Source organism: Miscanthus floridulus, chromosome 11, assembly GCF_019320115.1.
Source record: "Miscanthus floridulus cultivar M001 chromosome 11, ASM1932011v1, whole genome shotgun sequence".
Classification (NCBI taxonomy): domain Eukaryota; kingdom Viridiplantae; phylum Streptophyta; class Magnoliopsida; order Poales; family Poaceae; genus Miscanthus; species Miscanthus floridulus.
Genome location: NC_089590.1, coordinates 92,395,776 through 92,467,864, shown reverse-complemented (window position 1 = coordinate 92,467,864; position 72,089 = coordinate 92,395,776). Strand labels below are relative to the sequence as shown.

The 72,089-nt window shown below is 50.3% G+C and overlaps 2 protein-coding genes across 2 annotated transcripts; one reads left to right on the top strand and one right to left on the bottom strand.

Moving 5' to 3' along the window:
* Nucleotides 1-29,535: 29,535 nt before the first annotated feature.
* LOC136492625 (ethylene-responsive transcription factor ERF003-like) lies at nt 29,536-31,796 on the top strand. The gene is made up of 2 exons (XM_066488610.1): nt 29,536-30,363; nt 30,607-31,796. Exons 1-2 carry the CDS (start codon nt 30,284-30,286, stop codon nt 31,043-31,045), a joined length of 519 nt encoding a protein of 172 aa, XP_066344707.1. The 5' UTR covers nt 29,536-30,283; the 3' UTR covers nt 31,046-31,796.
* A 153-nt stretch (nt 31,797-31,949) lies between these two features.
* LOC136492624 (protein KAKU4-like) lies at nt 31,950-45,144 on the bottom strand. The gene is made up of 11 exons (XM_066488609.1): nt 44,812-45,144; nt 43,759-43,858; nt 42,906-43,269; nt 42,642-42,779; nt 41,629-41,830; nt 41,397-41,473; nt 40,860-40,941; nt 40,683-40,719; nt 40,097-40,188; nt 32,752-32,827; nt 31,950-32,659 (listed from the first exon to the last, which is right to left on the bottom strand). The coding sequence occupies exons 1-11, from the start codon at nt 45,071-45,073 to the stop codon at nt 32,398-32,400; spliced, it is 1,692 nt and encodes a 563-aa protein (XP_066344706.1). The 5' UTR covers nt 45,074-45,144; the 3' UTR covers nt 31,950-32,397.
* Nucleotides 45,145-72,089: the final 26,945 nt, after the last annotated feature.

Below are 72,089 nucleotides of genomic sequence, written 5' to 3'. Positions count from 1 at the left end.
AACTTGTAATAAGTGGACAAGCTCTTAAATTTTGTTATGTCCAAACAGATTTTTAGCTCTTCTCCCCTTTTTGTATAAAAAGGTTAATGTGTTCCGACCCTTTCCGTCGTTAAGGCTGTAAAGCTCGAGGTGTGGGTGAAAAAACTATGACCATGCTGGTGAGCAAAAACGTCGTAGCCGCTGGGGCATAGGTTTCTTGCGGTCCGACCAGTTTTACTCAGCGATTGTTTCCGCAGCCCTTGCTTCTGGATCTTAACGTGAGAAAGGGTCAGGCATAAAGAATGTTTGCCAGGTAGATATACTCTTTAATGCATTCTTACTCTTTCCGTAGTTAAGGCTAAAAAGCTCAGGGTGCGGGCAAAAAACTCTAATCATGCTAGTGAGCAAAAACACCATAGCCGCTAGGGCGTAGGTTTCTTGCGGTCCGACTAGTTTTACTCAACATTTGTTTCCGCAACCCTTGCTTCTAGATCTTAACGTGAGAAAGGGTCAGGCATAGAGAATGTCTATTGGATAGATATGCACTTATCAGCTCCCGAGTGAGGCTAGACCCCTTGCCGTTGCTGGGGTCGGGTGTCACTAGGGATCGAGGAGTCGATAGCAAAACCGATAAAAGAAAGCGTGCGTAAATTAAGGGTAAAAGCGATGTAGCTATTCGATGTTCCAGGCCTTGATGAAGACTTCACCGTCAATGGTCCTAGGCGCCTTGCCATTGCTGGGGTCGAGTGTCACTAAAGATCAAGGAGTCGATAGCGAAACCGATAAGAGAAAGCGTGCGTAGATTTAAGGGTAAAAGCGATGTAGCTGTTCGATGTTCCAGGCGTTGACGAAGACTTCGCCGTCGATGGTCTTGAGCCTATAGGTGCCTAGTCAGAGCACCTCCATGACGACATACAGTCCCTCCCACGATGGAGAGAGGTTGTGGTGGTTCTTATTGCTCTGGACGAGGTGGAGCACCAGGTCCCCGACGTTGAAGGCCTGACCCCGTACTCGATGGCTGTGGTACCGGTGCAATGCTTGCTAGTACTTGGCCGAGCAGACGAGGGCAATGTCGCGTGCTTCATCTCGCTGGTCCATGGCATCCTCAAGGGACGCCTTGGCTCCCTGTTCGTTATATGCCCTGACCCTCGGCTCTCCATAATCGAGATCGGTCGGGAGGATAGCCTCGAAACCGTAGACCATAAAGAATGGTGTGTAGCCGGTGGCCTAGCTGGGGGTCATCCTCAGGCTCCAAAGTACCGTGGGAAGCTCTGCGACCCATCATCCACCAAACTTGTTCAACCGGTTGAAGATTCTAGGCTTGAGGCCTTGTAGGACCATGCCATTCGAGTGTTCGACCTACCCATTCGTGTAGGGGTGCGCCACGGCAGCCTAATCGACATGGATATGGTATTCATCGTAGAATTGGAGGAACTTTATCCTGGTGAACTGTGTGTCGTTGTTCATGATAATAGAGTTCGGGACTCCAAAGCGGTAGTGATGTTCTGGCTTGCTCGGCTGAAGTGTGGGAAGGCTTTGTCATCCTCGATGATCCTCCAGTTCACGTCGCGGGACGTGGCATGCGCACGCCCACTATCTCCATGGCGCTCGATCTCTTGCTCATGCTCCATGTGTTCCTGCTCGAGCTGGAGTCGTGCTTCTTCGAGCTCTTGGTGACGCGCCCTTAGCTGCTCTACCCACAAGCAAGGTGGGGCCCCTACATCCCCTCAACCTCATTGTTGAGGTTGTCTATTGGGGTGGCCCCTCCCTTATGGATGCTTTCGTTGTATCCCTCGGTGGTACCTACCATAAAACATTCTTGCGAGGGGTGATGGCTCCCCCTGCTGGAGTCAGAGTCGGAGGGTGACTCCGATTCTCCTACGAGAAGGTCGTGGAAAGATTCCGCAATGTATCCGGTTATCCCCATGAACTCATCGTTCATAGGGTTTGGGGGCGTGCGCTGCGCCACAAGGTGGCCAATGGTCTCTGCGACGTGGTGCAGACCGAATGGGAGCGCTGTCGGGGCGCTCCGGATGAGGTATTTCGAGAAGAGTGGTTCTCCTCTGGTAAGCTACGTCATGACGTTGGCGAACAAGAAGGTGAGGCGATGTAGGTCATCTCGGGACGGTCGGGGTCCTAGAAAGGCACCAAGCTGGCGCTCTAGCCTCCCGTAACAAAGCGGAGGAGCTAGTCGCTCCCAGGGGCGCGGGCCTCCGGTACGTGCAACTGTAGCTCCTCAAGCACCTTGGCGATCGTGTCGAGGCTGGCGGAGTGGAGAGGCTGGACAGTGGCGGGTACCTACGCCAACTCTCCCTCCGTCGTAATGATGAAGTCCAGGTTCTCGAAGTGCACGTGCGTGCCTAGGACCCAGCTGACGCCGTGACAAGCCATCCGAGGCCTGATGTGGACATCGAGACGCGCAAAAAGCCCCTACCTGGCGCGCCAACTGTCGGTGTTTTCGGACCACCGACGAGTGAATTTGTATTTGCGCGTCTGGCTCAGATGGTGTGCTCGAAGAACACAAGTGTTTATACTGGTTCGGGTGGAACGTCCCTATGTCCAGTTCGCTGTTGCTCGTGTTACCGGCACTTGGTTTACTATAGGGGTTACAAACAGGCGAGAGAGGGAAATGATCCCAAGTCTCTGGTGGGAGGAGTGAACGGGTGCTGAGAGCTTGATTGCCGCTCAGCCGCGTGCTTGTGTCGTGGTCTTGTGTTCTGATCTCGTGTCTTTTCGCCCCACCTCCAGGTAGGGGCGCCCTGCTTCCCCTTTTATAGGCAAAGGGAAAGCACGGGTTACAAAGGAGAAAAATGAGAAGAACGAGAGGGAGAGAAGAAGGCTTCTAGGGTTGTCGGGTCCTTCTTCTCTGTCATGCGGGTCCCACTGATCCTGTGGATGTCAACAGGGATGGCTCCATGTCGTGGCCCTGTTCGTCGCATGCGCCATGCATGGCGTCATCTACCGGTCATGGCGTTCCACTCTGTCCTGGCGGACGTCGTGGTGAACTGACGCGCCTGTCAGCGTCCGCACGAGGATTAAGCAAAACAACACCGGCACGTCTAGCACTGTTCTTGATGTGAATCCCCTGGTATGGCCCGTCACGGCCACAGGTTACATCGAGACGTGCCAGCCTCTTCTCTAGCGTCAGAGTTTTGACCCAGCCCCATACGCTTAGACCTAGAGTGGTTGGCGGCGGTATGGGTCCCCGTCGAATGAGACGAAACCCGCGTCCTCGAGGTCGGGCGAGACGGAGCGCGCGCCCCTGGGGTCGGGTGAGACGGAGCCCGAGCTCGGGCAAGACGGAGACCGCGTCCTTGGGGTCGGGCAAGATGGAGCCCACGGCCTCGAGGTCGGGTGAGACGAAGCCCGCGGCCTCGAGGTCAGACGAGACGGAGCCAGTGGCTTTGAGTTCGGGCGAGACGGAGCCCGCGGCCTTAGGGTCGGGCGAGACCTTTTAATACGTCTCGAGCCATCCGGGAAAGTCCGCGTGAGCGCTAACTTTCTTGCTTTGGGTATCCCTACTATCGATACCCGACACCCATTATGGAAGGGGAGGCAGGGGAGGCCCGCGCCTGCGCCTGTGCCCCCATCCACCTCGCGTCATCAACAGGAAGGGGAGGCATGCGCCACGTAGTTCCCCACCAGGTAGGCCGTGGCCGCCGACATTGTTGTAATTATATGTTAAGTGTTTCGGTTGTTTTAGATTTATGTTTCAAGTGTTTCATACGGATGTTGCAAAAGTAGCTAGATCGGGATGTTGCACATGTTGTAATGGATATACACATATGTTTTAAGTGTATTTTTTAAATGTTTTATCTGTTCCAGACGAATATTGCAAGTGTTTTATCTGGATATTGCAAAAATACATTTGGATTGCAAGCATATGTTTCAAGTGTTTTTAGGTGTTTCATACATATGTTTACAAGTGCTTCATCTGGATGTTGCATATATTTGCAATGGTTTTCAAATATTTTTTAAAGTGCTTTCGCAGGTGTTTTAGACGCTTGTTTTAAGTATTTTATTTATCCTCTTTTGTATGTTGTAAATGTTGTATTTAGATGATTCAAAAGTAGATGGGGGGTTGCACATGAGATGTGCGTGGGAAGCGACCGTCAGCGTGGGCGACGTCCAGGGCGACATCCAGGGTGGCACCGGCCCACTGCTGGTGCGCTCGTTCACGAGCCCGACACGCTAGGCGCTCGCTCACTCCTTTTATGGGCAGCATCCGGACACTAGCGCAGGATCGGACGTCCGACGGCAGGTCTCAGCCGCAGGCACAGCACTTCAAGCTGAAAACGCCCCCACGGTGATGGACTACAGAAAGAAAAGACATGTGACGCCTGCTACACTGAACAAGAAAAGGGAAACAATGATTAGGCTCTGCTCTTTCGAATGATCTTGCTTATCTCTTCTCGTAACCTCGTACTACCCGAGTGCTTACCTCGGCTACGTATGCTTGATTAGTAATCTCGATCACTGAAAAGGTAATTAGTTTAAGGAACCACACCATCCTATAGATGTGATGACGCATCATATGAGTCTATAATAACTCAATCGGTGAAATGGACTCATTTCTAATTATCAGTTTGTAGAAAATGAGGTGACAATGGATTAACTCATTCTGTTCTGCGAATCAAATTAAAAAAATAAAGTGAGAAGATGATAAACTACTGTATTTGTCAAAGTATAAATCTGCGAATCAAATTAAAAAAAATAAAGTGAGAAGATGATAAACTACTGTATTTGTCAAAGTATAAATATCCCCAACCGCCTCATATTCCTAGTTAAAACTTAAAAGACACGCCAGGCAAAGGCCGGCAGATTAGTCACACATGTAGGAGTACATCGTCGGGCAAGCGACCTTTGAAAGATCTGGACATGGTACATGGATGAGAAATGAAATGACAGCACCGGCAGGCAGTCTCACGTTCAGTCCATCAGATCAGGTGGCCGGCGAGGGAACAGTTCCAATCACGCCCAGCAATTAGAGCGCGTGCATCGTCATCCGATCCTGCGATTTGGTGGTCTACATGAATGATGGATGCCTGGCCTGCCGCGGATAAGGAGGTGGATGTTGACGAGTGCATGCATATGTCCGTCTGCCCGCGGAAGGTGAAGATCGATCTCACATGGCCGAGCAAGCGATGCTTGCGATCGATCGAAATGCAGGCCAAGCGGAATGAATGCGCCCGGCCGCCACTTGCATTTAATCGATCCCCACCATATGCATGTCGATCCTGAGCGTGTGTGTGCAGCAGAGATAATTGTACGCTGTTGGACAGGTGATCGACACGAGAACGAACGAAATGAGAGGCACGGGCATCAGCTAGCCGGATGCATGACTGCCTCTGTGCCTCAAGTCCGCAAAAAAAACGTGGACAAATGTACCGCTCGCAAATGGGTGCGTCTGACCGTGCCTGCTAGCTAGCACGAGCTCACGAGGGTCCATCGATCTCCCATGTGTGCATCCTGTGTACGCTTTGCTCGCCAGAGCGTACGACCGGCTAGCTCTCAGCTACGTCATACGTCCATGCACACATTGATCGAACATGTCCGGCCGGGCGGACGGACGGACGGCGAGCCGGCCGATTGATCGAGCTTTTGTCCGCGACCGCGCGGGGGCCGCGCGCGGCGTTTCTGCTGTGCGAACAAAATCCACGGCCGGGGTTCGTTCACTGCACTTGCGGCGTTCCGCGACGATGGCGCCGTGGTGGTGGGTGGCGACTGGCGAGAGCGGCCCCGCCGCGTTTTCCCCCCGCGGCCCCGACACCCCATGGAGACCGCGGTGTGGCCCGTGGCCCCGGTTGCCAACACGTTCCCCTGCCGTGCGTTGTTGCCGGTCTACTCCAGCGGCCGGGCCGACCCACACGTCACACACGGTCCACACACCACTCGCCAACTCGGCATGCAACGCGCCCAGGCGGCTTTTCACCTGGGGGAGATGGGAGCGGACGCAAGGACGGCTGCGCCCCACGGCGCCCGGAGCCGGGTTCGTTGCCCCAGCGACGCCGACGCGTCCCGTGCGGACACGCGTGGCCGATGGCGACCGTCCGATCGCAGGCCGGACAGCCGGACAGGCGCAGATCGTGGCACGACATCGGTGGTGACGTGCATGCTGCTTATCGTCACGAGTCGGATTTTGTGTTGAATTGCTCGGTGAGTGGGTTGTTCAGAATCAGAACTAGGAAGACCTAGTTGCACGTAACGGTCTCCGTGCGTGTAACCATATACCATGGTTCATTAAGGGCAGTCTCAACACGGTGAGTCATCGCGTAGCCTTGGCTTGCCATAGGTTCGGATGTCATGGTACGCTAAAACAAAGCCCAGCGTCCGGACGTTCGGGCATAGCTTCGACACCTACGCCGCTTCCACGTTCATATCCCGTCCCATGCCCCACGTCTCACCCTAACATCCGCGCCCGCATCCGTCCTAGGGACCCGCTCTCCTGCGCTCACCGCGTGCCCCGCACAGGGAAACCCACATGGGTTGACCCACGGCTGCGCCCCAGCAGCAGCAGCCACCAGCTACGCCGTGCAATACGACGAAACCTCTACAACATACTACCTCTGTCCGTGAAAGGAAGCAACTACGGTATGCGTGCCAGTTAAAGTGCTTCACGCTTGACCATGTTTCTAGTAAATAGTATTCACATTTATAACTCCAAATTAATTTATTATAAAAATATATTTCGTAATTAATCTAATGATGTTTATTTGATATTATAAATATTTATATTTTTTAACTATAATTGGTCAAATTTGAAGTACTAAACCATGACACTGTTCCAGAATTGCATTCTTTTGCGGACGGAGGGAGTACATCTAAAAGTGATGAAACATTTGAAACATACATTTGAAAAGTTATTGCAATATGTACAACATCCCGATCTACTTTGGAAACATCCAGATAACACTTTCAATATACAAAAGAAGACATATGAAACACTTGAGATATGCGTCTGAAACACTTGTAACATACATGTACAACCATTACAACATATGCAACATCCCGATCTACTTTTGCAACATCCGCATAAAACAATTGAAACATACATCTGAAATAACTGAAACACTTGAAACATGGGCTTGCAACATGTCTAAAAAGCGTCAAGAAATACTTGAAACACAGCATCGCCGCGCGGCCACGACCTACCTAGTGGGCAACTGCGGTGGCACAGGCCCGCTGGATGGTGCGCTGCCGGATCTGGGGAGGGCGCCGCCAGCCGGGGTAGGGGAGGGTCAGCGGCTTGCTTGAGCCGCCGGTCGCGCACCAACGACTTGCTTGAGCCCGTCGGCCACGCGCCAACGGCTTGCTTGAGCCCGCTGACCAGATCCGGTGGGACGCGGGAAGGTGTGGGGGTATAACCCCTCATACCCACAGGGCTACACATGGGACGAGCCGCTAGGGGAGGCCCAGCCCACAAGACCACACAGGGGCCTAGCGTGCAAGACGACACCGCGTGAAATACGGCGAAAGTCAGTGTGCCTCGCAAGAGTCCGTGATGATCCTCGGCGATCTACAAAATATGCTTGGATATGCTAGATTACCGTGATATCTGTAACTTCCTATCTTGTAAACCGATTAGGATAGAAACAACCGATTTGTAACCCTATCCCCCAGGCTACATAAGGTGGATAGGGACCTCCCTTGTTTTCATCTGAACACACGCAATCCAATCCACAAAGACAAAGAACGTAGGGTATTACGTCAAGCCATGACCCGAACCTGTGTAATCGCTGTCTGTTGCGTTATGTGTCACCATCTAGTTTTCTCACGCGCACCTCCATCGATTCGTCTACTACCGTGGGCATATCCCTCGGAAGACTGCCAACCAGATTTCGTCGACAGTGGCACGCTAGGTAGGGGTGTGCGTGCTAAATTCATGGACAACCAGATGGTTATGTTTCTAGAGTCCATGGCCCTTCCCGAGCCGAGCCAGATCTTCACGATCGGATCCATGACTTGGGTCATCAGCCCTGACGACAACGGGAGGATCATGGAGGTGGTGCAGGATCACCCTGCACTGACGGCGCTGACACGTGCAACGACATCTTTGATCCCGGTGCCCCACCGCTGGGTTAGGAGATCTATCAGCAGTGACGATCTGATCTCATCCATCGATCGGGTCACTGATCGCCTAGCGAAATGTCAGCTTCTCGTGAATTCGGTCCTAGACCGATCTAGAGCGGGTGATGATTTTCCTGCACTCCAAGATCACCAAGCCGCTGCGACCAAGGCCCTATCCTTTTGGGCTAGAGGGTGCGGGATCTGCATACCAGAACACCGTCCACCAAATCTTCGTCGACCACATTGAGCGCGACCACACCGCCGATCTCTACATGATCGACCCAACTGACTTTGGTCAGCCTACACCTGTGGTCAACATGGTGGCTATTCGCCAGCTTTCGAATGATTCCGATCTTCCGACTGACTCTCTCCACAACATTCTGGATGAGACCCTAGATGATTATTCTGAGGGCTCAACCTAGACTGTGCCGAGCTGCCCTACTTTCCCTCTAGGGTTCGGGGACATGATTTTCCATGTCAGCCATGATAGCGTCACCAAAGATAGCAAAACCGCTGAAGAGCGCGAAGCTCGTCTGGCGAAGAACGCCGATCGCCAACGTCGCCGAGATGCAGAAGTAGCCCAAGCGGCCGACGAGGATGGTCGCGGCCCGCCCCGCCATCAACATAATCTAGAAGAAGCGTTGGACATGGTGGGCGACCAGCCAGTCTACCAGACCTCGAGCGCCAATCTAGCCGTCGCTTTCAACGAGCTTGACAAACTCCCTCATATTCCAGAAGTCGAGAAGGTCCGAGCACATATCATAGCTACGCAAGTCCAAGTCAACGAGTTCTAAGACGATGCCCCATCTTACTCCACCACGCCAGCTCGTAGCCGCCGCTCTCGCCATGACGGAGGAGGCCAGCAACATGGTGCCGATGGCCCCCAACCTATGGTCGGAGGTCCCTACCTCTATAGGGGATCCAAAAGCAACTACGAAGCTCGTTCATGCCACGACACCCGCCCGCCATGCCACCAGGGAGCTCGGGGTGGCAACCGTAATCAGGAGGTCAATCAACCCCTCTCTAGTGACTTTCGCTACCACATCAATGCCGACGTAGATGCCCACACGCTATGAAGCAGAGATGGAGCGGCGTCGGCAATTCAACACCGAACATGAGGGATTTGCTGCCCATCAATTACCACCTCCTGCTTGCGCATCAGGACTTCGTCCCTTCACCAAAAGGCTCCGAGCCGTCCGGTGGCCCGTTGGTTTCAAGGTCATTGGTGTTAACACCTATGACGGAAAGGCCAACCCCACTCAATGGCTAACTCTCTACGAGATTGCTATGAAAGCTGCGGGCGAAGACGAAGACATCATGGTGAACTATCTTCTCATCATGCTTAACCAGTCTACAAACAACTAGCTTCTCAGCCTGTGGGAGAACTCCATCCGATCTTGGGATGACCTCAAGAAAGTCTTCATCGACAATTACATGGCCATGTGCGAGCAGCCTAACACTAAGTACAACCTGGAGAAGCTTCATCAGTCCTCCAAGGAGTCCCTATGTGACTTTATGAGGTGCTTCTCAGAGACAAGAAACTCTGTTCCCAACATCACCGATGCCGAGGCCATCGCCGCCTTCACCAAAGGGCTCCGGCATGAGTACTGCATGAAAAGCTATACCGCAAGAGGCCCACAACCATCAGCGAATTGATACAAACAACAAACGGGTATGTCGACACTGAAGAAGCTAAACGGGCTGCCCGCTCTGCCCACCACCAACGCTGCAATGATGACCGATGTGAAGATAGGGGATAAGCTTCGCTATGTCCTCCGCCTACACTTCCGAGCATCCAATAATACCGCTGAATACGAGATGGCACTTCATGGTCTCTATATAGCTATCGAGCTCGATGTTAAATGCCTCCAGGTGTACGGCGATTCTGCACTCATAATCAATCAGCTCAATAAGGATTAGAATTGCACCAACGAGAAAATGGACGCTTACTGCGCTGCGATAAGAAAGTTAAAACACAAATTCTATGGCATTGAATACCACCATGTGGTCTGGCCCAATAATCAAGCAGCCAATGAGATATCAAAGATAGGATCAACCCGAACTAAAGTTCTAGCTGGAGTGTTCGTCGAGGACCTTGTGGCCCCTTCCATCAAGCAGGAACAGGAAGACATTGAAGAAAAAACACCTGCCGAGCAGATAGTCGCAGCGGTCCCTGGGCCAAGCAATGATTGGAGGGAACCCTTCATTAAATACCTCACCACTATAGACGTCCCGGCTAACAACACAGAGAGAGAATGCCTTACTCGCTGTAGTAAGCATTACGTCCTAGCTGAAGGGAAGTTGTACCGCAAAAACGCAAAAGGGGAGCTACTCTAGAAGTGCATCTCTGTGGAAGAAGGCGAGAAGATACTCAAGGAGATCAACATAGGCACCTGCGGCAACCATGCTGCCTCTAGAACACTGGTCGGAAAGGCTTTCCGAGCTGGTTTCTATTGGTCCTCAGCCGTAGCTGATGCTAAAGCACTTGTTTGCCGGTGTGAGAATTGCCAGTTTTTCACCAAACAAATCCACGTCCTAGCTCAGGTCTTACAAACGATCCCTACATCATGGCCCTTTGCATGCTGGGGACTGGATATGATCGGGCCGTTCAAGCTCACACTGGGAGGTTTTCGCTGGGTCTACGTCTGCATTGACAAATTCTCCAAGTGGATCGAATACAAACCCCTGGTCCAAGCTACAGCGAAGAAAGCAGCCGAGCTGTTCGACGACATAATCCACCGGTTTAGCCTATCGAACAGCATCATCACCGACCTAGGGCCCACATTCACCGGTAGCGACTCTCTAGGATTTCTACGACGAAAGATGCATCTCAGTCAAGTATGTCTCCGTGGCTCACCTAAGGGCCAACAGCCAAGTCGAGCACGCCAACGGTATGATCCTGGACGCATTAAAGAAACGGCTCTACAAGAAGGATCTGAAATACCTAGGCAAGTGACTAAAGGGACTGCCAGTTGTAGTCTGGGGACTATGGACCTAACCTAGTCGTAACACCGACGTCTTCCCGTACTTCATGGTTCTTGGCTCTGAGGCTGTATTGCCAGCTGACGTCGCTTTCTGAGCAACCAGGGTGGAGAATTACAATGTGGAGAACTCCGACCAAGCTCGGCTCATCAAAGTGGATAGCTTAAAAGAGTACTCCGTAGAAAATAGAAGACAGACAGGATGCACAAGCTCTCCTCACCTTGGGAGGGCCCCTTCATTGTCAAGGCGATCACCCAACCAGAGTCTTACAGACTGTGGGATATGGATGAAAGAGACATCCCAAACTCTTGGCACATCGACATGCTTAGACGTTTCTACCCTTGAAGCGTCCACTTCAAAGATATGTACCTTTCATATTTAAGTATTCAATAAAGTTTTTTACACTGATGTTTCTTCATATTGTTTTCTCCACACTTTTCCGCTAAGTGATTCTAATTCTGCATACAACATATCAAAGATGACACACTAACTATGCCTAACGCAAATACCAGATCAAACATGTTGACGCTCGGACGCCTCCAGAAATGATCATGTCTCTGACTTCTCCCTACACGTGCATGAGCGTCCGCCCTCAGCATCATGGGTGGTCGGCAACGGTTCCTTAGTGATGCCCTATTCTTCCCACACGCACATGGCCCTAGTGCTTCATGTTACGGTTAACATGCTAGCTAGGGCTGGGGACTTAGCTACACACCACTGATCGGATGGTTTATATCAAATGTAAACATAAACATACCATAGCTACAAGTGTTCAACAAAAATTGCCAAGTACCCAACACGAGTTTTTCCTAATCTATGAAGCACTGCTCTCCCCCTCAACAAACAGCTCAACACCTTCGGCCAACCTCTTCGCTGGCTCCTCTGCATCGTCTTCTAGCCTGGCAATCTTCTCTGTGTTCGTGCCCTGCGCGTATTCGATCGCCACCCATTGGAGATTCACCGAAGGGTAGTGTGACCTTAGCTGCACGAGCGTGTGGACGATGGCCCCATGGGCCACGCTGCGCATGAACTCCTTGAAGTCTATCCACGTTGTCCAGCAATGATCCACGACCGATCGGTACGGCCCATCACTGGGCAGACGTCCCCCCCTCGGGTTGCTCAGGACCGATGCGGTCCAGCACGGGCTGGATTCCTATGATCATCCTCTCTAGCTTATCATCACGTGCCTTCACTTGTTCCACAAGCACCTAGAACTGTGCCTAGGACTGGTGTCGATACTCTGCAAATAACATAGCCGTACGCTAAGCATGCGTCTAACACCACACAAGTCAAAATAGAGTGAACAATACTCACATTGAAGATCCTCAATGGCTTTCTCGGCTTTCTCCTCCATTTTCACCTCCACCTTTAGAAGTTGGCCGAAGGCTTCCTAGGAAAAGCTGAGCTCCGTCTCCAGTGCTGCATATAGTCGACAGACATTTCACAATGCTGACTACCAGCAAAGCAAAGTTACGAGACATACCTTTCTACCGATCAGTGCTACGGCTAAGTTGTTTGTCCATCGACTGGCCCTCCACCTCCATTTGCTGATGCTCCTTCTCCAATGCCAAAACCTTCACCTCCAGATCCTCCCTGCGGTGGCGCTCTAGGAGCAAGCGCGCCTAGAGGTCATTCACCGATGCTTCCAGACTCTTATTCTCCTCCAGTACTAGAGTCATCTCCTCCAGCTGCCGCCAGTGCTGCTCGAACACCTTCATCACATTATGTAGAGGACAAGCGGATTAATAGACTGCGCTCTTCAAAGGATAAAAAAGATCTCTTCAAGCTTTCCTCAATATGGCCGATCATTGACGTTAGATTGGCCCTCAGCTTCTTTGTTTTCATGCTCGCCTCCCCCTCCTCGAGCACCTCAAACTCTTCATCACGTTGAATGACCATGCAGAGAAGTTGGGGAGGCAGGGTGAGCTCTCGCACTATCTCTTCGACCTCAATGATGGCCACCGGCATAGGCGCCCTCCTCGGCTGCTACTGTGCTCGGACAGGGTGTCCGAGCGTCGCCTCCGCTGTCGCCGCCACTTGTTTAGCAACCACAGGTGGGCCTCACGCCTCACTGCTCGGCGCATCACCTGTGGGCTCTGTACTTGCTTCGGCAAGGCCACTTGACATCGTCGCCACACCCTACATCTCCTTTGCACCAGGATCGCCCTCATCATGCAATCTGCCACCAGGCAAGGTCAGTCCATTTGCTCAGGGCTCCTCCATAATAGGGGCGGTCGGCCTTGCAACCATTGGTTGGTCCACGGTGGGGGCAGCCGGATCCATTCTGGCATGCTCTAGCTCGACGTGGGGAGCTCATGGCTCCTCCACGTGCCTTCCATCATCGGTCGCCGATGGTTGCAGGTCCTCCGTTGATTCCGCGCTTCAACAAACAAAAATCCATCAAGAAATAAACCACCGCTCCAAATAAGATAAGGCACTTACAATTGGGACTCCCGCTGCGCAGACAGGAACCAGCGCCCCCACCTAGAACCAGTCTGTCCAGGAGCCAAATCGCTTGACGTCTCATCCAATGCCACTGGAACTGCCTGGGTGGTCTTGGGGACTGTGGTGGTCACCCATGCTGCTTCCACCAGGGGTGTAACTGTGGTCTCGAGAACTCCATTAGCCACTCGAGCAGTTGCCCCTAGCGCCACATGAGTTGTTGCTCTAGCCGGCGCGGTAGAAAGGGGCATCCCAACCCTCGGCGAAGGTGCTACCACCGGCCCATCGTCCTCTGACGAGCTCAAAACCACCATTTGCCAGCTTCGGTGTTGAGTGGGAGCACCGATGTTCATCGGCTGCTCTTCTCAACGGGACAACCCTCTCGTTTTCCTTCTCTTCGGGGATGGCTCCTCGCCCGCAGGCCGCTTCCCTTGGAGTTTCTTATGAACATGTGACGTTCGCTCACCTCCATCTCCGTCATCGTGATCATCCAAGCTGTCCCCACCAGCTTCCGAGCTGGCCCGATGCCGGGGACTGCACGGCCGAGCATCAACACCCCTTGGCCTGTCAGCTAAAGGCACTGCCGAGAAGTACACCGTCCGATCCTGCCCACGAATCTTCAAGAGCACGAATGACTATGCTGCAACAAAAAAGGAATCAAACAAAGCTAGAAATAAGACTTTTACCCATGGTAGGAGGTTCCCTAACCCACCGCATGACTTCATCTCGATCAATTGGCTCAGGCACCTCTCGGGTCCCATCAGTATCCCCACGGAATTGATACGCGGGATGTGCCCTCTCCTTGCTAGGCTGGCATCGTCGAAAAGTGAAATTCGTCGCTACTATAACCCCATCCACCCTTCTCCGGTCGATCAATGACAAGAGCTCCCTCACTTGCTCCATGCCATTGACACCAGGTCTCTCCGACCACTTAGCGTTGCTCACGAGAATCTGATCAATGTCGCATGCCACATGGTGTTCCCCCTATGGCATGTAGAACCACCGCTGCACCCAATACTTCATGTTCGTGTTCAACGGGGTAGCGATGTACTGGCCAACCATCCCATCTCGAAGCTGCAAGTACACGCTGCCAACTATCCTAGATCCAGATCCCCCTCGAGCTTTCAAATAGAAGAAGTGGCAGGAGAGATCAAAATGTGGAAGAATGCCATGATAGGCTTCGTAGAAATGGATAAAGACAGAGACATGAAGGACGGAATTTGGGCCTTGATTACAGAGACTAATCCCATAATAGTCTACCAACCCATGAAGGAATGGATGGATCAGAATGCCAAATCCGCGATAAAAGTAATCTTCAAAAACCACTAATTCATCGCCGTGGGGGGTAGGAAAGCTCTCACCACGAGTCGGACGCCATCCTGTCGTCACCCTATCGGGTAGCACGCTATCCACCACCAACTGGTTGAGCGCTGCCTCATTGCTCACGGTGCTCACCCATTCCTCAGCGTGATTAAGCTCGCGCGATGCCCTACTCGAGCTGTTGCGGTTCCTTTTGGGCGCCATCTAGCAGATCTATGGCCTGGAGGAGACTACGAGCTTGCGGTTACCTTGATGGCAGAGCAGTTACCGAGTGATACGGTGTGGGCTCGAGGAACAAGATGAAGTGGCGAAGGAAAGGTGGGGAATGTGGGCCAGGGTTGCGGCGCTCTTATAACGGTTCCCGAAACCTCCGCGCGTCGTTGGGCCGTCGAGTGGGCCTTACAGGCCGCCACGTCGAACTACGTTGAACGCGGAGTGAAGAAACAAAGTCCAATGCTACGCATCGTCTCAATGGAGTCAAGATATTTTCTGACCCTACTACAAGATTCCTTCACTATCTTCCAGCAGGCTCGGGACTACGTGTGTACACGTCATCTTGCGATGATCGTACTATTTCTCTCAGCTAAGACGGGTTCAGCACCCGCAAACTGCCTCTTTGGATCCTGGCACCACGAGACTGCTTCACCTAGTGCCAGACTCGGGGACTAAGTGTGTACACTTCACCTAGTGGTAAATGTACTGATTGCCTGGTCTGGATATTTTTCTTTGACCCTGCTATAAGATTCCTTCATCATCTTTCAGCAGGCTACATTGTGTACAATGCACCTTACGGTGCACGTACTGTTGTTTTTCCCACGGTGTTTTGACTAAGTCAAGTCTGTCATCTGATGCCTCTGCTCTGCCCTGATGACCACGTCATCAGAGCCAACGCAATAGGCACTTAAGTGTGTACAATTCACCAACTGAGACTTCAAATTTTTTTTACTTCAGCTCCTTACATCTTGCCGGTAAACCTTGAAGCTTCAAGCGAGCCTAAGCTCGGCTCCCGGATTGAAACACTTGGACATCTGTTTCTACAACTCGGACGCCATGTTTAACAGCTCGGATGCCGTATTTAACAGCTCGGATGCCTATTTCAACAGCTCTGCTACCAGTCAATCTGGACGGACGCCTGCTTTTGACGAACAACGACTAGCTGGACTGCTTGGACAAGCTCAAGACGGCGTTGCTCGACGGATACAAGGTGCTCGGGGACTAGCTGTGGGGGTATAACTCCCAATACCCACAGGGCTACACATGGGCTAAGCCGCTAGGGGAGGCCAATCCCACGAGACCACACAGGGGCCGCGCCGCCAGTCGAGGCCTAGCGTGCAAGATGCCGCCGCGTGAAGTACGGCGTAAGTCAACCTCGCAAGACTACGTGATGATCCTCAATGATCTACAAAATCTGCTCGGATATGCTAGATTACCGTGATATTTGTAAGTTCCTATCTTATAAACCGATCATGATAGAAACAACCGATCTGTAACCCTACCCCCAGGCTATATAAGGCGGGTAGGGACCCCCCTTGTTTTCATCTGAACAAACGCAATCCAATCCACAAAGACATAGGACGTATGGTATTACGTCAAGCCGACGGCCCGAACCTGTATAATCGCTGTCTCTTGCGTTCTGTGTCACCATCCGGTTTCCTCACGCGTACCTCCACCGATTCATCTACTACCGTGGGCATACCCCTCGGTAGACTGCCGACTAGATTTCATCGACAGAAGGGTCGTGGCCGCCATGGAGTGGGGGGAGGGGACGCCATGGAGGCCGTCGGATTTGAGGGAAGACACACATGGAGGAGGGGTGCCGCTGGATCCATGGGGGGGACGGGAGGAGGGGAGGACGCCATGGCTCTCGCAGCGGTGTTTTTTTTGTGAAGAATGGAGATAGCAGGGTCCGTTCTAGAGCGAGCGAGAGGCTACGACTATTGGGCCATTTGGGGAGGGGGCGCGGTGCGAGCAAAGTCCGTTCCAGAGCGGGCGACTCGGACGGGGTCCGTCTAGATGGACGAATGACCAAACAGGAGCATTATCGTAAAACCATATGCATCGTAGCTTATGTGTGGGAGAGGAGAAATAAAGCAATAAAAACGTGCGAGAGAAAAAGGGGGCCACAATGAGTAAAAAGAAAGTGTATTAGCTCTGGTTGAAAAAGTGGTGGTTCTGTAATCCTGTACCCACATGTCACACCAACTTTTGTTCTAAGGGCAGCTCTAGTCCTAGCATCAAACCGAGGCTGGCACAGGTTTGTTGAAAATCGATCTTGCCGATGGTTCGATCCATCAGTGTAAGCATCCGTTAATGGGGCCCATGAAACAATTTAAACATGCACACTTGCCGTGTTTCGGCTGCATGTGCAAATGACTTGGGAGTTGCACTTCATTTGTGTACTGCCCATGGTTCGAAACGAAAACAATAGTCGATTTTGCTTCGACATCTCATGATGGTTTGATGCCTGGAATGTGTTCTGATCGGCAATCGAACATCTAGCTTAGCGCATGAATCGGTTTGGAGGCATGTATACTGGAGCTGCTCTAAGCTAATATTGGTGTATGCTTGCATTGGTGGACCTTATTTTTCAAGGACTACTGGAAACCCTAAGCTTACAATTTGGATCCTGATTGGATTATATACTACTCTAGATTATAGATGAGATTATAATAACCTAGATTACGAACTATATTAAATAATATTGACCGTTACGATTATAGAGGTGGATTATTGTTAGTTGTAATACAATGGACTTATATAAGATTAAAAAAGCAAGTTTAATTAGAGATGGATCATAGGATTACAATAATGTGGTAGCTGGATTGCTATATTCAATCCATAATCTGAGATGTTTGGATCGCCTTTAGATTATTTTATTTTATTATTATATATAATAATCCAGTTGGACCAAATACCCATTATAGCTAGCTAGAGGGACAAAAATTCGGTATTTGCAGCCGGACGCTATCATGTTAAGATATTTGTTGGAGGATGCTATATCTAGCAAAAAAATATGCAGCTTTGCTGCTAGATAGTGTCTTCCAACAACTAATATCCACGGATTTACAGTGTTAAGCAGCAAGTGCCAATTAATGCAACCTAGCCTTTTGTTACGTTGAGCAAAATTTAGTCCCATGTTTGACGAGGTTTCTGGAACGTCGATCAGGGTTGTCACATCTCCATGACTGTTCATGATAATATGTTGCTTTGCTTCATCGCTGAGGAATTCTGTTTTTGTCCAGAACATGGATGGCTTACGGAAGAGTAGTGGAACACGTATGATCACCGGTGCAGGAGTGGGTTTCAGTCCCAACCGAGACTGTCATCCAGGACAAAAGGTCTGGTTTTAGTCCCGATCTCTTCAACCGGTATTAATTTGACACTTCTAGTCTCGGTCGGTAATACCAATCGGGAGTAAAGGCGGCTCCAGTCCGGGCCTCAGGCGTTGCCACGTATTACACCTCCCGTCCCGGGACTAAATGTCTCTTTTTCTTTTCTTTTCTTTTCTTTTCTTTTCTTTTACAGTTTCTTTGCATTAAATATTGTACGCACATACTAAGAGTGAAACTAATTAAGTAAGATGTTGTATATTACAATGATCATCCATCCCACGATCAAATTTCATACAAACCATAAACTTGAACCAAGTCATTACACACTACATGTCCAAGTACTCTTCAAAGTTCTTGCAAGCATAGTATGTCACCACTAATACCTAATGAAGTTGACTTTCTCGTATTTTCAATTCGGTGAAGTGTAGGTCATCGATGTGGTATCCAAAAATATTATTGATGAAGACCAATGCATTAACCAGTGCACTCTCCCTTGTTTCACAACTACGGCACAGGGTCGACTAACGACGTTTAATGGTGCTCGAGAAGTCGGTGGGTCTCCCCTCTTAGTCGCAAGCAGTTTTGCTTGAAATCCTTCCGTAGTGAGTGTTGGCCATTCATGAGCATATTTCCAATCATAACACAATTGATACATTGTCTGGTTTAGAATGGCTTTAAAACTGCACCCTTTGTAGGGTAAGTCATAGTCCTCAACCTATAAGTGTTGGCTGAAAAAAAGGTCATGAGAACCAAGCTTTGCAACATATAACAACAAATACAGATATAAGCTATGAGTTCGACTTCGACTTTACCACATCATTTCGGTTATTCCGAGCAATGCTTGCACAAAAGTCCTCAACATCATGACGCATGTTCACATTTATAGCTTCAATCAGCACGGAGGATAGTGAGGCAGGGTGTACCCAGTATTCGCAAGCTTAGTTATACATGCAATGACAACATATTTTTGTGCAACAATCTTCTGGGGTGCCGTTATTTCCATCTCTGAGATTTGTACAACACCTCTACCCCTCCTAGCAGCGATGGAAAAGCCAATTCGACATTGGATTAATGGACCATTATCTACATGAAAGGTCTGAACAACCACTTTCTGAACTCCAAAATTTGAGAGTGTCTCTTTAAGCCAAAAGATTGGGTCAATTACCTATGGTACATTTAAGAATCACATATATATACATATCAGAAAAATATATTTATACAAGCATATTTGACACATTAATTTATTGGAAACATATAGAGTTGCTTACTATGCTTGGATGACTAAACGGTACATCCAGCAACATTGGATCGAATCCCATCCACGTTACATAGCCGCTGAAACCTATGACTTCTGGCGGAGAGAGACCACGACGTCTACGTCCAGCCATCTCTTCTCACTAAAGTCAATATATCTAATCATATCACTGGAGACAATATTTTTCATACACGAAAATGCATATCACTAAAGTCAATTTTTTTCATAAGTCTACAAATATCAAAATTCACATCACTAAACCCTATATATCAAAATTCAAATCACTGTAGTCAATATTTATCATATACCAAAATACATAAATAGTAAAGTTAATATATCAAAATTCATATATGTATGTCACTGAAGTCATTTTTTATAAGTCTATATATATATATATATATATATATATATATATATATATATATATATATATATATATATATATATATATATATATATATCAAAATTCATATATGTATAGCACTGAAGTCAATTTTTTCTATAAGTCTATATATACCAAAATTCACATCAATAAACCATATGTATCAAAATTCAGCATCTTTCCAAGCTCGGTTTCATACAGCACAAAGTGATGACAAGGGGTTGGCAATGAGTATTACCACCTGGCGGCAGATGAAGGTCGAGGCCGAGGCCAGAGACGAAGAAGGCGCTGCCGGAGATGACGGCGAGGGCGGAGACGAAGGCGCTGCCGGAGATGACGGCGAGGCCGGAGACGTGAAGTCACTGGCCGGAGACAAGGAGGGCGATGGATCCGCCGCGCGCACTGGAGAGGAGGACAAGGGCGTCACGCGCACCGGAGCTAAGGACGAGGGCGAGGCCGGTCAACCGTCAGAGGACAAGGGCGAGGGCGCCGCCGCACGCGCCGGGGAGACAAGGACAAGGGCCCGCCACGTGCGCCGGAGTAGAGGGCGTGAGCCGAAGACGAGGACGAGGACCCGCCGCGTGAGCCGGAGAAGAGGGCGATGCCGAACGGGCGGCGCACGGCGGCAATGGCGGCGCGGCAGAGTACATGGTGCGGATCCAGTGACGCTTCAAAGGAGAGAAGAACCCAATACTAAAAGGCCTCTAGTCCCGGTTGGAGGCCCAATCCGAGAGGCCCAACTCGGGACTGAAGGTCAAACATTTAGTCCCGGGTTGGGCCTCCAACCGAGACTAGAGGCCTTTTAATCCCGGTTGGTGGCCTAACCCGGGACTAAAGCCAAACTTTGGCGTGCGACGAAACTGCTGCCTATCCGACAGTTTCGTTTCCCACCCTTGCAACAGTTTATAACATATCATTTAACAAAAATAGACTGAAAATTAGAAATTACGTAGTAAAAAAATATATCTCAGAAAATTGCAATACAAATTTTCTTTCATATACAAAATTGCTTTCATATCCTTTAAATGTTTAATAACATATGCAATAAATTATAATTAGATTTGAAAAATTCAAATTTCAAATCTAAAGAATTTAAACATAGTTTTTCTTGACAAGATGATTTCAAATGAAATAGTTGTCAACTACAAAGTTGCATAACCTTTTGAGATCTACAACTTTTGTTTTGGCCATTTCTCCATTTGAGGATATTTTAAAAATTCAAATTTCAAATTTTGGAAATTCAAACATAGTTTTCCTTGACAAAATGATTTCAAATCAAAAAGTTGTCAACTATAAAGTTGTGTAACTTTTCGAGATCTACAACTTTTATATTGGCCATTTCTTCATCTGGCTAAGTGGTAGTGTACATTGTTCACAAATTTACATCTCTCTTTATATTGTTCACAAATTTACATCTCTCTTATATAAGAGAGATGTAAATTTGTGAACAATGTACACTACCACTTTGTTGGACGAAGAAATGACCAAAATAAAAGAGAGATATAAATTTATGAACAATGTACACTACCACTTAGCCAGATGAAGAAATGACCAATATAAAAGTTGTAGATCTTAATCAGTTCTATAACTTTTATGTTTATGAATTTACCAGATGAATTCATTTACTTCTACAAAATGCTGTTTGAAGTTGCCATTTTTTTAGAATCAAATTTTGAATTGATAAAACAAATTCACATGAAAAGATGACCAAAATAAAAACCGTAAGAACATAATAAATTGATAGAGCATGAATTTAGAAAATTTTAGGAAAAAAATCATCAAATTTAAAGTTAGCATCATAGAGAAAGACTAGTTACAAGTTTTGGCCAAAGATTAAAAAGAGAAATCAAACTTCTTTAAAAATTTAATTTTAAATAGAATTTTGATACAGTAGATGATTCCAAATGAAAAAGTTGTCAACTACAAAGTTATATAACTTTTCGAGATCTACAACTTTCGTATTGGTTGTTTCTCTGGTTTTTTTATTTGTATATGCATTTCAATCATACACGAGTTAAATTTCAATCCATACAAATAAACCTAATGAATATAATTAACTTGTATACAAATATAATTAAAATATCCATACTAATAAACTAAATTAAACATAACCGTTCGAATAAACCTAATTAAACATAACAGTATGAATAAACCTAACTAACACATGGATCCTACAAACCCGCCGCAATCCTAGCCTATGTCCACTGCCAGTAGCGTATGTCTCGGATTATGTAACCACGGTTATTGTCTATGTAATGCAAGGCCCACACTACAACACTCTCCATTGCCTCACAACACCGAGGACATGGTGTAGCCTACTGATGGAGAGTGTTGCCTCACAACACCGCATCCCACAGATGTAGCATACTAACGGACTATCGATGGCCTGGTTTTACCTAAATCTCACGCAATACTGGATGACAGCTGTCGTTCTCTGGCCCATCGCTTCCACGAAGTCCCAGGCGTACCCCAGTCGTTTAAGAGCTGCGTGAGAATGGGCTGCATGCAACATGTAGCATACGTGAAATCATAGAGCAAAACCTGCAAACGGACAAACAAAAAATATCAGGAAGCGCTCATATAATAATAAGAATAAATAAACATTACTCTCATATCATACACGACGTACCACATCCATATGGTTGAATGTCGCATGCCTCTCGCTTACTCGCGGCACATCCAGACTATGCTCACGTAAAGCTTCTATCTTTAAGGACGAGAAATCAGGCATACGGTAGCTAATTCGCTCAATTGCCTGCAAAGAAGGCAGCACGACATCGATCTGGGCGCCTATTTTGGTCGGCGACTGTCATCTAGTCTGCAAGATGTCATGGTGCAACTCATTATTGTACCTAATGGGGATATCGAAGATGAGACTGCACGTCCATAACTCGCCTCCTTCATCATTCACGACCTCACTTGTCGTCGTCTCGAAGATGTCCCACACCCCGAGCAGCCATAGTGCTGCTTCTAGCCATTTAACTGGTTTTATAGTCTGTGACATATGCAACAGTCATGTTATGAATAAATGTATATATGCAAAAATTATATTAGCACGCAAAACTTAAAATATTCCATACTATTGATGGGTCTAGGTGACGCGAAACGATCATATCTGGCGATGGCGCGAATAGAAGATCGTCAGTGTGGAAACCTGGTTCCTGTGGCTAGGGAGGTGCCAAGGTCCATCTTGGGGTGGTCCTTATCATATGAAATTATCAACTCACTTGGTATAACATCACTAGTAGGAATTGCAGCATCATTATCATTATCATTATCATTATCATTATCGACACTCTGCATATCCATTGATCGATCATTTGGTGCAGCCACGTGTGCACTCTCCTCATCTCTAAGCCCTAAAAGCACATATATTTGATTTTCACTCAAAAGTTCAATTCTTCCTTCCTCATCGTGTGACTCTACTATCTGCAAGTTGTCCCAGTCAACTTGTGGTATAGGATCATCAACCTCCATATCAAACCTAAACCAAATATCGTTTGCAGTTTACGGTTTACACAAAAAAAATTTTGAAAAAAAAGAAACAAAAAAGCGTAAAGGCTACATCACCACACCTCGGAGGCAGTGCACGTTGCACCATGTCAGGCAGCGTCGAGGGCGCAGAGTCTCCGTCGAGCGCAGGTGCCAGCGAAGCCGCGTCAACGCCGGTCAGCGAGGGCGCGTCCACCACGAGGGACGAACTAGGATCCGGCAGGGCACGTGACGATGTTGGGGCTGCATCTAGCCTGCCGAGCGCGTCGGCCGCTTGCAGCAAGCTGAGCGCGCCTGCTGTCGGGGCCACGACGAGGGGCGACGAGGTCACTCCGAGTTCCACCGTGGTCGTGCCAACGGCTGCCGAGGTCGCTGCGAGTTCCTCCATGGTCATGCCGACGGCCATCGTGCCCGCTGCAAGCACGGGTGACGGCGTGGCGGCGCTGAGCACGGGTGGTTGTGTGGCGGCGGCGAGCGCGTCCGCCGGCGGTGTCGCGTCACGGCCGCCCTGCATCGTGGACGTCTAGGGCACGCGAGCGTTCTTCGTTTGCGAGTGGATACGGAATTGAACTATCTTTCTGACGTCGTCCGATGCAGTTTGCGAGTGGATACGGATTTGATCTATCCTTCCGACGTCTGACGCCTGCCCTCCTCTCCCGAGCGAGTCCCCGGAAAGCGCGCAGCCGTGAGCCGGAACGGGGCCAAGGCCGCAACAAATGCTGCCCCAGGCCAATGTACACGCGCACCCCGGGCCCCGCTCGAGAAAATACACCCGTAGGCCGCAACTGCACCGCAGCACGCACCGGATCACCGACCCGCAGATCGCGTCGCGTCAGATAAGCGAGCGATTTCATGTATAGTACGTGCTATAGGGTAGGCAGTAGGCTAGGCGTACCTGATCATCCGATGGCTGATGGCTTCCCTCCTATGCGCCGAAAATGACACGCTTATTGTTGTCAGCGTCACTGTTGCTGAACATATGAAGAAAATTTCGTGTTCCTGTAGTACAATTACATTATAAAATATATTGCTCCGTAATCTCGTTCCCTTCCAGAAACATGACGCTGATCTTTTTGACGTCCGATGCAGCCAAGGCGCGAACGGTGATGCAAACGGACGTCTCCCAGCAGCCAAGGGCAGCAATGTCTTTTCGTGTGGAGGACAATCCCAAAAAACAGAAACAAAGGAGCTAAATAGGGATTATGGCAACAAAAACAAAGTGTATATGTTTACACTGGCAATTTTGCGAAGTCAATTTTTTGAATGGCAATTTTGCGAAGCCCATTGTTTGCAATGGCAAATAGCCAATTTTCTCGCGAGGGCGCGTCCACCACGAGGGACGAACTAGGATCCGGCAGGACACGTGACGACGTTGGGGCTGCATCTAGCCTGCCGAGCGCGTCGGCCGCTTGCAGCAAGCTGAGCGCGCCTACTGTCGGGGCCACGACGAGGGGCGACGAGGTCACTCCGAGTTCCACCGTGGTCGTGCCAACGGCTGCCGAGGTCGCTGCGAGTTCCTCCATGGTCATGCCGACGGCCATCGTGGCCGCTGCAAGCGCGGGTGATGACGTGGTGGCGCTGAGCACGGGTGGTTGTGTGGCGGCGGCGAGCACGTCCACCGGCGGTGTCGCGTCACGGCCGCCCTGCATCGTGGACGTCTAGGGCACGTGAACGTTCTTCGTTTGCGAGTGGATACGGAATTGAACTATCTTTCTGACGTCGTCCGATGCAGTTTGCGAGTGGATACGGATTTGATCTATCCTTCCGACGTCTGACGCCTGCCCTCCTCTCCCGAGCGAGTCCCCGGAAAGCGCGCAGCCGCGAGCCGGAACGGGGCCAAGGCCGCAACAAATGCTGCCCCAGGCCAATGTACACGCGCACCCCGGGCCCCGCTCGAGAAAATACGCCCGCAGGCCGCAACTGCACCGCAGCACGCACCGGATCACCGACCCGCAGATCGCGTCGCGTCAGATAAGCGAGCGATTTCATGTATAGTACGTGCTATAGGGTAGGCAGTAGGCTAGGCGTACCTGATCATCCGATGGCTGATGGCTTCCCTCCTATGCGCCGAAAATGACACGCTTATTGTTGTCAGCGTCACTGTTGCTGAACATATGAAGAAAATTTCATGTTCCTGTAGTACAATTACATTATAAAATATATTGCTCCGTAATCTCATTCCCTTCCAGAAACATGACGCTGATCTTTTTGACATCCGATGCAGCCAAGGCGCGAACGGTGATGCAAACGGACGTCTCCCAGCAGCCAAGGGCAGCAATGTCTTTTCGTGTGGAGGACAATCCCAAAAAACAGAAACAAAGGAGCTAAATAGGGATTATGGCAACAAAAACAAAGTGTATATGTTTACACTGGCAATTTTGCGAAGTCAATTTTTTGAATGGCAATTTTGCGAAGCCCATTGTTTGCAATGGCAAATAGCCAATTTTCTCGCGAGGGCGCGTCCACCACGAGGGACGAACTAGGATCCGGCAGGACACGTGACGACGTTGGGGCTGCATCTAGCCTGCCGAGCGCGTCGGCCGCTTGCAGCAAGCTGAGCGCGCCTGCTGTCGGGGCCACGACGAGGGGCGACGAGGTCACTCCGAGTTCCACCGTGGTCGTGCCAACGGCTGCCGAGGTCGCTGCGAGTTCCTCCATGGTCATGCCGACGGCCATCGTGGCCGCTGCAAGCACGGGTGACGGCGTGGCGGCGCTGAGCACGGGTGGTTGTGTGGCGGCGGCGAGCGCGTCCGCCGGCGGTGTCGCGTCACGGCCGCCCTGCATCGTGGACGTCTAGGGCACACGAGCGTTCTTCGTTTGCGAGTGGATACGGAATTGAACTATCTTTCTGACGTCGTCCGATGCAGTTTGCGAGTGGATACGGATTTGATCTATCCTTCCGACGTCTGACGCCTGCCCTCCTCTCCCGAGCGAGTCCCCGGAAAGCGCGCAGCCGTGAGCCGGAACGGGGCCAAGGCCGCAACAAATGCTGCCCCAGGCCAATGTACACGCGCACCCCGGGCCCCGCTCGAGAAAATACGCCCGCAGGCCGCAACTGCACCGCAGCACGCACCGGATCACCGACCCGCAGATCGCGTCGCGTCAGATAAGCGAGCGATTTCATGTATAGTACGTGCTATAGGGTAGGCAGTAGGCTAGGCGTACCTGATCATCCGATGGCTGATGGCTTCCCTCCTATGCGCCGAAAATGACACGCTTATTGTTGTCAGCGTCACTGTTGCTGAACATATGAAGAAAATTTCGTGTTCCTGTAGTACAATTACATTATAAAATATATTGCTCCATAATCTCGTTCCCTTCTAGAAACATGACGCTGATCTTTTTGACGTCCGATGCAGCCAAGGCGCGAACGGTGATGCAAACGGACGTCTCCCAGCAGCCAAGGGCAGCAATGTCTTTTCGTGTGGAGGACAATCCCAAAAAACAGAAACAAAGGAGCTAAATAGGGATTATGGCAACAAAAACAAAGTGTATATGTTTACACTGGCAATTTTGCGAAGTCAATTTTTTGAATGGCAATTTTGCGAAGCCCATTGTTTGCAATGGCAAATAGCCAATTTTCTCGCGAGGGCGCGTCCACCACGAGGGACGAACTAGGATCCGGCAGGACACGTGACGACGTTGGGGCTGCATCTAGCCTGCCGAGCGTGTCGGCCGCTTGCAGCAAGCTGAGCGCGCCTGCTGTCGGGGCCACGACGAGGGGCGACGAGGTCACTCCGAGTTCCACCGTGGTCGTGCCAACGGCTGCCGAGGTCGCTGCGAGTTCCTCCATGGTCATGCCGACGGCCATCGTGGCCGCTGCAAGCACGGGTGACGGCGTGGCGGCGCTGAGCACGGGTGGTTGTGTGGCGGCGGCGAGCGCGTCCGCCGGCGGTGTCGCGTCACGGCCGCCCTGCATCGTGGACGTCTAGGGCACACGAGCGTTCTTCGTTTGCGAGTGGATACGGAATTGAACTATCTTTCTGACGTCGTCCGATGCAGTTTGCGAGTGGATACGGATTTGATCTATCCTTCCGACGTCTGACGCCTGCCCTCCTCTCCCGAGCGAGTCCCCGGAAAGCGCGCAGCCGCGAGCCGGAACGGGGCCAAGGCCGCAACAAATGCTGCCCCAGGCCAATGTACACGCGCACCCCGGGCCCCGCTCGAGAAAATACGCCCGCAGGCCGCAACTGCACCGCAGCACGCACCGGATCACCGACCCGCAGATCGCGTCGCGTCAGATAAGCGAGCGATTTCATGTATAGTACGTGCTATAGGGTAGGCAGTAGGCTAGGCGTACCTGATCATCCGATGGCTGATGGCTTCCCTCCTATGCGCCGAAAATGACACGCTTATTGTTGTCAGCGTCACTGTTGCTGAACATATGAAGAAAATTTCGCGTTCCTGTAGTACAATTACATTATAAAATATATTGCTCCGTAATCTCGTTCCCTTCCAGAAACATGACGCTGATCTTTTTGACGTCCGATGCAGCCAAGGCGCGAACGGTGATGCAAACGGACGTCTCCCAGCAGCCAAGGGCAGCAATGTCTTTTCGTGTGGAGGACAATCCCAAAAAACAGAAACAAAGGAGCTAAATAGGGATTATGGCAACAAAAACAAAGTGTATATGTTTACACTGGTAATTTTGCGAAGTCAATTTTTTGAATGGCAATTTTGCGAAGCCCATTTTTTGAATGGCAATTTTGCGAAGCCCATTGTTTGCAATGGCAAATAGCCAATTTTCTCGGCTAGGGAAGTCCGCCACCATTCATCGTAACTATTTTTTTTTTTGAAAAAACAACACAATAAATATAGACCCCCATATAAATATACCATGCTACGATATATATTAGAGAAACATATAAAAAATAAATCATCAATATATATATATATATATATATATATATATATATATATATATATATGCATGCCAAGTAAACTTAAATATTTTGCACATAAATTTTTTAACGATTATTAACTCTCATCAAGAAATAATGTTGCTAACAAAGATCTAGAAAACAATAAATGTTTAAGGTTACGAAGAAATGATGTATAAATAAAAATAAAATCCACCGTTATTATTTCTAATAAAAAAACACATTTGAATATTTCTATGCTTATTACTAAAGCATGAAATGATCTACATTATTAGCAATGAAAGATTAGAAGACGAAGTTGCTAACCTTTAGAAGATTAAAGATGAAGCCGGCGGCCGAGAGTAAGAACTTGCTTCCCCAAGCAAGAACACGGATGAACAAGCAAAGACCAAAGATTTGACCTGTGCCTCGGACTGGGGGACAGTGAAAGCGGGTATATATAGGTGGGGACTTTTAGTCCCGATTGGTGGAGCCTACCGTGACTAAATGATCAACCTATAATCCTGGTTGGAGCCAAAATCCAGAATAAAAGGGTCAGCAGGACCTTTGGTCCCGGTTGGTGGTTCCAACCGAGATTGAAAGGCAACCTTTAGTCCCTGTTTGAACCACAGACCGGGACTAAAGATCCCTGCTGCAAAAGCCTGCTGCACCATCCGTTGAACAGGGGATTCTAGTTCCGGTTAGTGGTTCCAATCAAGATTAAATCTCCTATTACTCCCGGGCTAAATTTTAGCTGGGACCAAAGCTAAAAACCGAAAGTCTGTTCTCAAATTGTGAATGATCTCTATATGCAACTAATGCAGGCTAAGAATGCACGAACCAATAGGGGCCATTGCCCGTCGGCGCCATCCATTCCAGGCCATGAGACTCCACATTCCAGGCTATAACCTATGCGATAGTAAACCAAAGCTGCCAGTCGCTGGCACTTTCGGCTCATTTTTTTTCAATACGTAAAAGATTCGTGTATCATTGTAATTGAAGAAGAGTTTAATCGTACAAATAATACGTTTCTGATGAGCGCGCTAGGTGGTCTTACAGCTATAACTAGACCTTCCTAGCAGACTATTTTAGACTTCGATATTACATAAATGGTATACAACCCAACTACGAGCACCGTAGCAACCTACGGAGCTAGGCGTCTCCGCTGCTGGCTGCGCGACCCTGCTCCACTATCCGAGAAGAACGCTCTTCTACCAGCCTTGTTGTTGGTCGCTGGGAACAACTCGTCCAGAGCTGTCACGTGGCTTGACGTCAAGTTCCCTACGAATATGGTGTCGTATGTTTCATTGACGTGTATAAAACTGGAGCAGCCGGCGGCACAATGCCCATCCTATGCATGTGGAGTACCTCGCCGAAGATCGGTACGTACGCTAACGGCTGAGCGGTAATCCGTCTACCGGCACGGGTCTTCTGATTGCCGCCTTTTACCGTGGAGTGGCGATCAAGTTCCAGCCCACGGAACAGGGATCTCTCTGCACCTCTACGTCCTGCCGACGCGTGTACTTGACACTACACCTATGTGGCTCTGCGGTTCTGTCGTCGTCCCTGGGCCAATGGCCGTTCAGGTGTTCCGACTTGGCAAGGGTCACAGCGACTGCCAGTGTTCGGCAACTGTGCATGCACCAAGACTGGGCGTGTGCGGGTCCCCCCGCAGGCCGTGTCTCTGCGAGCTACAAAGGCAGGCAAAGCTGACCTTGCTCCATCTATCTGCAGGAACGAGCTAGCTAGCTAGCGTGTGCTGTCGTCCTCGTCACCCTGTGTTTGTAAATTTGGTACTTTTGTTTTGTATACCGTGGGTGATGATCAATGCCAAATGGCTCCAAGATGGTACTAAGCAAGTAGCTATATTGAGCAGCATCCATCTTCAACAGGGGCTGCGTACATCTACTAGCTATGTGATTGTGATCTCATCTATCTACATGGCTAAGCTGCAGTACAAGCAGTAGCTAGCATCTATCTATGTCTTGCATGTATACCTGCAGCCTTGCAGGCCACCCTGACCCGGCCCCTTGGGCGCGGCGCAGTATATAAGCGGCCGGCACCTGAAGCATCTCTTGCTATCAAGTGGGACTGTGGGAGTGTCCACCACCCAACGGAGAGAGCATCGATCGGGCACTAGGGAGACAGCGGAGCAGAGTGGCCATCGCCAGCCATGCCGAAGCTGCAGAGGTTCAGAGGAGTGAGGCAGAGGCACTGGGGCTCCTGGGTCTCCGAGATCCGCCACCCACTCCTGTAAAGTTCTTGGTCACTCATGTCATGCATGTTCAGTTGAGAGAAACATATATATAGGGAGTACTAGCTTTGTTTCTTGTCGATACTTTTGCGTCAGCTATAGCAGACTAGCAGGCTAGCCTCCTCTGCTAGCTGGTGCAGTTTTCGTCTCTTCGTTTCGTTCCAAGGCATGCACGCGTCTGAAGTCTGAACGCGCCTTTGTTTGTGTTATTGCTGCGTCGTCTGTGCGTGGCGACGGTGCAGGAAGACGAGGATCTGGCTGGGCACGTACGAGACGGCGGAGGACGCGGCGCGGGCGTACGACGAGGCGGCGCGGCTGATGAGCGGCCCCGCGGCGCGCACCAACTTCCCCCTGACCGGCAGCGGCGGCGGCGGCGGCACCCTCTCCCCGACGCTGCGCGCGAAGCTGGAGAAATGCTGCACGGCGCCGGCGCAAGAGCCGCACCACGGCGCGGACGTGTCACGGACGGGTGGGGACGGCAGTAGTAGCCGCGGCGCTCGCCGGCGGGACGACGACGGCGAGGAGGCCGCCGTGAAAGTCGACCCCGACGCCGACGGCGGCGAGGAGTACATCGAGGAGATGATCAGGGAGCTCACCTACTACGGCCCCGTGGAGATACAGCACCACCCGCCGTCCGCCTCCTCCAGCGCCGCCGCCTGCTCGAGCTCGGCGATTCAGTGACTGACCAGCTAGCTAGCCGCTGCAGTCGTCGTCACCATCTACAGCGTTTGTTTGTTTTGGTAGGCAGGCACATTAGCCGTCCGTTAGGTGCGGCCCGACCCGGAGCCGGAGGGATGGAACGCGAGTTGCGTTTGCCCGGCCGGGGCCCGTTCCTGTTCCTGTTCCTGTTCCTGTTCCTGTTCCTGTTCCTGGGCTGGGGATTGGGATTGAGCGAAGCGAGCCTTGTACATAGCGGGAAGGGGACCAAAGGATCTTTCGGGATAAGGCCTCTTGATTTGGTTCACCATGTGAGGCTTGTTCTCGCCCTTGTCTACCGCGTTTGGTATCCTAGCTCTGCCTCCTTTATCTCTCTCTCTCCATTCCATCGCAAATCTGCGAGAGTTGTGGTTCATGCATTCACATGACGTGACGCGCGGTCGACAGATGCATCGATCGGATGCCATCTTCGGTCCTCTTCCTGCGAGAACCCGACGCATTGTCGTTTCCATTCTGGTGGATGGTGGTGGATTTGCATTCTCTCTCGAGCATGAGTCACGTCTTCCATCGATAGGAATAGGAATAGGAACAGGATCGGCATCGACCACACGACACAATACTAGTGGCCACGACGACAGGCATTGTGACTTCCGAGACACGCAGGCAGCTGTCCCCCAGTGCACAGTGTGGCTCGTATGAACAGTCAAGGCGGGCAGTTAACACTTAAACAGGACGTCACGAACGAACCTTCAGGAGCGATCCGTTTCGCCGTATCCGAGCACGATCCGAGGCCACTGTTTGGCCCATACACACAAGTTGCTTGCTACACAACAACCTGCACCTGTGTTGTGCATGCGAAGCCGAGCCCCCACCCCTCCTATGAACATGGCATGCGTCAGTGGTCACGTATCAGAAACCATCGTGGTGGTGCCACAGCCTGCACTGCTTGAAGCACAGAAAAAACTCGCAAGCTTATTATCGTAAATGATTACATCGCCTGAAATACCAGCGCCCACAATACAGAGAGGAACAGCTCTGTCGCTGGATTCACTACACAGTACACATACCTGATGGCTAGAACACATGCTAGTTGTCTGCTGCAATAAAACCAACACACTGTCTCTCCCCTTACCCACAGACTTACCAAAGCTAGACACTGAAACACAAATCAAACAGCTACTGGTCCTAATGATCAACTCTAACCAGTACACGTGGTCATTATAAGGCCTAAGATTATACAACATGGATACAGGTTGATGCACAATGCACCGTACTGTGGAAACGACCAGTTGGCGCTAGCTCTAATTAACCTAGGTATCATGTTGCCCTTTTGGGCCGTTAATATTAGTATACAACAATATAGTGCAGCAATGCCCCTACGTCGCTCTTCCTCTTGCTGTGCTTCGCAACACCCTTTTACGTCCTTGTTGAACATTGGATGATCTCAAGCCTCGCTTAGCCGGTTGTTCTGGTTTTGTACCTGGGCCATTCTTAACAGAATCAACATCTGTAGCAGGAGCAGCAGACTCAATTAATTCGGTACTGGTGGGTGGCATAGCACTGCTCGAGTTAGTGTAGCTAGGATTATCATTTCCTGAAGATTCCAGCCCTGAGTTGCCATTTGATTGATCCAGAAGACTGCATTGCCAAGGGAACTTGGTTACATAAATGCAAATCCCAAATAAAAAAGGTGAGAGAAAAAAAAATAGAATCTGCAAAGTTGTGGTTACCCGTTGACTAATGTTTTCTTGGTCGACCCATTCATTTTGGTCTGGGTTGGGGGACCTGCATCATTTGGTATGGATTCTGGAAAAAATTGCATAAAACCAGTAAGCCATTATAAGCACAGTACCCCCTCCTCCAAAATATAGTAGAGATTTACTAAGATAAACAATTGCTTGGATTCTGCTTCTGCTGTAGCACTTTCAGAATTCATACCAAAAGATTATTTACTAACCAAAAGATGGTACTCTTTAATTAACAAAAACAGGCAGCCTCCAGAAGCATTTGGGATATCTAACGCAGTAGGCTTGAAGGGCAGGCCTGGTGCAAGCGGTAGAGTCTTACCGCCTATGACCGGAAGGTCCCGGGTGTTAGTCGCTGAATTCTCACTCTTGGTAGTAGGAGAATTCTTACTCTCATCGAGAGAGGATGACACTAGGAGTTGGGGCAATTTTCTTGTCTATTTCTCACACAAGCTCACACAAATGCCATACCAACCTGAGGGGTTGGGGTTACATATTTATAGGCTGCTAGCCAGCCAAGCATATGCCAAGATGCTAGTCTAAGATGCTAATATGCTGTCCTAGCTAAGATGCTGTCCTCTAAGATGCTGTCCTCTAGTCTAAGATGCTGTCCTAAAAACAGAAAAACAGCCACAAGGACCATGTGAGCAACAACAGCCCCACAAAGACCAGCCACACATGACTTATCCATCATTCTCCCCCTAAGTCTTGTGCGTCGTCTTGTGGGAGAGTTGAACCATCCCGATCCTGGAGCAGAGCTCAAGGAACTTGATCCTCCCAAGGGGCTTGGTGAGCAGGTCCGCAAGCTGGTCCTTGGTGTTGATGTAGTTCGCCTTGATGCTTCCTTCCTCCAGACAGCCTCGGATGAAGTGGTACCTCACCCGGATGTGCTTGCTGCGTTCGTGGAACACGGGGTTCTTTGCCAGGGCCAGAGCGGACTTGCTGTCCACCCTGAGCTCCACCGCTCTAGTGTCTCTGCCGAGGAGATCACCAAGCAGTCGAGCGAGCCAGAGCGCCTGAGTCGAAGCGGTGGAGGCCGCTATGTACTCGGCCTCGCAGCTGGACAGGGCCACCACCTGCTGCTTGACCGACTGCCAGCTAACGAGGCACTTGCCGAGGAAGAAGAGGATCCCGCTCGTGCTCTTGCTGGTGTCGATGTCGCCGGCGTGGTCGCTGTCGCTGTACCCGACGAAGTGTGCCGCCTCAGGACACCTCGGGTAGTAGAGGCCGTGGTCGAGAGTCCCCGCAACGTAGCGGATGATCCTCTTCACAGCCTGCTGGTGCTCCGTCGTCGGTCGCTGCATGAACCGACTAACGTAGCCGACGGAGAATGCCAAGTCCGGCCGTGTGTGGGCGAGGTAGCGAAGGCTCCCCACAAGGCGCCGGTACTGTGTAGCGTCCACCTCCGTTGTGCTGTCGCGGCTCAGCTTCAGCCTCTCCTCCATCGGAGTGAGAGCTGGGTTGCAGTCGGTGAGCCCAGCTAGCTCAACGACGCGCTTGGCGTAGGCGGTCTGTTGAAGCGTGATCCCGGAGTCATCCTGGTGCACCTCGATTCCCAGGTAGAAGGAGAGAGGCCCCAGGTCACTCATCTGGAAGGTGGCCTTCATCTCTTCCTTGAATGCCGCCACCTCCGCATCCTTGGTGCCGGTGATCACCAAGTCGTCGACGTAGACACCCACCAGCAGGGCATTTCCTCCATTGCCCCGTCGGTAGATGGCCGCCTCGTGCGGGCTTTGCTCGAAGCCCATCCCCTTTAGCGTGGAATCCAACTTGGCATTCCACGCCCTCGGTGCCTGCCGCAAGCCATAGAGGGCCTTGCGCAGGCGGAGCACCTTGCCCTCCTTGCCGGGGATCGCAAATCCCGGCGGCTGGTGCACGTAGACCTCCTTCAAGTCGCCGTTAAGGAACGCCGACTTGACATCCATGTGGTGAACACGCCAACCCTCCTGGGCAGCTAGCGCAAGGAGGAGTCGCACGGACTCCATCCGTGCCACAGGAGCAAAAGCGTCGTCGAAGTCGACCCCCTCCTGCTGCACGAAACCTCGTGCCACCAAGCGAGCCTTGTGCTTGACGATGGCGCCGGCTTCATCCCTCTTCAACTTGTACACCCACTTAAGGGTGATCGCGCGGTGACCACGAGGAAGGTCAGCAAGCTCCCAGGTGCGGTTCTTCTCAACCGCATCCATCTCCAACTGCATCGCGGCGCGCCATGCCGCGTGTCTCTCGGCCTCTGCAAACGACCGAGGCTCGCCGTCGTCACACGCAAGGTGCAACTGCGCCTCCAGGTCGTGAGGCACCGGTCCCGGCACCGGCTGGTCGCCGAGAAGGTTCTCCACCGTACGGTACCGCAACGGCTCACCGTCGTGGTACGCGTCGACGCGCTCCTCGTCGTGAGAGAGCGGAGTAGCGAGCTCAACCGGGCCGTGCTCGACACGAGCTGGTGGTGGAGTAGACGTGCCCGGAGTGGTGCCTGTCGGTGCTAGAGTGCGTGGCGTTGCCGGCTGTGGTGGAGCCGGCGAAGAGCTCATCGCAGCCGAGGTCCTGGCTGGAGAGCGTGGTGCTGTCGGAGTAGCAGGTGCCGGGGTCGGTGGAGGCTCGGAGACTGGGGTAGACGCGCTCGCCGAAGAAGAACTGCCTACTCCCCCAGCTCCCTCGAAGTGGACGTACTCGATAGTGAAGTCGTCGTACGTCGGAGCCGAGCCGTCGTCCACTGCCTTGTCCCACGCCCATCCTCGCCCTTCGTCGAACACAACGTCGCGCGCCGTGCGCACACGCTGTGTCTTCGGGTCGAGGATGCGGTAGGCCTTCGAGCCCTCCGCGTAGCCGATGAACACTCCCGGAGTGCTCCTGTTGTCGAGCTTGCTGATGTGGCCAAGCTCCTTGGCGAATGCGAGGCAGCCGAAGACTCGCAAGTGGGAGACCGCCGGCTTGCGCCCATGCCAAGCCTCGTACGGCGTCCTGCCATCGAGCGCCTTGGTAGGCGAGCGGTTGAGGATGTAGACGGCCGTCACCACCGCCTCTCCCCAGAAGATAGCCGGCATCCCCCTCTGCTTGAGGAGGGCCCGAGCCATCCCCACAACCGTCTGGTTGCGCCGCTCGACGACGCCGTTCTGCTGCGGGCTGTACGGCGCGGAGTAGTGGCGCTGAATGCCCTCGTCAGCGCAGTACGACGCGAATTCAGCCGCCGTGAATTCGCCGCCGTTGTCGGTGCGCAGCACGCGCAGCTTGCGGCCGCACTCCGCCTCCGCAGCAGCCTGCGCGCGCCTGATGGCGTCCGCAGCCTCTCTCTTGCTGCCGAGGACCATCACCCACATGTAGCGGGAGAGGTCGTCGACGAGCAGCAGGAAGTAGCGTCGTCCTCCCGGTGTGGCCGGTGTCACCGGGCCACACAAGTCCCCGTGCACAAGCTCGAGCCTCTCCTTGGCTCGAAAGCTCGCCCGCTGGGGAAAGGGGAGTCGCCTCTGCTTCGTCAACACGCAGACGTCGCAGAGCTGCTCCACATGGTCGAGGCACGGCAGGCCTCGCACCATCTCCGTGGCACTGAGCCACTTCAGGGCCTCAAAGTGAAGGTGCCCGAAACGCTCGTGCCACTGCCACGCCTCGTCGTCCCGACGAGCAGCGAGACAGAGGGGTTGTGCCACCTGCACGTTAAGAACGTAGAGTCGATTTGCGCTTCTGGATACCTTGGCAAGAAGGCGACGACGACGATCCCAAATCCTCATGACTCCGTCCTCAACCACCACGCGCGAACCGTTCTCATCCAGCTGTCCCAAGCTGATGATGGAGTTCCTCAACGCGGGGATGTAGTAGACTCCGGTGAGCAGCCTGTGCTCACCAGACACGGTGGTGAAGATGACGGAGCCGACGCCCTTGATCTCCACGCCGGAGGCATCCCCAAACTTGACGGAGCCTCGAACGCTAGAGTCAAGCTCGGTGAAGAACTCCCGTCGACCGGTCATGTGATGGGTGGCGCCGGTGTCGAGGCACCACCCGTCAGTCTTGTCGTTGCCGGAGCTGTCGCCGAGGAGGGCGTGTGCTTTTGGCTCGTCGAGGTGGAGGAAAGCCGCTGTGGCCGGTGCCGCTGGAGGTAGCTCGATGCTGGCATGTGCCATGAACAGAGCCGGCTCCTCCTCCTCCGCCTGTGCGACGTGGGCCTGGCCGCGTCGTGGCTGTCGACAGTCCTTGGCCCAATGGCCAAGCTGGCCACAGTTGCGGCAGGTGTCGTCTCGTGCCGGCTTGTGCCTGCCGGCGGCGCCGCCCTGGGCGCCTCCGCGGGCATCACCCTCGGCACGTCCTCGCGCCCCGGCCTGGGCGTCTCTGCGCGCCTTGCGCGGCTTGCCACGCTTGCGGCCGCCTGTCGCGGAAGAAGGCTCCCCCTTCCTTCGGTCACCCTGGCTGGCAAGCCACTGCTCCCGAGTGAGAAGGAGCTTCCCGCTAGTGGTGATGGGCCCCGAGAGGGACTGTGGCTCATCACTGTCGACGACCTTGAGGCGACCTATCGCCTCCTCGATCGACATCGTGGAGAGATCCAGCAGCGACTCGATCGAGCGAGCCATCTGCTTGTACTTCTCGGGGACGCAGCGGAAGAGCTTTTCGACAGCTCTCTCCTCGCCGTAGGTGTCGTCGCCGAACTGCACCATCTTCTGCAACAGAGTGTTGAGACGGAGAGCAAAGTCATCAACGTCCTCACCTGGCTTGAAGGCCAGGTTCTCCCACTCCTTGCAAAGTGCCTGCAGCGTGGACTTGCGGGCGCAGTCGCTGCCGATGCGTGCCGCAGTGATGGCGTCCCAAGCCTCCTTGGCAGTCCGCTTGCTGGTAAGCGAGAACTGCATCTCGGGCAGGACTGCAGCGATGAGAGCATCCAGCGCCCGTCGATCTAGGTCGTAGTCGACGTCGACATACCGGACTGCCTCCCACATGTGCCGCACCTGGAGCTTTACCCTCATCACCGCAGCCCACTCGACGTAGTTGGTCTTGGTGAGGGTAGGCCACCCACCGCCGGGACCGACGTCCCTGACAACAGCCTGGAGCCCGTGGTAACCACGGTACCGATCCGGGGAGAGAGAGCCACGCTGCCTGTGAAGGCCGCGCTCTCCATCGACCCGTCCGCCACCGTTGCCGTGCGCGCCTCCTCCAGGAGCGCCGCCGCCGTGCGCGCCTCCTCCAGGAGCGCCACCGGCGCGTCCGCGCCTGTCTGGGCTGCCGCCGCGCTCGTGGGCGTGCGCGGCTGCCCCAGGAGCGCCACCGCCGTGCGCGCCTCCTCCAGGAGCGCCGCCAGCGCGTCCGCGCCTGTCTGGGCTGCCGCCACGCTCGTGGACGTGCGCGGCTGCCCACTGCGCCGCCCGCGCTCGCGCTGCCTCCCTCTCTAGCAGCTCGAGGTCTGCGTCGGCGGTGTCGTCAGCGGAAATGGAGCTGCCGATGCTGCCGCGCAGAGCCTCGACCTCCGCCGCCGCCGCACGCGCTGCATTCGCCGCCGCCGCCGCTTCCGCCTCCGCTCTGGCTGCTGCCAGCTCCGCCGCTGCCAACCTCGACGCCCTTGCCGCCGCCGCAGCGGTCTCTGCCGCCGCTCGCTCGCGTTCCTCTGCTGCGGCAAGTTCGGCCTCCTGCCGACGCCGCGTGCTCGAGGCGACCGAGCGCTGAGACTGCCCTACGGACATGACGCGCTACCGGGGGGCTGCTGCGTGGGGAGAGGGCTGCTTCAGACGAGCTGGGAGAGGAGTGAACAGGAGCGGCCGGAGCTACTGCTACTCTCAGCTGGGGCTGTTGCGAGGCTGGGCAAGGGGATGAGCAGGAGATGCTCAGGCTACAGGATACTGCGGCTCTGATACCACTTGTTAGTCGCTGAATTCTCACTCTTGCTAGTAGGAGAATTCTTACTCTCATCGAGAGAGGATGACACTAGGAGTTGGGGCAATTTTCTTGTCTATTTCTCACACAAGCTCACACAAATGCCATACCAACCTGAGGGGTTGGGGTTACATATTTATAGGCTGCTAGCCAGCCAAGCATATGCCAAGATGCTAGTCTAAGATGCTAGTCTAAGATGCTAATATGCTGTCCTAGCTAAGATGCTGTCATCTAGTCTAAGATGCTGTCCTCTAAGATGTTGTCCTCTAGTCTAAGATGCTGTCCTAAAAACAGAAAAACAGCCACAAGGACCATGTGAGCAACAACAGCCCCACAAAGACCAGCCACACATGACTTATCCATCACCGGGTTCGAGTCGCGGTCTCCTCGCATTGCACATGTGAGGGTAAGGCTTGCCACTGATACCCTTCCTCAGACCCCGCACAGAGCGGAAGCTCTCTGCACTGGGTACGCCCCTTTTTTTTACAGGCAGTAGGCTATAGCGGTATAACCACACATCATAAAAAGAACTACCTATATGGTTTATACCAATGTTTAAGCTCTCACCAAACCTCAAGCAGCATAATGCCTCGCAATGTTTTTTTATCAACCAACCTCACAATGGTTGTAAAACACATATAAACCTGGAACCAGGAGTTGTATTTTTTTTTCAACATAAGTCACCCCAAGCATGTGTGTGTAGTGGCATTCCAACTGAAGCCAGGATTTACTGGCTAGCAACAGCAATTATGTCTTTCCTGAGCCTTGCAGGCAAAGTTGTCCATGATTTCTGGCCAATGGTTCCCTGCTCTCAACTGGATAATCTAAGTAGACTACTGGACTTAAAAGGGCGTACCCAGTGCAGAGAGCTCCCGCTCTGTGCGGGGTCTGGGGAAGGGTGTCTGTGGCAAGCCTCACCCTCGCCTGTGCAATGCGAGGAGACCGCGACTCGAACCCGGGACCTTCCGGTCACAGGCGGTAAGACTCTACCGCTTGCACCAGGCCCGCCCTTCAAGTAGACTACTGAACTTCCAGCCAACAAAAGTTATTGCAGCTTGACAACCAGCAGGATAATTTGGCAAATTGTGGGTGGCTGATGATTAAGTTAGAAATCATCTAACTAATGAATGATACTCCTAAGAACCACCAAACCAACCAAATGCTAGCAATGGCTACACAAATGGTTAAGGTTGATATTTAGCTAATTATGTCTGGCCGTTGCCTTTGCAAAACCTAATGCAACTCAGTGGTTGTGACCATTATTAGAACAAAAAAGAGTTGGTCTAATTTGGCTCAAAAATTGCTGAAGCTCAGAAACTTCTCTACATACATTAGTGATCACTGATCAGTTCATTAGAGAAAATCTGATGCGAGCTCAGAGTCCAGACAAAACCAAGCTGATTTAACCCCACAAAAAATATGAGTAAGACAAACTAGAATCAAGATTTGTGTGATTGTGTAAGCAAGGAATATCCCTAAATACCTGAAGCTGAGTTGACATGTGTTTCCCCTATATGTGGTTCTGAAGTGGGAGCTTTAACATCTCCACTATGGCCAGTAGTATCCTTAGTAATTCTGAGACAAGAAACATGAGAAATTCAAGGAATAAATGACACTATGTTAGTTTACGGTAGATAAAACAAAATAACATGAGTATAAAATAATCCAGAACAACGATATGATTATCTAATGCTATCAATATCATGGAACTGAGGATTATACGACTTCACGAGTGCAAAACTTTCCAGTATGAAGAACAGTAAAAGAGTGATACAATACGTGACTGATAGTGACATCGACCATGTAATCGCATAAGCATCATTATTTAGGTTAATTACACAACTTTTGCAAAAAAGTTATTATATGTTTAAATTTCAAAGTTGGAATTAGATCTTACATAGAGAAACTGTAGGTGGAATTTACAGCTCGACATATATTACTTAATCAGTAAGCTTATAACAGATGGTGTTGGTGACATTTAATTAACCGCAACATAAGCTTGTAAATGATGGTGCAATTGCAGCAAAAACTGAATTAAACAGTAAGAATTGTCTTATGCAAAAACTGACCCTGTGGAAGACACGTCGTTACCCTCTGCAACTTTATCTGCACATGTACCACAATAGAATATTTTAGAACAGGATATTCACAAATTCTATAATCATTATACATGGCTAAAAACTGGGTAGAATATCATGAGATAACCAGGGTGAGGAGTCAAGGGCAACTGGATAAGGAGATTTTACCGGGGAGAATTTCAGATGCAACTTGGTATTCTTGGGGTGCATTCCCATTGTTCTTTGCAAGGTCCACGGGCTCAGTAATACCCTTAGGACAACAAAAATGCACTGATAAATAAAAAATAATACTTGTGAAACAAACTACAGAAAAGGTTTTGAGGACACATGTCAATGAATAATGATTTTTTTCTGAATTCGCATCCACATTTTCAACAAACAGAGGCAAGTAGATTTTATACTACAAACTGAGAAAAGTAAAATACAGGCAGAGGTAACATAAGTGATCATGTATTGTGTTAATAGGAGCAGCTAGGGGCAACAGCTTAGTGCACAATGTATCAAAAAGGTTGGTATGCACATTGGCCAGAATTTACTATTTTTGGAAGACTAAAAGGCATCATGTGTTCTTATCAATAAATGTATAAGCCACTTGCTATGTAAATAGTGTTGCTACTGACAACAGAGTACTGTGCTATATCAAACTGAGCCCAAATGTACAAGTATAATGAAACAAACATAAAACAAAAATCATGAACTACTCACATCAGTTCTATCTTCAGTTAGTGTAATAGGTAAGGAGCATCCACCAACTGGTTCTGTTGCTGCAACTTTCTCAGACCCTGTAGCCAATATACAACAAATTAGTTTTTCACAGTAAAATAGTGCAACTAAATAAAAGAAAGTGAAGCATCAGTAGAAAAGAATAAATATCAAAGTATGCAGCCTGAGTGAATTTGGAGTCAAAAAAGAGCCCGTAAGTGTAAAGAAATTTCACCATTATAGGTTTCGGTAGGATCTCCAACTTTCTCATCAGTGCCCAATGAGAATATAGAGGTGTTATTCTCAAATAATCTGGAATTAGAACCATAATTCCAGAATTTAGGAGCATCAGCAGAACCTCCAGATGATCCAATGTGAGCTCTTCGTGATTCCTCCAATTTTGTCCAAAAGCTGGAAAGGTAGTCCTCTGTGGTTACCTTTACAAGGTAAAATACTTGGTTAGCAGTGAATATGCAAGCACAAGTGAGGCTTCATTTAACCAGACAGGTGTCAAGCAAGATAGTGATTAAGAAAAGGAAAGCCTATATCATGTAACACACCGTTTTCCTGCCTAGTAACATGAGTTTTGTTCTTACCAACTTCAGTTGGTTTTCCTTTTCTTAGAAATGTTGTGAATTTATACATTTCATATAGAATGCAGCAATTTCATGGTATAAATTTAAGACGGTTGAAAGTGACCAGTAGCAGCTCCATCACATCTCATTCAAGACCATGGAATACAGATCAATATAACAAATCATCAGTACTTCAAGTGCTGATGATCATATAAAGTTGTGAAGTTCATCAATCTTAGAACAGCTCTAGTGTGAGCAAAACCCTATCTGTGAGCTGTGAAAACAGCACTTTACACATTGTAGCATTCGACTGCTATGTGTTAGCTAAAATCAACGCCCAAACATGAGCCGAACCGAGAGGATAAAATAACCCAGGAGCTAATTGCATGAGTGCTATGAGAGAGAGGTGGGCAGAGCGAAATTGTTTTATATTTCATGTACGGGGCCATCAAAACGATGTCCACGCTAGAGTCACCGAACTGCCATGGATTGAACTTTACATTCTCAAATCAATTTTACAATGGAACTGCCCTTATAAGAGAGTAACATTTTGTAAAACTACGAATATCTCACAGATGATCAAAATATTGCCACAAAAGCCTAGGCTGTACATAAGTGCGCAATGCCAAATTCGAATCAGTGACCTTGACCCAGCATAAATTTCTTTTATTACCTTTGTTGACGAGATAGAGTATTTGGAGGGTGATGTGTCAAACTTCTGATGGCCTAAGAATGGGGATTGCCAAGGAGGTAACGACTGCATGTATGATTTCGCTAAATCAACTGGAGTACCCATGTCAGAGTCATTGTGCTGCATGAGATGGCAATACGTAAAGAGTAAGAAACAATTTATCCAACCATAACCAGCAGTAAGTTCGCCAATCACCAAAAACCAATAGGTTAACAAAGAATAGAAGGAATATATATTTATACTCACAGAACTAAATATATCAGTATTTAATGTGCATGGCCCATTGTCTTCAGGCTTTAAGCCCAGTCCCTGCCTTTTCTCTTCCAACCATTTTTTTGCTTCCGTAACTGCTGCAGTGCATAGCTCAGGTGATGCTTGGAGTGGAGAGCCTGGAGAAAAACTACCAGGTCCCATTCTCATACTAGAGAGTGGAACTGATTCAGGGAAATTCCGGTCACGGCTCAAGGAGCGCCATGTTCCTGTAAAGTCATGTGCAATGCCTGCATTCCTACTTGGGATTTCTTCTGGCTTTCCATACTCATGGGCTTCAGGAAAAGTAGAATCTCTGACTCTTGATTTTATTAACTCTACCATCCTATCACATTCATCCCTGCAAAAAGAAAAAAAACACTAATTGTTCCAAGGGATAGCGCATCTGCTGAAGATATCACCAATAAATCAGGTTTTAACATACTGATGGATCTACCCAGCATAAAAATCACAACACTTGTCAATAAATAGCATCTAGAGCAGTTACATTACATAAGGGTAAGGTAGCATAACATGTGTAATGATTTACAGTGCAAGCTTTTGTTAGCCTTGTATTTAAGGGTCCCTACATACATCTACATTATCAGCTGCAAGATGAGTATGAACTTCAAAGTTTGTCCATTATAATCCATTGCACGGTATACACAACAAGGATTACAAGAACTTGACCTTAATGAATCTAAGGATGCACCATCAACAGACTTGATGAACGAGATGTCAAAAGAAAGAATTATTTTAGTGCCACACTTAATTGTAGTAGGTTGTCCAGAAAAAAAATGACATTATACATGTTAGCCCACAAATAAAAGGACAATAGCAATATGGTTACCTTGAGAATGTTTCCTTCATAACCATTTGCTCAATAGCAAGCTTTGACTCGCTAAGAGGAACTATTGATCCATGAGTGTCATGAATATCTTCATTTTCATCTGAGTGTGGACAGCATATATAGTGATGTGAGGACACAATTAATAGTCAGCAGTATACGAAAGGCAATGATCAGATGATACAGAGAGCAAGGTCTATTATTAAATAAATTTGTCTGTAATAAGGCGTCATAATCAAATCATGATGGTACAAGCCTAAAAGGAAGTCTAACATTACTAAGATCGCTAATCCTCCCTTCTGCTTATTGGCTAAAAAGATTGTCCAGCATTACTAAGGTCAAGACTGAGATCCTCTAACCACTTTACAGGAAAAAAAAATACAGGAGGTACGGAAATTCTACACTGAAAAATATGTAGAGAAAATCACAGAATTTCCATCCAAGAACCTGAAGCTCCCAAATTATGTTCACTCTGAAAGTTTTTTTTTTTTTTTTTTTTGAAAAAAAAGACTCTGCTCCACTTATCCTGAATTTCAAGGAGTAATTAGCATGGTGCCAGGTCATTGAATTCATTACTTCAATTCTGATTTCTGACGCATATTGACTGATGTGATATGTACCAGATGGATTGGTGGTACTAATACTGAACTTTGGTTGATAGAAGCCATATGCCACTTCAATGAAATACGTTGAATGTACAGTATGCACTACAGAGATATGGTAACTCGGCATTTCATATCAATCCATGCTTGTCCCTGGTGGCACCTACCGAAATTCTACTCTACTGGAGTAAAATTCTAACCGCAATTCATATATCCAAACCCACCCTTTAGCCAACTGTGACACCGAATTAGCTAAGATTCGAAACCTCCTAGCCTAATTTGAGCAAGTCAAGACGAAACCCTTGGTCGCGAAGTCGAAGCAGAGCAGCAACTCGTGCATAGTACTCGAAGCTACAATAGCAAGTCAGACAACCAAGCGGCTCACTGAACTGAACGACGGAGTGAGGGAGCGAGAGAAGAAGAGCGTGGACGAGAGGAAGGAAGGAGAAATTACTCAAGCCGACGACGTCTTCGTCCTCGTCCTCCCCCGAGCCGGTCTCCTCGGGCGAGGAGAAAAGTAAAACGGAAGAAAAGACACTCTTCGCTCCGGAGACGAAGCCGGCGAGCCAGCCGGGGCTAGTCCCCGTCGCCGCTCCCGCCTCCGCCGCCTCCGCCGCGGCTTCCTCCGGCGAGAGGCGGCGGCGCTGGGCCCTCCCGCTGCCGGATCTATCGTCCTCCGGCGATCGCCGGCGGCGAGCCCCGAAGAGGGACGCCATGGGAGGGGCGGAGGGATGGGGAGGAGGAGGAGCAGTGTGAGGCGACGAAGAGTTCGTGAGGCGATTTTCGAAGAGGCGCCGCGAACTGCTACGGCCACTGCTTTTAGCGGGAGCGTGGCGGTGACACTGCCAGTGACAAGTGGGACCGTCGTCTTTGCGTGCGTGTGCGGAGCCCACCCAGCAGAGGGCCGCTCGTTAGACCGTTGCCTTGTCCGGGTGACGTGGAACTAAATCGGACAAACTGTGCGGACGACGGGGTGCCTGTGAACCGCCCTTTCAAGCTCCAGTCACAAGCAGCAACCGTACGAATGAGGAGTGGGACCCACTCTGTTTTATGTTACTGTCCCTGCGTAGCTTTTTCCAGCGTGCGAGACTGATCGTGCGAATATTTTTCTGGTAACCGCCGGTGTCCGGATGGGCGGAGATGGGCGTTCGAGCCATTCGATGACATGTGGGCTCGGCTTTTGTAAAGGATAAGCTTGTGGGCTCGGCTTCGGTAACATGCGGAGAACTCGGGCTTACTGTGACTGAACAAATCAAGGCTGCTCTTTGTGTTTGTGAAAATATACCAGAGCATCCTATCAAAAAAAGAAAGAAAATATACCAGAACAAATGAGCATGTTTTTGACCATTGAAGAGTCATTAAGGAGGAAATTCATTCTAAACATGCTCAGCGGTAGGTGAAATTTGTTACGTGCCATTATTTGGGTATATTTTCAAAAGAATTGCAAGTTACGCTCGATAGCCACCATTTGCTCGTATACTAGCTGGAACCTTAGAAGATTATGCATTCATCGTTTCTGCTTAAGGAGTATCACAGCCGCTAATTTGGATACATATTTTGTTGCTCATATACAGAATAATTGTCTGAGTAGTAAAGTAGATCCTGGATTACATGTTCATCCCATGTTAAAAAATCATTTGTTGTACGAAGCGTCTCATCTGAATGCCAGTCTCAAAATAGACTGTCAGTCTCAAAATACACTATTTAGAGCTCCAAACCAAGCTATGATCTTCCGCAAATATGATGCGATGCTGACAGTAACATTAACTACGGTAAAAGATGTTGTTGACACTTAATCAGGTCACATGCTTGATAAGGAGTTAGATCGCTCGATGTAGGGCCTAACCGATTTTGGGATCGGCCGACGCTTAGGGGATGTCCACACCTGGACCTTGTGCCTCCAACGATGAGCGTAATACGCAAGACACGTCGCCGGAGGAGCCTCGCCGGGAGCGCGATACGCAAGACACGCCGGCGAGGTCTCTTGAGACCCAAAACCCCACACGCCCGGGAGGGACCCCGTCAGGGCGTGCGGTGGCTGTGGGCTGCTTTAGCCGGCCTGACTGCTCTAGAGCGTCGTCATCGTCGATCCTCCAGCCATGTAGCACCAACGAAGAACGAGAAGAGGTAGATTGGGAAAAGAGGGTAAAAAGAGGTAGTAGATTGATTTGTTGTGTTTTTGTGTCGATTGGATAGATGGGAACTCAATCGGCCATGATCCTCTCATATATATAGAGGGGGTGGTCTTATCCCAGTAGAAAACTCTCCAAGACTTATTTTCCAAGTTTTCCACGAGTTTGGAATAGTTTGGATCGGAATCCAAAAGGTCAGATCCGAACAGGTTTTTTAATTAGGTCTGCCGGAAGTTCTGACATCCACCGGAACTTCCGGGAGTCGGAACTTCTGACCTTTGTCGGAACTCCCGACGTGGGGATAACCCCGGGCATCCGAGCAGGTTTTTTCAGGTTTCCCCGAAGTTCTGACACCTATCGCGCCCTGATATCCATCCTATTAGGAACCGATATCGACGCCGACGAGGTTGTGGAAATAGCAACTTCGAGGCCCTCAGGAGCGCACTGAGCAACTCCTCTTCATGATCAGGTTGAGTGGCACATAGTATTCCAATTATTATCCCAACATCGAACTAGTAGATGGAACTAAATTAATACAATTATTTACAAGTTAACCAGACTTTCTATTACAAATTTTACATCCCGCTCCATCTAGTGGACGCAATCTCTGCTCCACTAGGGTTCAGTCGCTCCATCAAGGAATCCAGAGTTAACTTATACCACGCTTGGAGTTCACACCCATTCCAAGTGCTACTATGCAGCGGCGGTCGAGCTATTGCTCAACACAGTCTACGGCGTACCTGTAAAACAACTTAACGGCTGCACCGTGAGTACATTGCATACTCACATAACTTAATTCTAACATATATTATTTGGGGATGCATAAGGTGATTATTAGGCGTTTGTATGAGTGCGTAAAGCAATGATGTTCATTAAGAAGTATGGCATGCCATGCTCGACATAGAAGTAAAGATATTCATTATTATAACAAAGTGCTCATAGTCCATTGTTCATGCTACCATGGTATAGAAAGAATGAACAACCGAATAGTTTCGTCCCGAAGGACTCCAGGCTTTCAAGACTCTACAGAGGTGTACAACTGTACCCACACGGAAGTCAGGACTGACCACCATACATGTGCCCGGGTAAGGGTTGCCTCACGCCTTTCAACCTTTCCCTAATCTGGCCCAAGTGTCACACGAAAGGTTTGAGCGGTTGCCCGGTCAATGTCCTAGATATTCCCGACCGATGCTACCCCCCTTGCCAGTTTCACGGATAAACAGGTCACAGCTAGTTACTTAGCTTGTCGATCCCATCTGCGACATGTGGTTTGTATGGGTGATTACTCGGACTTACGTATCCCAATACACGATCCTTACTGCTCCACGAGCTACGTCGTCTGAGATCCCACACTCACGATGACCTACCCCTCACATGAGCAAGATATCCAAGCTATCATCAAGATTATCTTATTAGGGATATTAGTCCTTAGCCAGATTAGCTAGGTAAGTCAAGTTGTACCCTCATTGGTTTTAGTAGTTAATTATCCAGATGTAACATCCTACATGCGTGAGTATGAGTTTCCTTCTCATGCTCGACTTCTACCGTTGCCCAAGCAACTAAGCATTAAGCGTTTCCATTCCCGTTGTTTAGATGAGAGGCTTCTACAGATTATTAAGCTACTCTAGGTGTAGTATAAGAATGATCATTATCCAAGACTACATGGGATGTATGACTCATAATGCAACTTGATAAGTATCCAAAGTAGGGTTTATAATAGTGGGGTGCCTGCCTGATAGTGCTGCCGATCCTGACGACTCGCACACGATCCTCACGAAAACGATACATCCAAGCCTGAAAGGATAGATTCCAAGGGTTGGAGACGATCGTGCGATAGATAAGGAAACTAGGAATTATACTTAGGATTTAGAGAGAGGCATCTATTGTGATGTGACCCTATTGCTGCTTTACTAGCTATGGGTGTGAACTAATGGTGGCGACCCTTTGAGTGAACTTACTATCTAACCTCACCCTCTCTGTGATAGTCGGACACTCCGTCCTACTGACAGACACTCCGCTGTACCGGGTGCCAAGGTGGGTTATCTATGGTTGGGCTCTATACTAATTGGTGGATGCTCCGTGGGAATAACGGAGACTCTGATGGGAACTAGGTGCTCTCGGGTTTTCAAGTTATTGGTTCGATATAATTCATCAGACACTCCGTCGAGGTGACGAACGCTCTATTCTCACTCAGCGAGAGACTTAGACTGTTGGCGACTATACTTCAAGTTTGGAGGACACTCTGGTGACATAACCTATGCTCTTGGGTTCTTGGGTGAGGGCTTGGGGATTCATATCTAGATCTCGGGTAAAGGCATCCATGCATGTGCTGGGTATTTCTATGGTAACTTAGGTGACTTAGCTAGGCTCAATGTAGCTAGGTTAACTAGTGTAACTAGTGATTCCTTGACCAAGAGAAATCCTAGAGATAAAGAGAGATTGAGGGATAGCATGCTTGATTCTTACTCTTGGGGTACTTTTTCATCAAGCCATCCTCATGATCCATCCATGCAAGAGAGAACACTTAGATTAGGGTTGGAGGATTGATCTCAAGATAAAGAGAAGAGCGAGCTCTTGAGCTAACCATGAGATGAGAGGTTGTTGAAGCTCAAGTGCTTGACCTAGGGCTGATCTTGTTGCCTTCTAGCATCTTGATTCTCTTCTCCATCTTCTTCTTCTTCTCTTTCTTCTTCTTCTCTTTCTCTCTCTAGTTCATCCTTTCCCTCTCCTTGTTCTTCCTTCTAGAGAGAGAGAGTGTGTGAGAGAAATGAGGAGAGGATGAGTGAAGCTGAGGATCTAGGGTTGGAAAATATCTTCCACTCGTGCTGACTTGTGGGCCCTGTCCCATAATGAATAACAACTCACTTCCCATTTCATCTGCTGTCTCTGCATCCTTATCGGACGATCCGATACATGTGATAGATTGTCTGGTAGTCTCTAGATTTGCTTAACCAAGCTTAGAAACCTGATCTCATAGCTCTTGAATCCAATTTAAAGCTTAGGGTGACCTACTTGAGATCATTAGGGAATTCCATTTAACAAGAACTTGGGCGACCAAAATGTGAGTTTATAGTGTATGGTAACTTGGGTCGTTACAACTCCCCCACTTGAATTCAAGCTCGTCCCCGAGCTTGTCAAGGGGTTGCTCGAAAGCTTCCATGAAATCTTTTCTCCAAAATTCCTTTCTTTCATTTTTGGTAGGTTTCGACCCTTGGGGCTTTCGATGTTTTACTCGATCTAATGGATGATCCGGTCATTGTTACGGATTGTCCGGTGCACTGCTGAATTTAACTCCAATTGTCGGGTTTAGTGACTTGGCGGATGCTCTGCCATTCTCTTAGGCTATCCGATAGGTTTTGGCTATATGTATGGGTCGACAGTCCTTGGACAAGTCCTTTTCTTTTCTCCACCCGTCGGTCCCCCACGCACACGCGCCCGCGCCGCCACCCACTCCGTGACAACAACTGTTGGATGCTTCCTCGTCGATTCCCTTGGTCACGTGCGCACCCAAGTGCCTTTCCAAATATGGGGTACCGAGTGAGTTCCTTCCCCTTTTGTCTTTCCTCATTTCGTCATGAATGAAAACTAGGATTTGTCCAATCTAGGCAATGGCTAGGGCTTTTCCAAATACTTCTTGGGGATCTTGTAGAGCATGCTTAGGAGTACTTCTATGCAAATTTGTAACCGTTGACATTGGTTAAATCTTTGGATTTATCGATTGAGCATTGATAGGCCACTGTGTCATCAAGATCTCATCGGATGATCCGTGACTACGTCGGGTGCTTCTGCCATTCTTGAGGGACTTAGTAGATTTTCTTTGTTGGATTCATTCTGCTAATTGGAATGATGGATGGTCCGTGAACTTTGCGGTTACTCCATCGATCAGTCTGTAGCTGGTGAATGCTCTATGTCAAGAATTGTATGCTGTCGGATGGTTTCGATGTCCTGACAGAAAACTCCGATAGTGTTTGAGTACCCTTTGCTACATTTGTTTCTATTCTCGGTTATGCTGACGGATGGTCCGTGTGCTCGATGGACGCTCTGTCAGTATCTATCTTGTACTAACTTAGTTTACTTTGAATTATCCTATTGTTTCAACACTATAGGTGCCCTGCATATGTAGTAATGAGTTTGAATACTGTCTATAGGTGAACATTGTCACTGGTTCTTATGTTCGTGTTTGCACTACTCCAATTTCTCTAATGTTATTCCCTTTATGTGATATTCTTGTTTGTTTGTTCTTATCCAAGTCTTTACCAACTCTCGTTGTTTCCTTTCGCTGCAGGTGTTCGATTCTTCATCTTTGTGGTGATGGTCAAGAGAAAAAGAGGCCAAGGAGAGAGATTAGCAGTGGCCGATGTCCTGTCCCTGATGGTGATGATCCTATATACAGTGACTACGATATTGAGGAGGATATGGGGAGCAAGAAAGCAGTTCCACATGTGAGGAGGTCCAAAAATGCCTCAAATGCTCCGGTCAACCATCAACCATCTCCACGCAAACATCATCGTGAATCATTACCTTCGTCGCCATCTTTGACCTCAACACCATAGCCTTCGTCTTCTTCTAGAGGTGATGGTGGTGATGATGATGACAGCGATGGGATAAGGAAGAGGAGGAGGGAAATGAGGTGGAGGGAGAGGAGGTAGAGTCTGCTGATGAGGGGTTAGAGTACAACTCGAGAGTGGTTGTGTACCCTATTGATGTGACGAGTGCACCTAGAAATTGGAAGAATTGGAGAGAAGATCATTTCAGGGATTTCCATGAAGCTTGTGACTTGAAGTAGTTCAGTCAGCCGCAGACTTCTCCATATTCAAATTTCCACACTCAGGATCAGTATGATCTTTTCTGGGGTAGATTCGAGCAAGCCTCAATGTTTACCAACCAGAAGTGGATTAGGTGGGATAGCATGAGCAAGCAAGCTATTCTTCAGGGGCTGCTATCCAAAATTGAAAATGTTCGGTTGAAGAACATCATGAAGTTCCACCATAATTGGAATGAAGCTGTGGTCCGATAGTTCTACGCCACTCTTGAAGTGAACCATGAGAAAGAAACTATCAAGTGGATGATCCGATACATGTGACTGATTGTCCAGTAGTGTCGGGGACCAAATACCAGGGTACCCAAAGAGGAGGAGCTAATAACCATCAAACATTGATGCTTTCGAATAGACAAGAACACAACTACACTTCTTGCCCAAATGACTGAAGGTTGGGTCTGCCTCGCCCGACCCCCGAGGGCTGGACTCCACCTCACCCAATGTCTAGGGGCAGACTCTGCCTTGCTCAATGTCTGAGGGCAGGCTCTGCCTCGACCCAACGATCGAGGGCAGGCTCCACCTCACCCGACGTCTGAGGGCTGCCCAACGTCTCGAGGAAGGCTCTGCCTCACCCGATGTCTCAGAGCAGGCTCTACCTTGCCCGATGTCCAAGGGCTGGCTCCGCCTCGCCCGACGTCCTAGGACAGGCTCCACCTCGCCCGACGTCCCGGGGTAGGCTACGCCTCGCCCAACGTTTGCACCTTACTCCTTCATAATGATGAGCATAGGGTAAGATAGGACACTTAGGTCAACCATAGTACCGAGGACCATACCCTACGTGCCTGTAGGAAAGTACTGTCAGGATATGACGGGATGGGCACTTTAAGCCCTTCTAGGCATGACAGGGCCCGAACAGTGTTGTAGGCGTGGACTTTTGTCTTACAGTGTTGTGGGCGCCGCCATCAGCCCTCGGACGTGGATCCTAACATAAGCATACGACAACCACTACAATCCAGGAGGGAACTCATATCACCTACAGTAATGGACATATGGTCACTACCCCGTCTGCTCCCCATAGGGTCATGGCTCGGCACCCTGGCATGCCGCACCGTCTATCGGAGTAGGATGGGACATGACCACTTGTTGAATGAGGCTAGTGCATGGTCCTATCAGGATCAGCGAACGTGCTATCTCTGGCACCGTCTGTCATGTCAGTAGGGCAGGCTTAGGAGAAAAGGAAGACCCAGCACCTTCGAAGAACATGCTCTACCTCTGATTTTTTCCTCTTTCTCCCATCTATAACCCCTGCTCCCCCTTGGTCTATAAAAGAGAGGGCAAGGCACCTCACTAAAAGGACAGATCAATCCAACACACAATGCATCACATAACACACAGCTGAGCAGCAACCGAGCTCTTGGCATCCTCTCAACCTTTCCATCAGAGACTTGGGACGTATCCCTCTCTCGACCGTTTGTACCCCCTACTACGAACCTTTTTCAGTGCTAATAACACGAGCAACAGCAAACTGGACATAGGGACATTATGCCTGAACCAGTATAAACCTTGTGTCCTTTAGCACACCATCCGGACCTAACGCGCAACAAATATAAATTTACTAGTTGGTGTTTATTCAAAACACCGATAGTTGGCACGCTAGGTATGGGACCTTTGCGTGTTTCGACGTTAAACATTAGGCCATGGATGGCTAGCCACGATATCAGCTGGGTCCTAGGCGCACATGTGCGTTTCAAGAGCCTAGACTTCATCGTCATGGTGGGAGGAGAGTTGGCATTGGCTCACGCCGCCATCCAATCTTTCCCCTCCATCGGCCTGAACCATGAGAGTCTTGAGCGCCAGCTCGGTGTCTTCCTTGGACCCCAACAGTCCAGGGAGGACCATCATCATGGTGGGAGGAGAGTTGGCATTGGCTAGCCATGACATGGTGCGGTTTTCTGGAGGAGGGTCCCTCTCTCTGGAACACCACATACGGAGCGCCTCGACAGCGTTTCCATTCGGTCTCTGCAATGCTACGGTGACCGTTAGCCACCTTGTGGCACGACGCATGGTCCTGCCACCTGCGAACAATGAGTTCATGGGGGTGATCGAACACATCATGGAATCTCTCCACAACCTCCTCATAGAGGAGCCGGGGTCATCCTCTAGCTCTGACTCCAGCAGGGGGAGCCATCACCCCTCCTGGGAATGCTTTATGATGGGTACCCCCGAGGGACACATCGAAAGCATCCCCATGGAGGAGGCTACCCCGATGATGAAACCAAAGGGGAGACAATAGCCCCACCTCGCATGGGGGTGGAGCAACTGAAAGCCCGACAGCGGGAGATCGAGGAAGCATGACTCCTGCTTGTGCAGGAATGCGCGGAGCTCGATCGGGAGATCGAGTGCCGCAGAGACGGTGGGTGCGCACGCGCCATGGCCTGTGATGTAAATTGAAGGATCATCACCGATGATGAAGCCCTTTCTCGCTTCGCCCGGGTGAGCCAGAACATCACCGCCATGATGGCCTTGCTCCATGGCCTTCTAGAGGCTGTGACGCCTGAGGATCATCAGGCCCACCGCAAGATTCGCACGCTACTCAAGCGTGCGGCTGCGCAACAGGCAGAGAGCTCGTTGTCTCAGCGATGTGAGCTCAACACCAGCCAGCGCACGCCCTCGGTGTGCCCCGCTAAGGACGCGTCAGTCCACCAGGCACCACAAGGCGACAGGCAGCACGCCACAGTCCTAGTACATCAGCACCTCGGCCACAACCATGACGCACGTAGCACTCTCGACGCCGTAGACATACCTACAGTGACCTGAGAGAAGGAGCCCACTGTGGCTATCATCCTCATCGTGGCAGACACTACGACAGCGGCGAGGACCGAAGCCCAAGCCCTAGCTTGTCGGGCCCTCAGGTTTTTGGCCGGCACATCCTCAACACTACCTTCCCGCCAAGGTACCAGCCACCAACCAATATCCCAAAGTACTCTAGGGAAACAAACCTTGGATTATGGCTCAAAGACTATCAGCTTGCCTGCCAAGCCGGTGGTGTAGATAATGATGACTTTATTATCCGCAACCTTCCACTGTTCTTAGCCGATTCAGCACGAGTGTGGTTGGAACACCTGCCGTCCAACGTGATCCAGAGTTGGGTGGATCTAAAGGAGATCTTTATGGGGAACTTCCAGGGCACATACAAGCACCCTGGGAACCCATGGGACCTCAAGAACTGCCATAAGAAGGCCGGTGAGACCCTCCATGGGTACATCTGACGCTTCTCCCGGCAATGCAACGAGCTCCCAAACATCGCCGACACCGACATTATAGGAGCCTTCATGTCTAGGACTACCTATGAGTCTTTGGTTCATAAGATGGGATGCAAGGGCCCGCAAACCACCAAGGAACTCCTAGACATCGCCACCAGCCATGCCTCAGGAGAAGGGGTGATCAGAGTGATCTTCGATCGTCTTGATGGCAAGGCAAGGCGGGATGAGGGCGCCGGTGAAGGCACCTCCAATCGTTCTGCCAAAAGGAAGAAGAAGAAGCAACAACGTAAGGACTCGCTCGTGGCCGCTGCTGACCGTAAGGGTGGTTGGAAGCCCACGGAGGGCACTCTGAACCACTTTAAAAAACTACTCGAGGGGCCATGCCCGAACCATACCTTCCTGGTTAAGCATCTGCTCAAGGACTACATCAAAGGGGAGTACGGAAAGGACCCTGCCCCCACCACAGACGATGCCGAGGAGAAGGATGATGGCTTTCCAACATCGGGCAGCTGCCTTATGATCTTTGGAGGATCAGTGGCCTATGATTCCAAACGTCATCAGAAGGTCGCACGACGCAGGTCTACATAGCCGAACCGGCCACACCTCCCTTTCTCTGGTGGTCAGAGTCTACCATAACCATCGATCGAACCGACCATCCGAACAGCGTCCCACATCCGGGGAGATATCCACTCGTGGTCGACCCGATCGTCGGCCCAAAATGGCTCACCAAAGTACTGATGGATGGAGGCAGCGGCCTCAACATCAATAAAATGGGCGTCGACCGAACACGTCTCCACCCAACCCGAGCGCCTTTCCATGGCATCAGGCCTAGGAAGCAGGCCATGCCACTTGGGCAGATCGATCTGCCCGTTACCTTCAGGGACTAGTTCAATTATTGGTTTGAAACCCTCACCTTCGAGGTGGTTGGGTTCCCCGAAACCTTCCAGGCCATCCTAGGACGTCCATGCTACGCAAAGTTCATGGTCGTCCCCAACTATACATACCTCAAGCTAAAAATGTTGGGCCCCCGCGGGGTCATCTCCGTCGGCATCTCCTTCCAGCGCGCCTATGAGTGCGAGGTTGAGTGCTGCGGTCACGCCGCAGCGTTCGTCGCCTCCGGGGAGCTCGTCGCCCTCAAGGAGGAGGTCACCGAAGAAGTGCTCGATGCCAAGAAGTCGACTGGGTCATTCGAGTAGGTAGAGGGCTCTAAAGAAGTCCCAGGAGCACCAAGGGTAAAACGGTGCGCATTGGTACCACGCTTTCCTCCGAATAGGAAGGCACGCTCGTCGACTTCCTCCGCGCTAACAGAGACATCTTTGTGTGGAAACCCTCGGTTATGCCAGGCACCCCGAGGGAAGTCACCGAACATACCTTGAAGATCCACTCAGGCTCCAAGCTAGTGAAGCAACGCCTGCGTCGCTTCAACGAGGAGAAACGCAGGGCCATCGGTGAAGAGATAGTAAAACTTTCGGTAGCCGGGTTTATCAAGGAAGTATACCACCCAGAGTGGTTAGCCAATCCTGTTCTTGTGCGAAAGAAGAGCAGGAAATGGAGGATGTGTGTTGACTATACGGGTCTCAACCAGGCGTGCCCAAAGGATCTATTTCCTTTGTCGTGCTAGACCAAATAGTCGACTCTACCTTGGGGTGCAAAACCCTCTGCTTCCTTGATGCGTACTCTGGGTACCATCAAATCGCAATGAAAGAATCTGATCAGCTCGTGACATCTTTCATCACCCCCTTCGGATCGTTCTGCTATATCTCAATGTCGTTCGGTCTGAAGAATGCTGGGGCTACATACCAGTGCTGTATGCTCAAATGCTTTGGGGACCTCATTGGGCGGACCATTAAGGCCTACGTTGACGACATCATGGTCAAGTCCAAATAGGCTAACCACCTCGTTGCTGATCTTGAGCAGACCTTTGCAAAACTTCGAGCGAATGACATCAAACTCAATCTTGAGAAGTGTGTTTTTGGGGTCTCGAGGGGTATGCTGCTTGGTTTCATCGTCTCCAAGCATGGCATCGAAGCCAACCCAGAGAAGATCTCAGCCATCACAAGGATGAGCCCGATTTAGAACATAAAGGGGGTTCAGCGAGTTATAGGGTGCCTCGCCTCACTCAGCCGATTCATCTCATGCCTCAGCAAATGAGGTTTCCCCCTTTATCGACTCTTGAAGAAAGCCGACCGCTTCGAATGGACATCCAAGGCCCAGGAAGCACTTGACACGGTCAAACTGCTTCTGACAAAGGCCCCGATCTTGGTTCCTCCAACCAATAGAGAATCCCTCCTGCTCCACATCGCAGCCACCACACAAGTGGTCAGCGTCGCCCTGGTAGTGGAGCGGGAAGAAGAGGGGCATGCCCTCAAGGTGCAGTGCCCTGTGTACTTCATCAGCAAGGTACTATCCGACTCTAAGACCTGCTACTCCCAAATCTAGATGCTCCTGTAAGCCGTCCTCATCACCAAGAGGAAGCTATGTCACTACTTCGAGTCACATCCAGCGATGGTCGTGACGTCGTTCCCCCTCGGTGAGGTCGTCCAAAGCCAAGACGCCACAGGAAGAACCACAAAGTGGGCACTCGAGTTGATGGATCAGGACATCACGTATGCCTCCGGAACAGCGATCAAGTCCTAGGTGTTGGCTAACTTCATCGCTGAATGGACTGAGGTCCAAATGCCACCGGCGGTCGTTGATCAAGAGTACTAGATGATGTACTTTGATGGATCACTGATGAAGAAGGGCGCCGATGTGGGGCTGGTCTTCGTATTGCCCCTCGGGGTACGCATGAGGTACATGGTCCGTCTCCATTTCCTCTCATCCAATAATGTGGCTAAGTATGAAGCGCTCATCAATGGCCTATGCATTGCTATCGAGTTGGGCATCCGACGCCTCGACATCGGAGGCAACTCCCAACTGGTCATCAACCAAGTCATGAAGGAGTCAAGCTGTCATGATGCCAAGATGGTTGCGTACTGCCAAGAAGTTCGATGGCTGGAGGACAGATTCGACGGCCTCAAACTCAATCACATCCTAAGGCGCCTCAACGAGGCGGCCGACGCGCTTGCGAAGGCAGCATCCGGCCGAGAGCCAGTGCCAATAGGTGTCTTCGCCAGCGACCAACATAAGCCCTCGATGTGCTACGAAGGGTTAGAGCAAGCCAACGATGGTCTGTCCAATCTAGCCTCGGGGGCTAACCAACCGACGACTCCATCCAGCCCCGAGGCCCCTCTGGTAGACTAGAGAACACTCTATCTCAACTACCTCCTCTGTGACACATTGCCAATGGACAAGATGGAAGCTTGATGGCTCGCAAGTCGTGCCAAGTCCTTCGTTGTTGTAGAGGGCAAACTCTACAAACGAAGCCATATCGGGATCCTGCAGCTCTGCATCCCCATCGAACAGGGAAAGCATTTGCTGGGCGATATCCATGGAGGGGTCTATGGTCACCGTGCTGTGCCTAGAACCCTGGTTAGAAACACATTCTGATAGGGCTTCTACTGGCCCACTGTAGTAGCCGATGCTGAACAGATCGTGCGCACCTGTGAAGGGTGTCAGTACTACGCTCGGCAAACTCACCTCCTAGCCTAGGCACTCTAGATGATCCTCATCACATGGCCCTTCGTGGTCTAGGAGCTCGATCTGGTTGGGCCTCTCAAGAAGGCACTCGGAGGATCCACCCACTTGCTTATCACCATAGACAAGTTCACAACATGGATAGAAGCTCGACCGATCTCCACGATCAAGTCTGAGCAAGCCATACTATTCTTCCTCGACATCATCCATCGTTTTGGAGTACCAAACTCCATCATTACAGACAACGACACATAGTTCACCAGCAAGAAGTTCCTTTGATTCTATGATGAAAACCACATCCAGGTCAATTGGGCCATCGTCACGCACCCCCGAACAAATGGGCAGGTCGAGCGTGCAAACGGCATGCTCCTACAGGGCCTCAAGCCTAGGATCTTCAACCGGTTGAACAAATTTGGCGCACGCTAGGTCGCCGAGCTCTCCGTGGTGCTCTAGAGCCTAAGGACAACCCCTAGTCGAGCCACAGGCTACATGCCTTTCTTCATGGTCTATGGTTCCAAGGCCATCCTCCCAACCGACCTCGACTTTGGAGCACCAAGGATTAGGGCATACGACGAACAGGGAGCCAAGGCATCCCACGAAGACGCCATGGACCAGCTAGACGAAGCTCGTGACGTCGCCCACCTCCGCTCGCCCAAGTACCAGCAGGCGTTGTGATGGTACCATAGCCGATGGGTGCGGGACCGAGCCTTCAACGTCGGGGACCTGGTTCTTCACCTCATGCAGAGCAACAAGGACCACCACAAGCTCTCCCTACCCTAGGAGGGGCCATATGTCGTCGCAAAAGTACTCTGGCCAGGCACCTACAAGTTGAAAACCATCGACGGTGAGGTCTTCACCAACGCCTGGAACATTGAGCAGCTACGTCGTTTTTACCCCTAAATAAATACATACTTTCTCTTATCAGTTTTGTCATCAAAATCCCTGATCTTTCATGACATCCGACCCCTACAAATGCACGAGGACGGACCTCACTCAGGGGCTGGTATGAGTATGTTTATCCTACAAACATTCTCTATGTTTTCCTTATTTTCTTATGGTAAGTCCTAGGGCTAGGATTTTGGGAACAAACTCAGAGTATAACTGGTAGGACTGCGGGAAACCCACGCCCCAGCGGCTACGGTCTCCTTGCTCACTAGTGTGATCAGAATTGCTCGCCCGCACTTCAAGCTTTTTGTGACCTTAACTACGGGAAGGGTAGGAAGGCACTGAACCTCTTTTATAAAAAGAGGGAGAAGAGCTGAAAAGCTGTTTGCTGTAATGAGATTTGAGAACTTGTTCATTTCTTCACAAATTCATCGCTTACAAAGTGATTCCATCACGAAAAGGGACTGATGTATTCATGAATACAAAAAACTATTCACATGGGGGCTCCCCCACAAACTAAATGATTACATTTTCTAACCAGTTCTACTCTAAGTACTACCACGGCCACCGTGCCACGTTCTCCATCGGCAACGTCCTACCGCTCCGCGGGATCCCTGAGGGCGCCATCATCTACAATGCCGAGCACCACGTCAGTAACCATGGTGTCTTCGCTAGGACATCCAGGGACTATGCCATCGTGATCAGCCGCAACCTTGATAACGGCACCTAGACGGGGGGCGCTGCCTGTCGAGGTACGGTCGCCATGGTTGATGGATGTCTCTAACATCTCATCAAACTTCATGAACTGGCCGATCTGAGTGGCTACAAGGGCAAAACCCCCCATCGGCGTGGTCCTGGGAGGCTTCCCCATCGACGAGGCTCGCCCAGAGAAGATTCGCCGGAAGAGGCCCACGTACAGCTCCATCCCGACGAAGGCCTCGCGGATGACGACAAGGCTGACGATGCGTAGCACCCTCCAGTGCGCCTCCTCCTTTGGCGGAAGCGGCTCCTTCTCGGCGAAGGTGGCCAACACCATCTCATCTATGTTGGATGGCCTCCAGCTTGACATTGTGCTCCAGATTCACGAACAGATCTGTGAGTTCTCCCCTCCCTCGCATTACCCTCTCTCACTTAGGAATTGCCGCGATGCACAAACACACTCGGCGAGAAGGAAGAAGGAGGAGAGGCAGCAGCTCAAGAATAGGTGGAGGAATGGGATGAGAACCCTCTCCCTTCCCTTATTTAAGGAGGAGACACAGCAGTTGGAGAAAGGCGAACAATTGGGGCGAAAAACCCTCTCCCTTCCCCTATTCAATGTAGGTGAGAATTCAATGCTGATGGGAATTTGAAGGGACGCGTCTTGACCGATGGGACGTGCTTTGCTCAACAAGATGGCACCTGGTCAAATAGGATGTGGCCTAGGCATGGCCCACCACTACCGCACGTAGGCGGTTCTCTACTTCCCTAGGCAGGACCTGGAGGGACCCAACAACGGAACCTCCATCAAGGGGAGACCAATGGACCCCCTGGGTCAATCGGACGGCCTAGGTGAATGCCAAATGAACGGTCATCAAAAGATAAGCACCCTTATTTACTTACTTTACGTGTCAATTTTACTACCGAGCCTCCGACCCCAGCAACAGCAGGGGTTCGGACATTGCTCGGGGGCTGCCAAGAGTATCTACTCGTTTAGACATTCTCTTCACCCGACCCCTCCTTACATTTGAAAATCAGAAGCATGGTGTGCAGGTGTAAACTTTGAATAAAACTAGATGAAACCGCTAGACCCTATGCCCCAACGGCTATGTCGTTTTTGTTCACCAGCGTAATCAAATTATTTGTCCCCGTACCCCAAGCTTTGGCATCCGCCTTCTCGAAAGGGGGTTCGGAGGGGTCTGCCTTCAGAATCTCCTTCAGGGAGAAGTTGTCAGGTCGCCCAAATCGATTGAACGGCTCGGATCGCTTCCTACAGGCAGAAACGAAAAATCGCGATGCTCGTGCAGGTTACACCGGCCCCGTCGCAAACGTTGGACCCGAACCCCACATGGACATGTCCAGTAAGAGCTTCCTATCACTCATGCTACCAAGGTAACATCACTGACCCTCACTTTTGTTTCCATTATATTGTGCATTCAACCCATATATCCAAGCGTTGCATATGCAATCGTTGCATCTCAACGCTTCGTGTCGCATCACAAAGCGATAGTCGCCTTATTCGATATGAGCAACAACTGACCAAGGTTCAAAGGCTGGCCCATAAAGGGCTCGAGGCTATCTCATGTCGAACAGAGCTAGGGGAGAAAAACTGAGATGAGCCCCAGCGGCCTTGCCCGACCCCGCTCAGAAACGGACAGGGACATCTCGACCTTTCTCATTCGATTCTAACCTCGAGCCAAACCCATAGAATCTCCGTCAAGGAGAGGCCAACGGGCCACCTGAGCCTATTGAATGGCTTGGGCATCTGCTGGGAGATGGGATAAGAAGTAGTAGAATGCCACATGAGGGCTCTGCCGACCCCGTCAACGAATGACGGACTCGTATTCCACACGAATGTGCCCGTTAGCGAGATCATCGAGCGCGACACTCGAGCCGTCGAGGCAAGTGTCGTTAGCTCAGCCCCTTCGGTTATGGAAACCGAGGATGGGCTGATGCGTTAAACACGGCCAACCCCTATCAGACCTCAAGGGGCTCGGGGGCTCGAGCCACCCGATCCTAGATCAAGAGACCGAGGTTCAAAGGCTAGCCCACGAAGGGTCTGAGGCCACCTCGCATCAAATAAGAGCTAGAGGAGAAAACACAGATGAGCCTCAGCGGTCTTCGCCTAACCCGCATAGAGGCGGATAGAGTTATCTCAACCTTCTAGTTCAATCCAGCCTCTAGCCGAGCCCATAGAATCCCCATTTAGGGGGAATCTGTTGGAAGGTGGGATAAGGAGCAACGGAATGCCACCCGAGGGCTTTGCTGACCCTATCGCAAGCAATGGGACCAAATTCCATTCGAACATCCCCGTTAGCAAGCTCATCAAGCGTGTCACTCGAGCCATCGAGGCAAGTGACGTCGCCTCAACCCCTCCGGTTGCAAAGACCTTGGACAGGGTGACAGTGACAAAAATGAACCAACCCTTGACCGAATCCCCACCACACGCGGGGGTTCGGGGAAGGATGGACTTGCAAAGAGACCGAACGCATGGTCGTAGAACGATAGCTAAAATCCTAAGGAAGGGGTACGTGTGAATACAAGAGCAGTTTCACTATCCTCTCTTCGGTCTCCAGTGACATCAACCCCAGCAACCACAAGGGGTCAGATATCACTTGGGGGCTAGTAAAGGTATAAAACCCTCTTTTTTTAAACAGTCGCTGCGTCGGACATCTTCCTTGCGTTAAGGTTAGCGACAAGGTTTGTGGGAACAAATAACCGAGCGTGCCTGGTAAGACTACAAAAAACCCATGCCCTGACGGCTATGGTAACTTTGCTCACTAGCATAATCGAAATTTCCCTCTTATACACCTCGGGCCCTACGGTCTTAACGAACGGAAGGGTCAGATTGCATAAGCACCTTTTTTCGAATGCAAAAAGGGAAGAAAGCAAGTTCAATCAAATGAAACAAAATTATGAATCTATCTATAGGATACAAAAGTGCTGACACTTGTCTATAGATTAAAGATAATGTCTATCGGACCCATTCGACTAACTATCCCCTCCGGGGGAGCACCATGTCTTTGATCCTATTCGCCAGGTTCCGTGCAATAGGAGTCACATTTGTCTCGATCTCATCTAGCTTAGAGGCTTCGTAGCCAGGCGCGAAGCCGGTGCTCATTGTCTCCAAGTCAATGCTCTCCGCATAATGAGAACGAGCAACAACAAAGGCTTGGGTGATCTCAACATGAAAAGCGTCCTCCTCAAGCTGGCGCACCTGCACCATGATGCCTATGATAGAGGCCGCAAGCGAGCTAGTTCCCTCTGGTTGCGCCACCCTTAGGTCATTGAAGACCACCCCAACGGCAGTGCGTAGGAGATCGTGCTCATCGCTCTCCACCTAAAGGATCCCCCGCGTCTCGGTCAGCTCTATGGCCAGCCCAGTGGAAAAGCTCTCGACCTCCAGCCTTCGGGCTACCGTGGTTCCAAGATCGGCCTGGAGTTAGCTGACCTCCCGATGTGCCTCGTCGTGCTCTTAGACGGTCCAGTCACGCTCCTCGAGGGCTATGCCGTGCTCCGAGCGGAGTCTCACTACAGTCTAGCGTAGCTCATCCCATCCTTACACAGCCGGGCTATCACCTTGACGTCCAGGTTCACCCTCTGCTGTAGGGCCGTGAACCTCTCCTTTGCTCCCAGCTTGAGCTCCCGCTCTATCTCAACCTCGACTAGGAGGTCGAGGGCCCACTGGCAAGCCACGGCATCCCGCTAGAGCAGCTCATCCTGCTCCTTCCACAATCTCGCGGCCTCCTCCGCATCCTGCCGTGCCATCTCCGATAGTTCATCAAAGGACTTCTTGGTGTCCTCCATGTCCCAACGTGCCTCGGCCTCTCGCTACCGGAGACTAGCTGCCTCCTCGGCCACAGGAGTCAGCTCAGCCACCTGCTGTTGGGCGGCAGCAAGCTAGGTGCTCACATCTCTGCATAGCCGAGCCTCCTTGGTGAGGCGGTCCTATTCCACCTTATGCTCGCAGAGGAACCAGGATTTCTCCCAACTACGAGCGATAAGGGACTGAAAAGAAGATCAATGTCAAAAACACAAAAATACATGAAGAAAGAAGAAAGCAAGAGGGGAGATTAAGCAGATACTCGACTAGTAGGAACGATGATGTCACGCAGGACGCCCCTGGCCTGGTTCAAGACATCCACCATAGCCGAGATCCCTCCATTGAGACTCTCCCACTCTATGCTCTTGGTAGCATCGTCGAGCGAGAAGAGAATCGACGTTGGGTCTTAAGGATCCATCCACTGGAGCAGCAACTCACCCTGCGTGGGCGAACGGCTGCCCCCCAATGTTAGGGCCAAGGGTGACCCCTCGCTGGTCCTCTCCACCATCACCACGATGCCCAGGGACCCTCTGACCATATCTCCCTCCATCTAGCCTACCTCGGGCGTCGTCGCCTAGGCCGTAGGTGGCACGGATCATGCCGCTCCCTCAGGCACCATCGTGGCTGCATCTAGCTGCACCTGGCTTGTCACGGTCATGACCACCTCTGCCTACGACACCGGGGCCTCGACTTGTGGCACCACACCCACCACAGACGGTGCCACAAGTGTGAGCGGTAGCTCCATCTGCTCTGACGTAGGCAGCAGAATCACGTCTGCCGCCATTTGCTTGGTGACCCCCGGAGGCGTTCCTTCAGCCCTAGCGTCCGCTTGACCTGCCGAGGGCACGGGCGCCACCGCGGACGGCGCCTGACCAGCCAACGAGGCCGCAACATCGGTTCTGCTCCTACCCAAAATGGGAGCGACATTGGGCGACAGCCCCTATCTCACCTGAATGGCAACACTCTTCTTGCACGCCACCACCAAAGAACTGTGCCGCCTCAAGACGCTGCAAGAACACAAAAAGCATGAGTCACGATGAAAGCAGAGAAAAATAGAGACAAAATAGAGGAATTGGTGGCTTACACCAGCGCTGTTAGGCGGGGCCATTTGGGGGACGAACCCCTAGGTCTCTGCTTCGCCTCATTGAGGCAGGGTCGTTTTGAGCCTGCCCCCTGCTCCTGGGTAGAGGGGCTTGCCTCCCTTGCATAAGGGGACACGACAGCGAAGCCGCCGCCCTCCACTGACACCTTGGGCATGGTGGTAGATCTGGCTGCCCTTGCTAGATCTTGAGGTGCTGTGGCAGGGTCACCCCCTATGCTGGCACCTCGGATGCGGCGGCAGACCCGCCCGCTCCTGCTATTTCTCGAGGCAAGCCGATGGTCCAGCCCATCTCTGCTGGCCCCATGGATGCACTTTCTCCCGCATGGAACGGGAAGGGTCCCTGCATTGACGAGTGGGTGCCTTTCAGCGCATCCTCACTTCCTAGGTCAGCCCACTCGATGTCTGCCACTACCTCGTCATCTTCCTCATCATTGTCATTGTCATCATCATTGTTGTCTGTCTCCTCTCCTCGCTCCCATGCCTGCAGTTTCTGCTGCTTCTTTTTCCTCTCGACCTCCTTCGTCTTCTTCTGCCACTCGATCGCGGTGCGATTCGCCGCCACCATGAGCGGGTCCTTCGATAGTGAAGCCGCATGGTCCATAAGGAGGTACGAGGAAAGAGAACTTATGAAGTTGATGTACCCCGGTTCCGACCACATTGGGAGGTGCCCCGGCACCGGATACACGAAATCAAGAACGACGTCGGCGTCATCCTTCGAAGGCTCCATCACCTCCTTGATACGCTGCACCACTTCAGAGAGGAAGAGCGCTCCATCGGCGAGCGCCGTCCCATCGAGGGACACTCCAGGCACCATTAGGTATAGGGGAAGTGCATGACTCATCAGCGATGCCACCCTCCACGTATGATAGGCGTCGATGATCCCCGACCCCTTCATGCCCCTCTCCTTTAGAATTCAGATGGTGGTGAGATGGTCCAGGATTTTTTTTCTTGTCTTTATCTGGGACCCCCACTTCCTCCATGATTCTGGGGCCTCTTCGATGAGGCGACTGGTGAACACTGGCAAGGGGGCGATTGTGTCATTCTTGACGTAGAACCAATGCAAATGCCACCCCTTATTAGAGGTTGATAGATGCATCGACGGGTATTCATTGACCCAGTTGTTGCGGAGATGAATGCCAGCGCATCCTATCGGCATGCTCAACTCCTGCCTCTTCTCTCACTTCATCAAGAGGGTGACAGTGAAGAAATGCCGCCACAGGTCGAAGTGGGGACTAATCCCCAAATACCCCTAGCACAGGGCGACAAACGCCGCAATGTGCTGGATCCCATTGGGAGTAAGATGCTGCAGCTCCACGTTGTAGTAATTCAACAACCCCCAAAAGAACTTGTGAGTGGGGGTGGTGAATCCCCACTCATGAAAGTGAGCGAAGGACACGACGTAGCCATCAGGTGGCGATGACGCATCCTCATTGCTCGGCAGCCGCCACTCCTCGGCGGCGGTTCACGCGCAAAGAAGGCCACGGCGAACGAGGCCCTCTTGGCGCTGGAGGGTGACATCGGATCTGCACCATGACTCTATTTGGCAATTGGGGTGGTTGGATGCAAGCTTGATGGTGGCTACGTTGCATGTGCGGGAGGCTCAGGCGATTGGCGGCGGAGGTTGTAGATGCAAAGGCAAGGAGGTGAAGTACGGAACCTTGGGGGCAAACCCCTTGGTTTTATAGGGGTGACGGATGCGAGAAAGGCAACCATCCTCCTAGATCTCTGTGCCTGCCATGATACACCACCACATCACGTCGTGGGATATGCACCCGCAATCCCTATCCTTTCCCACCAAAGTCATGCCGGACATTTTGCCTTCCCAGGCAAACCAGGACTCTTTTTCCCGCAGAAGGGATACGTGTCAAAAAGCGTCTCTTCGGCCCGCCTCGGCCTAGGAGTTTAGGGGCTGGCCCAATGATTTCAACGGCCATCCCCTTGAAGTTTGGGTCCATGAGTGGCCAAAACCCAGGCGCACGAGCCTCGAGGGAGTCTCGATCCAAAATTGAGTCTCAACCAGGCTGACCCTATATGAATCCCCACGAACAGGATACCAGGGTTCTCTTTAAACTATCCAATTGTCAAAACACCAAATCTTATTGACATACCCATGAAGGGTTCGAATTACCCCTCGAGCGATTCTATCCGAATCACCTAGGGGCTCAAGGGCTACAACCGATGGGTGCGCTTGCGCGCACCCTCTAGCGAATCAAGTTACCCCCAGGCGATTCTATCCGAATCACCCGAGGGCTCAGGGGCTACACCTGATGGGTGCACTCGCGTGCACCGTCTAGCAAATCGAAACACCCCCCGAGCGATTCTATTTGAATCACCGGTGGGCTCGGGGGCTACACCCGTCGGGTGCGCTCGCGCGCACCCTCTGGCAAGTCAAATCACTCCCCGGGCAATTCTACCTGAATCACCCGGGGGCTTGGGGCTACTATCGGGGATCGAATACTAGGGTACCCAAAGAGGATGAGCTAATAACCATCAAACGTTAATGCTTCTGAACAGACAAGAACACAACTACACTTCTTGCCCCAAACAACCGAAGGTTGGCTCTGCCTCGCCTGACCCCCGAGGGCTGGACTCCACCTCACCCAACATCTAGGGTCAGACTCTGCCTCGCCCGACGTCTGAGGACAGGCTTCGCCTTGACCCGACGTCCAAGGGCCGGCTTTGCCTCGCCCGACGTCCAAGGGTTGCCTGACGTCTCGGGGCAGGCTCCGCCTCGCTTGACGTCTGAGGGCAAGCTCTGCCTCACTCAACATCCGAGGGCTGGCTCTGCCTCGCCCAACATCTGAGGGTTGGCTTCGCCTTGCCCGATGTCCTGGGTAGGCTCCGCCTCGTTCGATGTCCTAGGGCAGGCTCTGCCTCGCCCAACGTCTGCACCCTACTTGTTCATAATGATGAGCACAGGGTAAGATAGGACACTCAGGTCAACTGCAGTATCAAGGACCATACCCTGCACGCCTAAGGGAAAGTACTATCAGGATATGACGGGACGGACGCTTTAAGCCCTTCTAGGAATGATAGAGCTCGAATAGTGTTGTAGGCACCGACTTTTGTCTTACAGTGTTGTGGGCGCCGCCATCAGCCCTCGGACATGGATCCTGACATAAGCATACAACAAGCACTACAATCTAGGAGGAAACTCATATCACTACAGTAACGGACGTATGGTCACTACCCCGTCTTCTCCCCGTAGGGTCATGGCTCGGCACCCTAGCACGCCCATCGTCAGGTGGAGTATGATGGGACATGATCACTTGCTGAATGAGGCCAGTGCACGGTCCTATCAGGATAAGCGAACGTGCTATCCCTAGCACCGTCAGCCATGTCAGCAGGGCAGGCTCATGGGAAAAGGAAGACCTGGCACCTTCGAAGGACCTGCTCTACCTCTGGTTTTTTCCTCTTTCTCCCATTTGTAACCCTTGCTCCCCCTTGGTCTATAAAAGGGAGGGCAGGGCAGCCCGCTAAAAGGACAGATCAATCCAACACACAACGCATCACATAACGCACAACTGAGTAGCAACCAAGCTCTTGGCATCCTCTCAACCTTTCCATTAGAGACTTGGGACCTGTCCCTCTCTCGACCATTTGTACCCCCTACTACGAACCTTTTTTAGTGCTAATAACATGAGCAACAACAAACTAGATGTATGGACATTCTGCTTGAACCAGTATAAACCTTGTGTCCTTTAGCACACCATCCAGACCTAACGCGGAGCAAATATAAATTTACTAGTTGGTGTTTATTCGAAACACCGATAGGTAGTCTCTGGATTTGCTTAACCAAGCTTAGAGACCTGATCTCAAAGCTCTTAAAACCAATTTAAAGCTTAGGGTGACCTACTTGAGATTGTTAGGGATTCCATTTTACAGGAACTAGGGCGACCAAAATGGAAATTTATAGTGTATGGTAACTTGGGTCATTACAACACCTGTCGGAACTTCCAACAGTTGGAACTTTCGACTTGGGTCAGAACTGCCGGTAATGGAGCAATCATCCCGAGGGCATAACTCCTTCATTCGGACTCTCAATTGGATGTTCCATATATGTTTTTTGACCATCTCGACAAGAGGAACGCAATGATATAGTCCATTTCACATTTTGACAACTTTACAAAATGGACAATTTTGGATGTCAACATATGTCCCCCGTTTTCAGGTGAATGATGCATGAACCTTAAAACACTTAATCAAACAAAACCAAACAGTAATGATACCCATCGCATCGGTTGCTCAGCAACTAAGGGTGATGTATACATCGACCATTTTTTTTCTAAGGGTGATACATGTATCGACCATTGCTTGAAGAGCGCTTAGGCTTCTTACCGAACACTTGGAAAGTACTTTTTCAAATACCTCCCGTTGATTGCTCTTGTGAGACGTTCACCTTACAATGTCTCTAACTGATAAGAATTACCAAATATGACTTTGATCACTTTGTAAGGATCCTCCTAATTTGGTGACCACTTGCCAAACTTGATTGCTCTTTAATCCAATTGGAAGTATGGATTTCCACACTAATTCTCCCACTTGGAAGGATTTGCTCTTGACTTTCTTATTATATGCCTTCACAACTCGAGCCTTGTCTTTCTCTATTTTATTGAGAGCTTTTAATCTCACATCAGTCACCTCATTGATATTATCCTTCATCAAGTCATGATACACAACAACAGATAAATCATTTTATTTAGCAAGCATGTATGCATCCAAATTTGCTTCGATGGGTAACACGGCCTCTTGACCATATACCAACTCAAAAGGAGTAACTTTTGTAGTGCCATGCCTTGAAATGTGGTGCCCATAGAGCTTTAGACAAAACTTCATGCCACCTCCTTGGATTTTCCTCAGTCTTCTTCATGATAAGCTTGATCAAAGTCTTATTACTAGACTCAGCCTGGCCAATAGCTTGAGCATAGTATGGAGATGAATTGACCAACTTAATCTTATATAATTCGGTAAATTCCCTCACTTCCTTGGACACAAATGATGTCCCTTGATCGGTAGTTAACATAAAATGGATGCTAAATCTATGAATAATATGCTTAGTGATGAACTCAATTACTATCTTATGTGTCATATTCTTCAAAGGAACTACCTCGGTCCACTTTGTAAAGTAACCCATAGCAACCAACACAAAACGATGTCCCTTTGAAGACAAGGGATGTATTTGGCCAATAAAGTCTAGCTCCCAACCACAAAAATGCCATGGTTCGATAATAGGATGAAGCATAGCAGCAGACACAAGCTGAATATTTCCAAACTTCTGGCACTCTTCGCAACCTTTGTAGTAACGAAAGCAATCAACCATCATAGTAGGCCAATAAAAAATGGCTCTACGCAATAACCACTTCATCTTTGGGGCCAATTGATGCATACCACAAATGCTTTCATGGACTTCTCCCATAGCCACTCTTGGTTGATCAGATCCCAAGCACTTAAATAGCAAGTCTTCGATGGTTCTTTGATAGAGCTCATCATTATGCAACACATACTTGAAAGTGCTCCACCGAACACCCTTATCAATTTTAGCACTTGAATCACATAAATATTTTAGTAAGGGAGTCCTCCATTCTTCTAAATCATCCCCAACATCACTGGAAGTCACATTGGGCTGATTTGGGAACTTCTCGGGCGAATTGACCGGGCTAGTCATAGGGGAGTCTGCTGAGCCAATTGCGGCAGTCGGCTTAGCCAACTTGGAGGAGTTAGCCTGGTCGACTAGGGCAGTCGGCCTAGCCGACTTGGCTATGGCAGAAAGGGAGTCGACTGAGCCGTCTTGGTCAGTCGGCTTAGCCAACTGGTCAATACATGCACAGAAAAAATTAAAATTTTCATGCATCGGTTGTTATTGAATATGAAAATTATGCTCACCGACATCATAGTCAGATACTTGTTGAGCTAGCATGTTGGCCTTTTGATTTTCATGCTTCAAAATATGCCAAATTCAGAATTCGGCAAAATAGTCAATAATTTTAAGGCAAGCATCAAGACAAGTTCTTAGTGATCCATCTAAACATTGAAATTCACCAGCAACTGGCTGTACCACCAGCAAGGAATCACCATAGGCTTCAACATGTTTTACCTCCATGGAACGCAACATGATCAACCCGAATAAGAGAGCTTCATATTCGGTTTGATTGTTGGTACAATTGAAATCTAATCGGCTTGACATTCCAATTTTAGCACCATTGGGAGAAACAAGAATAATACCAACACCTTGGCCATCTTTACAAACCTATCCATCAAAGTAAAGTTTCCATGAGGTAAAAGTAAAGTAAGTGATATCATCATCTAAATCAATACCATGCTCAATAATAAAATCAGCAAGAACTTGATCTTTCAATGTTTTCAATGGTTCAAAAGTCATGTCATATTCAATTAGTGTGTATACCCATTTGCCTATCCTTCCACAAAGAATTGGCCGATATAACATGTGTTTTATCACATTGGACTGGCAAGCAACAACTCATGTACTAGACAAAAGATAATGTCTAATCTTAGCACAAGCATAGTATAGTGATAAGCATAATTTTTCTATATGGGCATACCTTGTCATAGGATCAAGAAGTCATCAACCAATCATGGATAATAGCCTATCCTTGCCTTTTGTCTTCTTGAATTAACACAACACCAATACATCCTCTTCGGCAACAATATATAATGTGAATGGAGCTTCCATTATAGATGCACAAAGAACTGGTGGTGTTGATAGAGAATTCTTGAAAAGCGCAATTAACTTATTTATAATCATCTTCTAAATTTTTTCCTGCATACGTCGGCCGTGGACTAATGCCAAACCCAACGCCAATTCGCTCACATGGGTTGGCCGACGCAATCCCTTGTCCAAACGGAATTTACACTATATGATGATATGGAGCCAATCATCAATCGACTCTAGAGAAATGGGAACAAAGCCTTCTCTAGTGACTCAAAACCAGCAAGGTCTATCCCTAATAAGCAAATCATATTATCATGCCCCCAAGCAAAGGGGCATCGGCCGTGGTATAAGCCGATGAGTCTGCATGGATAACCTCAACTTCATTATTCACCCGTTGAATGAGGAACTGGCGCAAGCTTGAAGGCACACATCGATTGCCATGAATCCACTCGCGCCTAAGAATCAAACTATAGCTCCTTTGAACCTCCGCAATGCAGAAGACGGTGGCTAATGCTTTCCTCCCGATAGAAAGCTTCATCAAGGAAAATCCCTTGACCGAAATAGAATTTCCTCCAACACCTTTGACCATCCTCTTGGTCTTAATCAACTTCTCATCAGACCCACCAAGCTTCTTATAAAGTGAATATGGCATTAGATTCACCATGGCTCCATTATCCACCAACATGTTGTTGACTAGTTTGCCATTAATGTAGCCCTTCACATGAAGTGGCTTGAGGTGATTCACGTGGTCTGCTGGCTTCTGGAAAATAGCACTCTGAGGGTAAAGCTATCTTGATTTCCAGAAGGCCCCCAACACCTACAGGAA

What these genes read in the sequence shown, in the direction of transcription:
- LOC136492625 (XM_066488610.1), top strand. Translation starts at nt 30,284, where the DNA reads ATGCCGAAGCTGCAGAGGTTCAGAGGAGTGAGGCAGAGGCACTGGGGC. An exon ending in GAGATCCGCCACCCACTCCT is followed by an intron (nt 30,364 to 30,606) that starts GTAAAGTTCTTG and finishes GCGACGGTGCAG; the next exon opens with GAAGACGAGGATCTGGCTGG.
- LOC136492624 (XM_066488609.1), bottom strand. Translation starts at nt 45,073, where the DNA reads ATGGCGTCCCTCTTCGGGGCTCGCCGCCGGCGATCGCCGGAGGACGAT. An exon ending in CGAAGACGTCGTCGGCTTGA is followed by an intron (nt 43,859 to 44,811) that starts GTAATTTCTCCT and finishes GTCCACACTCAG; the next exon opens with ATGAAAATGAAGATATTCAT. An exon ending in TGCATCTGAAATTCTCCCCG is followed by an intron (nt 40,720 to 40,859) that starts GTAAAATCTCCT and finishes GTACATGTGCAG; the next exon opens with ATAAAGTTGCAGAGGGTAAC.